Consider the following 72,089-nt stretch of genomic DNA (forward strand, 5'->3'; position numbering starts at 1 on the left):
GGAGGAAGAAGAGTTCCACCGCGCTGTAGAAGCCAGGCTACAGCAGCTACTCTCTGCACACTCCTGGCTGCTAGACTCGCTTCACCCGCTGGCACGGGACTTCCTCCTTCATGAGCTGCACCTTCGCCCTCCAGCCGCTACCGCTTCCCAACCCAGCCCGGCGGTGAAGATTTTGCCCGGCCCGCCGGAGGTTTTGCCCGGCCCGCCGGAGGTTTTGCCCGGCCCGCCAAGCATGATATTTTCATTAAACTGCACAAATATACACATTTGCATGTCTGCTGAATCACAGTGCCTCATAAACAGGGGCTTCGGTTAAAAAAAAAGAAAAAAAAAAGAATATCATCTAATTTAAAGCTTTCTTTACAGCCAAGTCCACAGTCATATTATTTCACCTTGATGTTGATATTTGCCTATTTTATAAGTTTGCTGCAATAAAAGGAGTTTGCTTTATAACTCGAAAAGCTGCATCTCATTTAAGATGAGAGAGTTTTGTTTCCATCTCGGTGCAATGAACTCAAGTAGCCGGCAGCACATGATATAATATCATAAAACAAAATGATACAATACCATAAAACTTTATAGGGCTATTTTGTAGAAATGGACAATCGTTCTTTTATTTGGCAAAAGATATAGCTTCAGCTACTTAAAGAGAAACTCCACTTTGAAATATATTTTTTCATGCATAGAGCAATCGAAATCCCAACTTGCACTAATCCTCTATTACTGCTGCCTCAGACATCAAACATATTTCACCTCAATGTCCCTGTGAAAGACTTGGAATAGGTGAATTTAAATAAAACCATTGCCACATGGGGCGATCGTGGCTCAAGAGTTGGGAGTTCGCCTTGTAATCGGAAGGTTGCCGGTTCGAGTCCCGGCTTGGACAGTCTCGGTCGTTGTGTCCTTGGGCAAGACACTTCACCCGTTGCTTACTGGTGGTGGTCAGAGGGCCCGGTGGCGCCAGTGTCCGGCAGCCTCGCCTCTGTCAGTGCGCCCCAGGGTGGCTGTGGCTACAATGTAGCTTGCCATCACCAGTGTGTGAATGTGTGTGTGGATGACTGGATATGTAAAGCGCTTTGGGGTCCTTGGGGACTAGTAAAGCGCTATATAAATACAGGCCATTTACCATATGAAAACCTGTTTATAACTCTTTAGCTATTAATGGCAATGGGCCTGCATAATGACTACAACTTAAAATGAAGTCTTCATAAATACTAAGAAATATATGTATAATACTTTAGATACTAAAAATCAAAAGTCTAAATAATTAAACACTTTTAATATGTTCTTCCTTTAAATCAACAATGAACTGTGTTTCACTACCAATACAAAATAGGAAATGCACTCATTGGCCACTTTATTTAGTATACTTTCCTAATACCAGGTTGGATCCCCTTTTTGCATTTAGGTATTCTTTACGTCTTCGAGATGCAACAGACGTGTTACCTGCTCATTCAAATTTCCCATTCAACCAAATCCCAAGGTCCTTTATTGGTTTGAGATCTGGTAACCATGGGAGCCACTTAATTGAACCTACAGTCATGTTGATGAGTCTAAGATGATTTGAGCTTTGTGACATGGCTGGAAGGAGCTATCAGAAGATGATACTGTTATCACAAAGGGATGAAAATGGCGAACACCAATACTCAGACTGTGGTGTGTAAATGATGGGACTAAGGAGCCCAAAATGTGCAACGAAAATATGCACTACACCAGTGGTCCCCAACCTTTTTTTGCGCCACAGACCGGTTTTTGTCAGACAATATTTTCACAAACCGGCCTTTAAGGTGTCGCGGATAAATACAACAAAATAAAATCAGTACCGGTACCAAAAAAAAGGAAAATGTATTCATAACACACAGGAAAAGACCCAGGGAAACCAAGTTAATGATAAAAACAATAAAAAATAACAATAAAAACCAATAAAACCCCTGAAAACCATAAATTTCACACCCGAGCCTCAACTCTCGCGGCCCGGTACCAAACAACTCACGGACCGGTCCGGGGGTTGGGGACTGCTGCTCTACACCACCAGCAGCAGCATAAACCATTGATACAAGGCAGGATGGATCTGTGCTTTCATTACGCCAGATTGTGAAAGTACCACCCATATGTCTGATTGCTAGGGTTTTCTGTATTATTGTAAGGTTTTTACCATACAATATTAAGCGACCTTGAGGTGACTACACCTGGATTTGGCGATAAATAAATGAAAAAATAATGTCATTAATCAGGCCAGGAAAATGATTCCTAATACTTATAATTATTTTTTGCCTGTCCCGTTTGGATCTTTAGCCATCAGAATTGTTGTCTGAAGGCCAAGAAAGATGCCAAGCAGATTTACTTTACCAAGTGGATCATTATGGCCTTGCCATATTGGTCCATTTAATTGACCTTTATTATAATTATGTATTTATTTTATTTCATTTTTGGTTGTTACAGACGGGACAGACATGACTGGGGGACAGGACAGGGAGAAAGAATGAAAGAAAGAGAGGGAGAGAAAGAAAAATAGAGGGGAAAAGAGATGGTGAGAAAGGGGGGAAGAAAAACAAAAAAACAAACAAATCACCTGGATCACCTGTATGAAGATTAAAAAAAAACAGAAGAGAAAACAAACAAAAAAGAGCAACAAATACAACACTATCACAATAAACTAGCTAACAGTAGATACAAAATATTAAATGTTATTGTGCAGCACGCAAAATACTTATCTTCGTACCCTGGTGTTGACTTAAGCTGCTGTGGTCCATCAGGTTCAAGGTTTAACCTATTGTCCATTCAGTGATGCTCTTCTGGATTTATTGGAATGAGTGGTTATTTAAAGTACTGTTGCCTTCCTATCAGCTTGAAGCAATCTGGCCATCTTCCTTTGACCTCTGGCCTCAACAAGACATTTTCACCCAGAAAACTGCTGCTCACTCGCTATTTTCTCCTTTTACAACATTTTTTTGTAAATCCTAGAGATTTTTTTGTGGGGAAATGACACTAGATCAGCAATTTTTGAAATACTCAACAACCATGCCATGTAAAAGGTCACTTACATCACCTTTCTTCTTCATTTTGGTGCTTGATTTGAACTTCAGCAGAAAATCCTGACCACATCTACATGCCTAAATGCATTGAGATGCTGCAATGTGATCAGATATATGTGCTAATAAGCTGTTGGACAGCTGTATAATGGTCGTGGTAATTTAGGTCAAGTAGAACACACATAAAAGCAATAAATGACATAATAAATAAATGTTACATCTGCAACTACACCCAGCAGTGTTGTTACAGTGTAGTGACACATCCCGGAGAACACTTGTTCAACACTTTAGGATGGTGAGGCATTAATAAATTATCTATGCACTGTACATGTCATGGTCCTGGGTCGTTGACCCAGCGTTTTGTGTTTTGTGACTATTTCCCTCTGTTCTAGTTATTCTGTGTCCTCCCCCCTTGTGTCCGGTTCGGGTTCTAGATTTCCTGTTTTACTTTGTAGGTCTGTGTCTCGTTATGCCCATTAAGTTCCAGCTGTGTCCCCTCCTGTGTGCCATTTCCTCATTACCTGGTGTGTGTATTTATAGTTGGTGTCTGCCTGTGCTCCTCGTCGGCTCGTCTGCGTTCATCCATGTATCACTGCACTCATCCGTGTATTTCTGCGTATCTCTGCATTCATCTGCGTTCCATGGTGTCCTGTCTCTGCGTCCCTCTGCCCCGCACCCCCTTTGTACGGCCTCAGGTTTGCTATTTAGTTTCTCCCAGTTTAGGTTTCCGTTTGTAAAGTACTCATACCTCGTTGCCTGTTTTTGTCACCGCCACCTTTGTAAATAAAACATCACTCGTATCATCAGTTTGCTGCATCTTGGGTCCTCCTTTTCCTCCACACCACACGGCTCCCTCCGCCAGCCGTGACAGTACGAGCCGACCAACATGGACCCAGCAGCATTCGCACCTACCCAGGAGTTTCGGGAGGAGGTAACCGACACGGTCGCAAGGTTGGTAAACCTGTGGCTCGAGCAGGAGGAAGAAGAGTTCCACCGCGCTGTAGAAGCCAGGCTACAGCAGCTACTCTCTGCACACTCCTGGCTGCTAGACTCGCTTCACCCGCTGGCACGGGACTTCCTCCTTCATGAGCTGCACCTTCGCCCTCCAGCCGCTACCGCTTCCCAACCCAGCCCGGCGGTGAAGATTTTGCCCGGCCCGCCGGAGGTTTTGCCCGGCCCGCCGGAGGTTTTGCCCGGCCCGCCAAGCATGATATTTTCATTAAACTGCACAAATATACACATTTGCATGTCTGCTGAATCACAGTGCCTCATAAACAGGGGCTTCAGTTAAAAAAAAAGAAAAAAAAAAGAATATCATCTAATTTAAAGCTTTCTTTACAGCCAAGTCCACAGTCATATTATTTCACCTTGATGTTGATATTTGCCTATTTTATAAGTTTGCTGCAATAAAAGGAGTTTGCTTTATAACTCGAAAAGCTGCATCTCATTTAAGATGAGAGAGTTTTGTTTCCATCTCGGTGCAATGAACTCAAGTAGCCGGCAGCACATGATATAATATCATAAAACAAAATGATACAATACCATAAAACTTTATAGGGCTATTTTGTAGAAATGGACAATCGTTCTTTTATTTGGCAAAAGATATAGCTTCAGCTACTTAAAGAGAAACTCCACTTTGAAATATATTTTTTCATGCATAGAGCAATCGAAATCCCAACTTGCACTAATCCTCTATTACTGCTGCCTCAGACATCAAACATATTTCACCTCAATGTCCCTGTGAAAGACTTGGAATAGGTGAATTTAAATAAAACCATTGCCACATGGGGCGATCGTGGCTCAAGAGTTGGGAGTTCGCCTTGTAATCGGAAGGTTGCCGGTTCGAGTCCCGGCTTGGACAGTCTCGGTCGTTGTGTCCTTGGGCAAGACACTTCACCCGTTGCTTACTGGTGGTGGTCAGAGGGCCCGGTGGCGCCAGTGTCCGGCAGCCTCGCCTCTGTCAGTGCGCCCCAGGGTGGCTGTGGCTACAATGTAGCTTGCCATCACCAGTGTGTGAATGTGTGTGTGGATGACTGGATATGTAAAGCGCTTTGGGGTCCTTGGGGACTAGTAAAGCGCTATATAAATACAGGCCATTTACCATATGAAAACCTGTTTATAACTCTTTAGCTATTAATGGCAATGGGCCTGCATAATGACTACAACTTAAAATGAAGTCTTCATAAATACTAAGAAATATATGTATAATACTTTAGATACTAAAAATCAAAAGTCTAAATAATTAAACACTTTTAATATGTTCTTCCTTTAAATCAACAATGAACTGTGTTTCACTACCAATACAAAATAGGAAATGCACTCATTGGCCACTTTATTTAGTATACTTTCCTAATACCAGGTTGGATCCCCTTTTTGCATTTAGGTATTCTTTACGTCTTCGAGATGCAACAGACGTGTTACCTGCTCATTCAAATTTCCCATTCAACCAAATCCCAAGGTCCTTTATTGGTTTGAGATCTGGTAACCATGGGAGCCACTTAATTGAACCTACAGTCATGTTGATGAGTCTAAGATGATTTGAGCTTTGTGACATGGCTGGAAGGAGCTATCAGAAGATGATACTGTTATCACAAAGGGATGAAAATGGCGAACACCAATACTCAGACTGTGGTGTGTAAATGATGGGACTAAGGAGCCCAAAATGTGCAACGAAAATATGCACTACACCAGTGGTCCCCAACCTTTTTTTGCGCCACAGACCGGTTTTTGTCAGACAATATTTTCACAAACCGGCCTTTAAGGTGTCGCGGATAAATACAACAAAATAAAATCAGTACCGGTACCAAAAAAAAGGAAAATGTATTCATAACACACAGGAAAAGACCCAGGGAAACCAAGTTAATGATAAAAACAATAAAAAATAACAATAAAAACCAATAAAACCCCTGAAAACCATAAATTTCACACCCGAGCCTCAACTCTCGCGGCCCGGTACCAAACAACTCACGGACCGGTCCGGGGGTTGGGGACTGCTGCTCTACACCACCAGCAGCAGCATAAACCATTGATACAAGGCAGGATGGATCTGTGCTTTCATTACGCCAGATTGTGAAAGTACCACCCATATGTCTGATTGCTAGGGTTTTCTGTATTATTGTAAGGTTTTTACCATACAATATTAAGCGACCTTGAGGTGACTACACCTGGATTTGGCGATAAATAAATGAAAAAATAATGTCATTAATCAGGCCAGGAAAATGATTCCTAATACTTATAATTATTTTTTGCCTGTCCCGTTTGGATCTTTAGCCATCAGAATTGTTGTCTGAAGGCCAAGAAAGATGCCAAGCAGATTTACTTTACCAAGTGGATCATTATGGCCTTGCCATATTGGTCCATTTAATTGACCTTTATTATAATTATGTATTTATTTTATTTCATTTTTGGTTGTTACAGACGGGACAGACATGACTGGGGGACAGGACAGGGAGAAAGAATGAAAGAAAGAGAGGGAGAGAAAGAAAAATAGAGGGGAAAAGAGATGGTGAGAAAGGGGGGAAGAAAAACAAAAAAACAAACAAATCACCTGGATCACCTGTATGAAGATTAAAAAAAAACAGAAGAGAAAACAAACAAAAAAGAGCAACAAATACAACACTATCACAATAAACTAGCTAACAGTAGATACAAAATATTAAATGTTATTGTGCAGCACGCAAAATACTTATCTTCGTACCCTGGTGTTGACTTAAGCTGCTGTGGTCCATCAGGTTCAAGGTTTAACCTATTGTCCATTCAGTGATGCTCTTCTGGATTTATTGGAATGAGTGGTTATTTAAAGTACTGTTGCCTTCCTATCAGCTTGAAGCAATCTGGCCATCTTCCTTTGACCTCTGGCCTCAACAAGACATTTTCACCCAGAAAACTGCTGCTCACTCGCTATTTTCTCCTTTTACAACATTTTTTTGTAAATCCTAGAGATTTTTTTGTGGGGAAATGACACTAGATCAGCAATTTTTGAAATACTCAACAACCATGCCATGTAAAAGGTCACTTACATCACCTTTCTTCTTCATTTTGGTGCTTGATTTGAACTTCAGCAGAAAATCCTGACCACATCTACATGCCTAAATGCATTGAGATGCTGCAATGTGATCAGATATATGTGCTAATAAGCTGTTGGACAGCTGTATAATGGTCGTGGTAATTTAGGTCAAGTAGAACACACATAAAAGCAATAAATGACATAATAAATAAATGTTACATCTGCAACTACACCCAGCAGTGTTGTTACAGTGTAGTGACACATCCCGGAGAACACTTGTTCAACACTTTAGGATGGTGAGGCATTAATAAATTATCTATGCACTGTACATGTCATGGTCCTGGGTCGTTGACCCAGCGTTTTGTGTTTTGTGACTATTTCCCTCTGTTCTAGTTATTCTGTGTCCTCCCCCCTTGTGTCCGGTTCGGGTTCTAGATTTCCTGTTTTACTTTGTAGGTCTGTGTCTCGTTATGCCCATTAAGTTCCAGCTGTGTCCCCTCCTGTGTGCCATTTCCTCATTACCTGGTGTGTGTATTTATAGTTGGTGTCTGCCTGTGCTCCTCGTCGGCTCGTCTGCGTTCATCCATGTATCACTGCACTCATCCGTGTATTTCTGCGTATCTCTGCATTCATCTGCGTTCCATGGTGTCCTGTCTCTGCGTCCCTCTGCCCCGCACCCCCTTTGTACGGCCTCAGGTTTGCTATTTAGTTTCTCCCAGTTTAGGTTTCCGTTTGTAAAGTACTCATACCTCGTTGCCTGTTTTTGTCACCGCCACCTTTGTAAATAAAACATCACTCGTATCATCAGTTTGCTGCATCTTGGGTCCTCCTTTTCCTCCACACCACACGGCTCCCTCCGCCAGCCGTGACAGTACATCAGCTTCCTTTACCTCAAACAGCCCAGTCAGTGTGATTTGCCTATCATAGCCTGACGATATACATTTAACACTGACACACTCATGTGCCATATTATACAGATACATGACAAAACTCAAAGACCAGCACATAGCAAGTGTGTATGTGTGAAATGCTGAGCCATCTATTGCAGACGCCTAAGCAACAGCATAGAAGACAAAAAAGAGGGCAAGGCAGCAAGCGCGAGAGACAGGCAGCAACAGAGACATGGAGAGGGGAGGGCGATGTGTGAAAAGAAAGACAGCTGGGGAATAGCAACGTGAGGGAGGAGAGGGATGAAAAAAAGACAGCCGTCAATCACTCAGTGTCTATGGAGAAAGATTGAAATTCTGATCAGATCCCCAAACACATACCTGAATTAAAAGAGGGAGACAGTACGGCCTGTACAGTTGTGCTTTCTGCTTTCTATGCAAGTGTATCTATGTGTAAGTATGATTTTACTCTGTGCATATATATGTGCTTTTCCAGTATTTGTGTATTTCTGAATCATATGTATCATATGCACCAGTCTGTATGTTTAAATACAGGTTGTATTACGAGCAAACCGGTGAAAGCTGCAGATATTCCCATGCTTTTTGTGTTGACATCTTTGTGTTTTTGTATATTGTGGGTATCTTTTTTGAGTTTATGTCTGTGCGTCTCCGTAAACAAAGGTTTCCAGGGCATACATAGATTCAACAACACATTAGTCCCTAGTTGGCTGAAAATGTCAATATTCACTATTCACACAAACAGAAAAGCTTGGTACGCCAAACCAGTGGGGGATGCAGGTCAGTCTTACTTTTTTAAAGGTTACTCTATATGGCATTTCCTTTATATAAGAGAGAAGTGAGGGATGAGAGGAAACACTACAAAACAGAAGGGTTGAGAGATGGAGAATGCCACAGTATTACTTTCATGCTTGATTAAAATCACCACAAACTACGTTTATGGTGAGTAAAATAAATATGCAGAAGGCATGGATTATGCAAATTTTACTAAAAGCTATTTTCACTTTTTTGTTATGTGCAGGTATGACTGTGAGATATCATTCATTAAACAGTCTTCCCAATCAAAGTGACCAAAGTCCGAATGAATGTGATAACAGAGGAGCTCCAACATACACATGCATTTCCCTCACCTAAGCCAGACGTAGTATTCCCAGTAGTCAAAAAGCATGTAAAGCAGACTTTCACCTGCTGTCTGTACCATGTGAGAAAAAGCCAATTTTGACAATGTCCAAAGATTCATATCCCAACACTGGTCATGTCTGGAACTCATCATATAGTCTTCCATCCATCCATCCATTCACTTCCGCTTTTCCTTTTCATTGTCGCAGGGGGCGCTGGAGCCTATCATATAGTCTTCTGCTAAAATATTTAGTTTCTTGATGACAAGGTTATGCACTGTCTAAACTTCATTAATTCCATAACACATTTAAGTGATGAAGGTTGGATAGACAGTAAGCAGGGCCACTAAATATTTTTAATTTTAAGAATTATTTTGGTAAATTACCTCTAGGGCTGTTCGATATAAAGATATATATGGATGACGATATGAAAACATCTCTCGTTTCATATTATGCTATCATTTGTTTAGCGGTGTTGCACAACAAAGTGTTCACAGAAATGTTTTTTCATCATTTTCAGTGTCACTGTAGTAGCTATATTAATTTCTTAAAGTTCTATCTCTTATATTTAAAATAACCACACTATGATGGACAAGCGACTGTTTTTACGCGTTGCCGTTAGCCACAACGACAGTAAACCCTTTCACAATAAAGCTGAAGATCTTTTAAGATTTTTAAAAATAAACTGAAATGATGACAAAATTAAGGACCAGTAAAAACAAATCAAGGACTTTATTTCCAAACGAGGGGCTAGCTCTAGCATGGAGATGGTTTGGTTATGAAAAGTCTGACACAAACCGCAAAACTGTACTATGCAAATTAGGCAGGAAACCAGTCACCACCTCAGATTCCAACATGACAAACCTCTTCCACCACTTAGGCAAGAATTATGTGAAAGAGAATTGAGAGAGTTTATGGACGAGAAGCAAAAAATAGCTGTCAGGTCCTCAAAATAAACCTTAGACTCAAACGTTAGAACAGGCTTTTCCCCGCAGCACGCCGTGTAATAAATACTCACAAAGAAAATGGCGGCCGTTACAGTTTATGTCTAAAAATGTATAGCTTCATGCATTGGTCAAAACATTTGACCCCAGGTACACGACACCCAGCTGAAAACACGTCAAGCAAGTCAAGTTGCCCGACATTCACAGAATTTACAAAATATGTAAAATTTTTGTATATCGTTGTCAGGACGATAAATGTCGTATATCGGGATATAAGATGTTGGTCATATTGCACAGCCCTAATTACATCCATATTAAAACTAATTGCAGAAAACAAAGTATATACAGAGACATTCCATAAAAAAATGCAGTTCTATTGTGCTAACTTTAGTTTTTTTGTTTGTTTGTTTTTTTTTACATTAATAATTTTAAACAACTGTCTCCAAAAGAAAGAAAACAGGAGTAAACCTATTAACCAGTCACTTACATAACTACTTTTAAATATTAAAGGAGTCACATTTATGGGAAGTAAAACATGGTGATTCTTCATTAACAATAATGCACTTGTGCGACGCCATCTCTATATCCTATCAGTTGCTGACCAACAGATTTAGCGTGTCGCTCAAGTAGTTTACAAGCACACTATTATTAAATCTCCCTCCGAGGTGTAAAACAGTAGGGAAAGCTAGTAAAAATGGCACACATATTTTCACCGTGACTCCACTAGGCCAGCTGAGAGTTCCATATTTATTTGTGACTGATAGGACAAAATCACAGATGACTCAAAACTAAATCAGCCAAATTATATCTGTATATCTATCTCTTGTGCCACTCAATTGAGTTTTTGATTTGATTTTTGCAACCCACTGCCTCCCTCGTGCACTTTCTTTGTCTCCCTAGCATATTTTAATATATTTGAATTTTCTCCCCCGCTATCTCCGTGGCTCTGTCTCTGCATCTTTGAGACAGATAAAGCCTTGTGCTTTCGATTGGAGCGTAATGGATTATTTTCCTGAGTGGAAAATGACGGGTTATTTCCTTGAAGTCTATCATGGGAGCACCAATAGCGGTTTCTAAGTCAGCAGGGCTCAGTGGAACAAAGAAGAAATTCAGGTGATTTGGTTTGGTCTGTCTTTGATGCAACAGTGGGGATGATTGGAGGAGTTTCATCTCTGTGTTTCTGTCATTGTTCACCCTGCTCATGTCTCACTCTTAGGAACTAACTCAATGACTTTTAACATCCTTTCTTTTCTCTCTTTTTAGTTATGAAAATAGTTTTTTCTCTTTTGATTATACAAATTCTGGGATAGATCTTTCAAATATCACTGCAGAAAGGAAATATGTCTTACACAATCCTAATGTGGTAACCTAGACACTGATCTAGGGTTTTATTAGGACTCTGAGCTGCCATCTGTCACCTGAGCTTTGAGATTCAAAGCCTTTTTTTAAAATAAAAAATGTTGTGTAAAAGTAGCTTCATAAATGTAGCATATGTTATATATAGTCAAATTTAAACTGGAAACAAAATTGAAAGTCTGTGTGAAGAAGTTACTTCACATCTGTGTTAAAAGAAATTATCTAGACTTGTGAAGAAATGTGTGGCAAAAGACACCGATCCAGAGCACATAACACAGTAGGACCAAGAGATTCATAGGGGCGATGGGTTGCGAGAGACACAGGAAGGTGAAATGAAAAAGAACAAAAATAAATCAGAAATGGGAGGAAAAAATGCTAAGAGTCAGAATGAGGCAGTGGTATCAAAAGATTAGGTGCTGAAAAGATGGCATAGGTATTTAGGAAGAAATTGTAAAATGGAGTGAACAGAAAGGAGTGACAGTCAGTTGCATGATGTGTTTTAGCTAGTCAGAGAATTAACTGAATTTTAAAAAAACAACTGCCTACAAAATATAAAGATAGCAAATAATACTGGGCCACCACCAACACAACAGTTCTCTCCGTTCAATCCTAGCACCTCTCTGGCTTAGAACCACTAAATACATTTTGGAGAATTTGTGGGTGGGAAGTGAGAAAGCATTTTCTTGTGGGTGCACTGTTGCATCCTAGCTCACTGACTAGTGGCAGCTAATGAACTCTACTTGTAATTTTTTTTCCTAAATATACCCATATGGGAAAGAAATAGTAAAAACTTATATGTGATTACTCATGAAAGTGGCCACTTTCATGAGTAAATCATATAAAGCTTACATGATTTACTCATGAAAGTGGCCACTTTCTCATTACTTTCATACATTGTTTTAGTAAGTATCCAAAACGTACAAGTTTTAAAGTCAGAATTCTGAGAAAAAAAATCAGAATTCTGACTTTAATCTCAGAATTCTGACTTTAATCTCAGAATTCTGACTTTTTTCTCAGAATTCTGAAAAAAGTCAGAATTCTGACTTTTTTCTCAGAATTCTGACTTTTTTCTCAGAATTCTGACTTTAATCTCAGAATTCTGACTTTAATCTCAGAATTCTGAGAAAAAAGTCAGAATTCTGAGATTAAAGTCAGAATTCTTTCCTTTTTTTCCCCAGTGGCCCTAATCCTCTTTCGTAGTTTTCACTCTTATATGCTTTTCATACAAGTTTCACGCAAGACAGATACAAACTTTATAAGATTTATATGTATCTTTTCCATATGGGTAAGCTAATGTTGTAGCTTTAGACATTGTGCCTGAAAATATGAACAAACATATCACTGATTATATTTTTAAAATAATTTATTTTCAGTTGATTTTAGTGGACTGACACAAATTCAGATAATAAACAAATGAATCGACTTTGAAAAGATCACTTAACAATAGAAATCCTCTGACTGTCACAGGGGACAAAAGTGAGGTAGGTCTTTTGGTCTATGCTGTACATGCTGTCAAAATTTGTAAAGCATTTTTCACCACCTGGATACAAATAATAGGAGAAATTGTTGGATCATCAGATATTTTGACAATATCTGTCAAGTATAGACAGATGGATAGAAAATGACGTCTAAAGTGCAGAGTGCCTTTTCTGTAGAGGTGCATAGTCTACTGCAACAGGACGGTTATCTCTTAAAATTTATTCAGGTAGGTAACAAATCAGACATAGAGCAATCCACGGATGACAGGCAGGTCAAAGCTTAAAGGTGCTACCTTGTCTTGACTAGTGATACCGGTGTTTTCAAAAAATCAAACAACTTCAGCTGAGATTAGCCTTCATTGTAACTTGTATTCCCCCGAACTATGTCAGGATCAGCCCCAAATTGTTTTCAACCCTAAAGCTTTTACTGGAAACTGTCAAGAAGAGCATCCAAAATTCAGAAAGCAATATTATGGGCTTGGGATCTGACACAATAGCAATTCATGTGCAATACCTGCAGCCATAGAGCATCGTTACATGGTACTGCAGTGATGAAGAAGGAGCTTACCCCAAAGATCAAATGCCAAAGATCAGGTTTCCATCAAAATGTAGCTTAATTTATTTCTAGAGCAGCTGAATCAGAAAATGTTACCATCAGCTTCTTCTAACATTAGTTAAGAATCAACATAACAGTTAGTAGTAAAGCTTAAATACCAAACCCTCAAAGAGTATGATATATACTGAATGCAAAGCTCATGTTAATGGTAAATTAGAGCAATCTTCTGATGACCAATAAAATGCACAATGATCATGTAAAATTTTAAAATCTCCAAAATGTATATCCCCTGAGTAATAATGATAGTAAAGTTGATTTAGAATGGAGGGTTGTGTTTGATGGCTGAATTTAAAAACATGTTTAAAATGTTTCTATTTCTAAATTTCGTGCTGACTTGTTTTCATGCAAAGTGACTTACTTAGCACTGAAGTTTAGTCCAAATAGAGGTTTGCACATCTTTACTCAAATAGAAGCCAAGATGTGAGATTTCTGACAGTACTGATGATTTTGAAGATTTGTGATGTGTGCTATAGTAAGATAAAGATGGTGAAAAGTAAAGAGAGAAAAATAGAAATATCTTTCTAAAAAAAATCATAAGTTCCTCTGGGTGTTGATGAAGAAAAGTGAGAAAAGGTTATCCCACCTCTTTTGGTGCATCACAAAACCTAAAAGAAGAAAAAAAAAGTGTTACTGAAATTGTTCTATGTTTCTCTGTGTCTTGCAGACTTGACTATCTTTTTTAAGTTACTTTGCCTAATCATTAATTTGCAATTTACAGTAGGTTCAGTGAGTTTCTTATAACAAGAAGCAGTAGGTTTGATCCTAAAACGTTAAAAATAGAATCACTAAACTCAAAGTAAATGTAGTAGAGTTAGCTACATTTTATCCAAGCAGTATGAGGTTAGCTAGCAATAAATCGGATATACAGCTATCATATAAAACAGTGCAGGAAGTTAAGGCACTGTGTTACACATTATCTGTAATGATGACATTATATTCATAAAAATATTGATTTTTTTTTTCTTTTTTTGCCTGTCCCGTTTGGCTCTTTTGCCATCAGAATTGTTGTCTAAAGGCAAAGAAAGATGCCCAATGGATTTACTTTACCAAATTGACCATCCCAGCCTTGCCGTAATGGTCCATTTGATTCACCTTTTATTGTTCATTTTATTTTCACTTACTGAATACGGGACAGACTTGACTGGGGGAAAGAAGGGGAGAAAGAAAGAGGGAAAGAGAAACAGCTGAGAAGAGGGACGGGGGAGAAGGGCAAAAGACAAAAACCAACAGAATGAGCAGAAAAAAAGAAGAAGAAAAAAAAATGCATATATCAATCACCTGGGTCACCTGCTGAGAAAGAAAAAAGAAAACAAGCAGAAGAGAACAAGAGTAATAGAATAAACAACATCACAATGATATATGGGAATATGACAGTAAATACTAAATATTAAACATTATTGTGCAGCACATAAGATCAACAGAACACAGTGTGCTTTGAGGTAGGAGCCAAAAAGGGTGTAGTTTGTGGGTGTGATCACCCGTGTGTACACCTGTGAGCATGGACGCGCTTGTTTTTTTTTTTAAAAGGTTCCTTCATGTAATGATCTGCTAGAGGGTGTGGGGGGGCCACAGCCCCGTCCTCCAGGGCATGAAGCAGGTATGGAGGAGATCAAAACTCCAGACATCCAGAGGCCCCCAGAACACAAGAGACCAAGGAAGACCAACAGAGGGGCAGCCGCGCCACTGTCCCAGAAAGAGCTGAGGAGAGACCCAGCAGCCGCGGAGCAGAAGCCAGGGGGAGTTGCAGTGACGCGCCCGTGAGCTCCACCGGTAGCCAGCCGTGCCTGAGTGACCGAGCCCCAGGCCGAGAGGCCGGGGACACCCCACCTCCGAAGTGGCCCGAGTGAGCCCCAGGCTCCAGGCCCCGATAAGCGGCCGCCAAGGAGTGAGCCGGTGTGTACCTGGACGCCCATCCCCGGACACAAAGAACCACCAACGCACCGATGTTTGAGGGAGTCCGCCACTGGCAGGGGAAGTGGTGGTAGGGGGAGATAGGCCTCCAAACCTTGGAGGGCCTAAGATGTCCCCAGAGAGGTGGCGCCTGACACCCAACCTGACACATAGACACAGAAATACAGGCACACACATATACAAACATCCATTCCCACCCTCATGCTCTCATATGCACTTACTCCACACTCAATCAACGTGGAGACAGACATAAAGAGACGCTGTACACACGATCACACTCCCCAAGCGTACTCTACAAACCGGGTCTAGGTACCCTTGCCCCTGGAGGGGGGAACTGCACCCAGACCCAGGTGGTGTTACCCTTTTCCCTGCGGTGGGGGGGGGGCAGACCGCCCTGACTCCGCAGCAGCAGGGAGGCCCCACACTCCAGACCGCAGTCGGACGGCCAACTCCTCCTCCTAGCCCCCCCGCTCCAGCAGGTCGCAGAGAATGGGGGTGAGAGAAGACTCCGAACCTCCCTCCACCCGCTCATTGTAGTGTTGATGCATGTGTGTTCTAAGGTGCATTTAAAACCCAGGAGGGCATGGAGCTACCTGCCAGAGAGCAGCAGTTCCCTCCTGCTAGCCCTCAATGTCTACGTGTATTTAACATTGAGAGGTGGGCAACGACGCCAGGGGTGGGGTGTACACCCTGATGGTACTTTGGATTCCGTGTATCGTGCCCACCCCCAAGATCCTATATGTATGTGTAATGAGAGTGTGAGTAATGTGAATGTCTAAGTTGTGGGATAAAATTGAGGCAGAGGCAGCCAGAAGGGGACGGGGGGGGGTGGCCTCCTCTGCACCCTGGTGACATACCCCTACTCCAAGGTCCTGCATGTGTGGGTGGTTGTGGTGGAGCGGGAAGAGGGAGGCAGCTAATGCAAGTATTGTTTTCAGTTCAGTTCAGTTCAGTTTTGATTTTTAAATCTCAAACTGAGATTTGCAAATAAATCTCTGAGCAAATACAGGGAAAAAAACTGCTTCGCAAACAGTCAAGTTAGTGAATGTTACTTCATGAGTCTTATTGCCTCGAAGAAGAGGAATGCTTTCTTAGTATTGTGTCGACATATATTTGGAAGAAACCCCTTTAGAGTAGATGCATAACAAACTAAAAGGACACATGTGCAATTTAACTATACATCAGACTTTCATATTGTGCTAAATTAGCTGTTAATATCTGGACCTAGGTATGCTGGCAAAATCAGATAGATCCATAAGTGTGAAATGGTTTCATGTTTGTTACAGAACACAGATAACAGGCTGTCTCTCTCTGGCAGGAGCAGAGATGTATGTTTTTCTCAGGGTTTGGTTTTTCAACATAAGGTCACACCTGTCAAGCATCTTTCAGTTACTTTGAAATTTTGAATTATGATTTCCCAGTGGAAAAAGAAAGAAAGACAGTTTTGTGTCAGCTTTATTACATAGCAGCTGTAGTACAAAGCTGTGCACAGTAGGTGGTTGATGCCAACTTTGGTGGTAACACCAGGTGTCAAACTGAACGAAGGTGTCCTGTGAACTGTGGCTGAGTTATGGACGCAGAGGTTGGCAGATACTGGCACGCCAAGCAGAATGTGCCCCTTCAGTAGCCAAAGTAACAACTCGGATGTGGGAATTATTTGGTGATGCCACTGAGTAAGATTTTTGGTCCACCTTTAGGCAATTCTGGCAAACCAACTCAGGAATGATTGAAATTAAAGATCCAATTTTAGTGGGATCACACTCATTTGCCTCCCCAGCAAGGTCTATACCAGTGTACTGGTTGTGTTGTGTTGTGTTAAGATGTGTGGAAGTTTACAGAACTGATCTACATTTGTTTTGTGGACTTGGAGAAGGTATTTTAGGTGTGTCTCTCAAGTCATCCTGGAAGGGGTGCTTTGGTAGTACAGGGTGACATCATTCATGAGAGGCTCAGAGTAAAGCCCCTGCACATCTACATTCAAAGGAGCCAGCTGAGGTGGTTTAGCCCTCTGATTAGGATGCCAACTGGGCACTTTCAGGGATTTCTGACCAGATGCAAGCCCCAGTGCAGACATACGGCATTAGGCCTAAGATTAGATCAGATGTCTGGGTTGGGACTGTTTTGGTGTTTCCCTTAATGAACCCAACAAGTGACCTATGGATGTATCGCATAGACTGCTGCCCCTGATACCTGAACCCAGATAAATGATATAAAATGGATATATGGGGGGATGGATGACAAATGCTGATTGTGCTAGTGAAACCTTGAACCTGCTAAAAGTCAAATTTATCTGCATTATTAATGTATAAAGGGACAACCCTTTAATATATTTTAGGGTCATCATTAAAGATTCAGGCAGAGAGAACAAAAAAACAATTAATTAGACGAGGGAAAAATGGTTTGCATTTAACTTTTAGTGTTCCAAAGTTATTCTCTTATATTTGGTCTGTAGAGAGAATTCTAATAAATCCTCCAATGTGTTTTTTCTTTGCTTTTACTTACGTATAGATTTAGATGGATTGGCACTGGTGTTTAAGGGCCCGATTTACTAAGTGGGGCAAATTGGTGTGATGCGCTGATAGGAGTAGAAGTTCTCTGTGTAATCTAACAGTGCACTAATTTGTGATGCAAACAAGGATGCAGTAAGCTCATTTCAATAATGACCAACACTCTACCAAGAGCAATTCAAATTACAGGGCCAAAAACAACCATTGAGAGAGCAAGTAACGTACTAACAAAAAGTATACAGAGTAAGCCCAGATTTTATGCATGTGTTTCTCTCTGTAAACAGTGAGGTAATTCAGATAAATGAGAGGCAGCTGAGCGAGAATCAATAAGTTTATAATACAACAGTGAACTCTGGGGAGAATAACATTTCTGTGTGGTCCTAAGGACTGAGACTCAGGTGGAGATGGGATTTATTCAGAAGAAAGCAGCATTATTACCAACTATTTTAATATATAAACATGAAATTTGTAGGTAACAGTAGACCTGTATAAAACTTAGAAGAATACAAAAAATATATATATAACATTTCAAACCACCTGTGTGTTAATGTAGATACTGCTACTGTGCCAGATGAATAAATGTGTGCATCGCCCTTATTTTTTTCTGCAGGCTGATGGAGACTAAATGTCTTTTTCTAAAGGGAGTTTAACATATTTTAAAATGCAGACATTAATCTAATGAATTAATATGGTCATATTAAAATCTGCATTTTAACAGACATTACAGTATGATATGAAAAAGTTCACAAAGATAAGTAAAAGCAGGCATATATATATATGTTGTGTTTCTGTGTGTATGACTGAAACTCTCCACACCTATCATCTCACTGTAAAAAGTTGGTAATCAAATGAAACCTTTGTGCTACAGCTTCAGTGACTGAATTAAGATAATAAATATTACCAGAGTATTTCAGTTGCCACAAACACCAAAGTATATGTGGAGCATAGTATGTTTTTTTATTTCATGGTTGCATGTCTGTAGGTTGGGCTCATTGGATGTTAATTATGTGGCTTGTTAGTTGGAAGACAACCAATTACACAATAACAGATGTGGCAAACAACGTGTGTGTATGTCAGAACACATTTACTCTGTTAGTTATGTTAGCGGGGAAATTTAGGACCCTGTGCTTCTATAAATATTTAAGTGTTTTCTTCCCTCTAAAATGATCACTGGAATTTCCCAAAGCCATGTCAAAGTGAAACAGTCAAGCTGCACTGTCTCATCTACAGTGTGGATCCTTAAATAACTTTATTAACACTTTAAAGCCAAAACCAAAACGTAATTTCCAGAATTTCTTTTAGTGTTTATTAAAAAAAAAAATTTTTTTAATTTGCATGTATGAGTTTCAATTTGAGTATAACCATCATATTAGTGTGTGTGTGTGTGTGTGTACATGTGTGTATATATATATATATATATATATATATATATATATATACACTCAACAAAAATATAAACGCAACACCTTTGTTACTGCTCCCATTCCCCATGGGATGGACGTAGAGACCTAAAATTCATTCCAGATACACAATATAACCATCCCTCCCAAACAGTTAGTCCATGACACGCTTACCTTCAGGGTCACACATCACATGAAAACCAAAAGTAATTCCAAACGCCACATCTGAATGAGGGTGGGGGAGGTTCAATTTGCCATGTTGCAAGGAGAGCTTAACTTCTGTCTCGCTAGCTTGCCCTGCGCTCTTCCTTCTGACGATGCTGTCTGTGTTGAGCGCTCAGTGGATCTGCGCTCGACAGTGTAGCCTAGTCGGAGTAGTCGAACTGAACGCTCAACACAGACAGCATCGTCAGAAGGAAAGTTGATGAAATAAATTACAAATTTTGTATTGTTCGATACATATGCGTACCGAACCGAAAGCACTGTATCGAACGGTTCAATATCGATACGAATATCGTTGCACCCCTAATAAAAAAAAAAAAAACACCCAGCACGCCCCTGCGGGCGGTTTATCCTTCAAGCTCGGGTCCTCTACCAGAGGCCTGGGAGCTTGAGGGTCCTGCGCAGTATCTTAGCTGTTCCCAGGACTGCGCTCTTCTGGACAGAGATCTCCGATGTTATTCCCGGGATCTGCTGGAGCCACTCGCCTAGCTTGGGAGTCACCGCACCTAGTGCTCCGATTACCACGGGGACCACCGTTACCTTCACCCTCCACATCCTCTCGAGCTCTTCTCTGAGCCCTTGGTATTTCTCCAGCTTCTCGTGTTCCTTCTTCCTGATATTGCTGTCATTCGGAACTGCTACATCGATCACTACAGCCGTCTTCTTCTGTTTGTCTACCACCACTATGTCCGGTTGGTTAGCCACCACCATTTTGTCCGTCTGTATCTGGAAGTCCCACAGGATCTTAGCTCGGTCATTCTCCACCACCCTTGGGGGCATCTCCCAGGTTATACTCGGCACAGATGTTCCTGTACACTATGCCGGCCACTTGGTTATGGCGTTCCATGTATGCCTTGCCTGCTAGCATCTTGCACCCTGCTGTTATGTGCTGGATTGTCTCTGGGGCATCTTTACACAGCCTGCACCTGGGGTCTTGCCTGGTGTGATAGACCCCAGCCTCTATGGATCTTGTGCTCAGAGCTTGTTCTTGTGCTGCCATGATTAGTGCCTCTGTGCTGTCTTTCAGTCCAGCTTTGTCCAGCCACTGGTAGGATTTCTGGATATCAGCCACCTCCTCTATCTGCCGGTGGTACATACCGTGCAGGGGCCTGTCCTTCCATGATGGTTCCTCGTCTCCCTCCTCTTTCTTGGGTTTCTGCTGCCTGAGGTATTCACTGAGCACTCGGTCAGTTGGGGCCATCTTCCCAATGTATTCTTGGATGTTCGTTGTCTCATCCTGGACTGTGGTGCTGACACTCACCAGTCCCCGGCCCCCTTCCTTCCGCTTAGCGTACAGCCTCAGGGTGCTGGACTTGGGGTGAAACCCTCCATGCATGGTAAGGAGCTTTCTTGTCTTTATGTCAGAGGCTTCTATCTCCTCCTTTGGCCAGCCTATTACCCCAGCAGGGTACCTGATCACGGGTAGGGCGTACGTGTTGATGGCCCGGATCTTGTTCTTACCATTCAGCTGACTCCTCAGGACTTGCCTGACCCTCTGCAGGTACTTGGTGGTTGCAGCTTTTCTAGCGGCCTCTTCATGGTTCCCATTCGCCTGCGGGATCCCCATGTACTTGTAACTGTCCTCTATGTCTGCAATGTTGCCTTCTGGTAGTTCAATCCCCTCAGTTCTGACTACCTTCCCTCTCTTTGTTACCATCCGGCTACACTTCTCCAGTCCGAACGACATTCCAATGTCATTGCTGTATAGCCTGGTAGTGTGGATCAGTGAATCGATGTCTCGTTCACTCTTGGCATACAGCTTGATGTCATCCATGTACAGGAGGTGGCTGACAACTGCTCCGTTCCGTAGTCGGTATCCGTAGCCAGTCTTGTTAATGATCTCACTGAGGGGGTTCAGGCCTATGCAGAACAGCAGTGGGGACAGAGCATCTCCTTGGTAGATCCCGCACTTGATGGTGACTTGTGCTATGGGCTTGGAGTTGGCCTCTAGTGTTGTACGCCACATCCCCATTGAGTTCCTGATGAAGGCTCTTAGGGTCCCATTGATCTTGTACAATTCTAGGCATTCCAGTATCCAGCTGTGGGGCATTGAGTCATAGGCCTTCTTGTAATCAATCCAGGCAGTGCACAGGTTGGTCAGTCTGGTCTTCAGAATCAGAATCAGAATCAGAATCAGAATACTTTATTGATCCCTGGGGGAAATTATTTTTTGTTACAGTGCTCCATTTTAAACCAACATTAAGACAAGACAGACAATACGCTAACTAAGAATAGTACAATATATACATATATATACATACATACATACATACATAAGTCACTTATAAATAAATATTTGGAAAAGAAACATGTGTAGCTGTAGCAGCAAACAGTGTGTTAAGTGGATGCGTTGTACAGGGAGATGGCCACAGGCAGGAATGATTTCCTGTGTCGTTCAGTGGTGCTTTTCGGTAATCTCAGTCTCTCACTGAACGAGCTCCTGTGGCTGACCAACATGTCATGGAGTGGGTGGGAGGTGTTATCCAACATTGTCTTTATCTTGGACAGCATCCGCCTCTCCGACACCACCTTGAGGGAGTCCAGCTCCATCCCCACAACATTGCTGGCCTTACGGATCAGTTTATTAAGTCTGTTGGCATCTGCGACCCTCAGCCTGCTCCCCCAGCATGCAACAGCATAGAGGATCGCACTGGCCACAACAGACTCATAGAAAATCCTCAGCATTTTCTGGCAGATGTTGAAGGACCTCAGTCGCCTCAAAAAATAGAGACGACTCTGGCCCTTCCTGTAAAGTGCTGTGGTGTTTTTAGCCCAGTCCAGTTTATTGTCAATGTGTACTCCAAGGTATTTATAGTCCTCCACAATGTCAACACTGACCCCCTGGATTGAAACAGGGGTCAAGTGTTTCCTGGTCTTCCTGAAGTCCACGATCAGTTCCTTGGTCTTTGCCACGTTGAGCTGCAGATGATTCTGCTCACACCACGTGACAAAGGAGTCGACCACAGCCCGGTACTCTGTCTCATCATCCCTGCTGATGCATCCAACCACCGCAGAGTCATCAGAAAACTTCTGAAGATGGCAGGTCTCTGTGCAGTGGCTGAAGTCTGTGGTGTAGAGGGTGAAGAGGAAGGGGGAGAGGACAGTCCCCTGTGGTGCCCCTGTGTTGCTAATCACCTTGTCAGACACACACTGTGGGAGACGTACATATTGTGGTCTTCCTGTCAGGTAATCAACAATCCAGGACACCAGAGAAGCATCCACGTGCATCGCTGCTAACTTATCACCCAGGAGGGTCGGCCTGATGGTGTTGAAAGCACTGGAAAAGTCAAAAAACATGACCCTCACAGTGCTCGCCGGCTGGTCCAGATGGGTGTAGACACGATTGAGCAGGTAGATGATGGCGTCCTCTGTTCCGAGACGAGGCTGATAAGCGAACTGAAGGGGATCCAGATGTGGTCTTACTATGGGTCGCAGCTGGTCCAGGATGAGCTTTTCCAGGGTCTTCATGATGTGGGAGGTCAGTGCCACGGGCCTGTAATCCTGGGGGCCACTGGGACGAGGCGTCTTTGGTGCAGGGACGAGGCATGATGTCTTCCACATCACCGGGACCCTCTGCAGACTCAGACTCAGCATAAACAGTTTATGAAAGACTCCACACAGCTGGGGGGCACAGGTCTTGAGGACAAGGGGACTCACTCCGTCTGGTCCAGCAGACTTGCCTGAGTGAAGTCTCCTCATTTGCATCTCAACCTGGTATTGAGTGAAGGTGATGGGTGGGGGAGGGGTGTCAGGAATCTCACAGGAGGCAACATGTGAAGAGAGAGGCTGGCACAGTGGTGTGGCTCTGGATTCCAGGCTGACTGCAGGTGAGGTTGTGGGGGTGGGAGCAGACACTGTGGTGTCGAATCTATTGAAAAACAGATTCAACTCATTGGCTCTATTCTCACCTCCCTCAGTTCCCCTGCTGTTGGTTGGCCTGAATCCAGTGATGGTCTTCATGCCCCTCCACACCTCTCTCATGCTGTTCTGCTGGAGTTTCCACTCCAGCTTCCTCCTGTAATTTTCCTTAGCCTCTCTGATCTTGTCCTTTAGTAACACCTGGATCTTCCTCACCTCCTCTTTGTTGCCCCCTCTGAAAGCCCTCTTCTTGTTGTTGAGGAGGGCTTTGATGTCCTTAGTCACCCACGGCTTGTTATTTGGGTAACAATGAACAGTCTGAGCTGGAACAATGGAGTCGGTGCAGAAAGTTATGTAGCCTGTGATACACTCAGTAAGCCCATTGATGTCCTCGGCGTGAGGCTCACACAGTGTTTCCCAGTCGGTCACCTCGAAACAGCCCTGTAGTTCCGCTATTGCCTCCTCTGACCACCTCCTGACAGTCCTGGTGGTCACAGGTTCCCTCCTCACAATTGGCACATAGCGGGGGGTGAGGTGAATCAGGTTATGATCTGACCTACCAAGTGGGGGGAGGGAGGAGGAGCTGTATGCATCCTTGACGTTAGCATACAGTAAGTCTAAAGTTTTCTCTCCCCTGGTGGGACAGTCCACATATTGTTTGAATGTTGGTAGTGTATCAGTCTCGGCTGATTGTTCTGTCTACCAGTAGCTGGTGTTTTGCGCCTCTGGTATTCTTGCCAATTCCTTTCTGTGTCCCGCTCATGTATTGACCCATGTGCCTGTTCATCTTAGCCGATATGATGCCTGACAGGAGCTTCCATGTAGTACTGAGGCAGGTTATTGGTCGGTAGTTGGAGGGGACCGGTCCCTTCTTGGGGTCCTTGGGGATCAGGACCGTCCGACCTTCGGTTAGCCATTCCGGGTGTCTCTCGTTAACTAGCAGCTGGTTCATTTGTGCTGCCAGACGCTCGTGGAGTGCAGTCAGCTTCTTCAGCCAGTAGGCGTGAACCATGTCGGGCCCTGGTGCTGTCCAACTCTTCATACTGGAGACCCTTTCTTGGATATCTGCCACTGTGATGGTTACTGGACCCTGTTCAGGGAGGTCGCTGTGGTCTGCCCTCAGATCCTCTAGCCACTGAGCATTGCCGTTATGGGTTGCATCCTTCTCCCATATGCTCTTCCAGTATTGCTCCGTCTCCAGCCTTGGTGGTGCTGTTCTCTTATTGTTCCCTTGCCACTGAGAGTACACCTTTGCTGGTTCTGTGGAGAACAGCTGGTTTATTCTCCTGCCTTCTATCTCTCTGGTGTACCTCCTCAAGCGGCTGGCCAAGGCTGTGAGTCTTTGCTTGGCAGTTTCCAAGGCCTCAGGTATGGACAGCTTGCTGTATTTCTTAGGCACCTTATTTGTCTTACCTTTCTGCAACTCCGTTAGTTGGCTAACCTCCCTCCGTGCTACTTTGATCTTGCCCTCTAGCCTCCTTCTCCATGGAGGGTACTGCCCCTTGTCGCTGTTCAACTTGTAGCCAAGCATCTCACTGATCACTGCTGCCGTATTGTAGATCAGCTTGTTAGTGTCGGTAATCGTGGTTGTAGGTATTGCCCGTAGTGCTGCATTAACATCATCTAGCAGACCTTCTGAGGGTACTTCACGTAATCTTGGTAACCGGCTACGGGGGATCCAGGTTTCAAGCTTGGCCATGATCCTATTTTTCAGGTCAGTTCCTCTCACACTCAACGATCCTTCTCCTATCGCACTTGGGGCTATGTACCCAATCTCGGGTGGGGGTGATGATATCGCCCCCCTGACCTGGCGTCCTGACTCCTCCTTGCCGTAGCATTTGTGTTGTACCTCGTCAATCTCTAGCTGTGAGAGCAGTCCCTTCTTTCGAATGTTCTTTCCGACCACTTGGAAGGTAGTGGTGGCCACCGAGCAGGTCCGGAGGACGGCCGCGATGCCAGCGGCGGCGACGAACTCTTTCCGGAGGCCGCCCCCGAAGGCCGTGATGCCATCTTAGAGGCCCGGAAAACGGCCGGCAGAGGCAAGGCAGAACGGGTCGAGCTGGCTCCGACGGCGGTGTGGCAACCGCAGGATCAGACGGCGGCGTGGATGACGACACGGAGGCCGGACCAGGCGTGGACGACGACACGGAGGCCGGACCAGGCGTGGACGACGACACGGAGGCCGGACCAGGCGAGGATGATGCAGAGGCCGGACCAGGCGAGGATGATGCAGAGGCCGGACCAGACGAGGATGATGCAGAGGCCGGACCAGGCGAGGATGATGCAGAGGCCGGACCAGACGAGGATGATGCAGAGGCCGGACCAGACGAGGATGGTGCAGAGGCCGGACCAGACGAGGATGGTGCAGAGGCTGGACCAGACGAGGGTGCAGAGGCTGGACCAGACGAGGGTGCAGAGGCTGGACCAGACGAGGGTGCAGAGGCTGGACCAGACGAAGATGATGAGGATGCAGAGGCTGGACCGGATGAAGCCAAAGCAAATGCTGAAACCGGACCAGGCGAGGATGAAGCCAAAGCAGATGCTGAAACCGGACCAGGTGAGGCCGAAGACTCTGAGGCCGCAGCAGGCGAGGGTGATGAGACTGCAGCTGGTGATGAGACTGCAGCTGATGGCTGGACGGGCTCCTCGGGCCCCCCAGCTGACGAGGCAGAAGGCTGGACGGGCTCCTCGGGCCCCCCAGCAAAAACAGTCTCAGACCCAGTGGGCACTGGAGCCCCTGGCACACACAGAACAGAACCAGCAGGCACACGGGCCTCTGGCAGGAACGCAACAGAACCAGCAGGCACACGGGCAGGCACACGGGCCTCTGGCAGGGACGCAACAGAACCAGCAGGCACGCGGGCCTCTGGCAGGGATGCAACAGAACCAGCAGGCACGCGGGCCTCTGGCAGGGACGCAACAGAACCAGCAGGCACGGAGACCTCTGGCAGGGACAGAACGGAACCAGCAGGCGCGGAGACCTCTGGCAGAGACAGAACGGAACCAGCAGGCGCACGGGCCTCTGGCAGGGACGGAACAGAACCAGCAGGCGCACGGGCCTCTGGCAGGGACAAAACAGACTGCAGCTGCGCGGAGCACCGACCCTGCTCAGGCAGCGACAGCCGGGTGCAGTTCTCAGCTGGGTTCTTAGCCTCCAGGGGTCCAGAGTCAGCTGAGGGCTGTAACTTAACCTCTGGTGAGGCCCTGGAGCAAGTAGCAGTCTCTAAACTAGCCAGCTGTTGAGGAACGATTGCATTTTTAACGTGTTTGTCTCTCTGCAAATAATACGTACTAGAAAAAGAGTCAAAAATGGGAGGCACAAGCGCAGCCTCCCGTACAGAGGGAGTCTGTGAAGACGGAGACGGCATGAATGACTGGGCTAGCGGAGATACCGGAGTCCGAGTTGCTTGTGGCTGTGCAGCTAAACGAGGTAAAGACAGCTCAGCAGGAGAATGAGCAAGCAACACACAGTTTTCCTTGTCGTCTGCTGCACCAAACAAAGTCCCTGGATAAACTGTTCCACAGTCCAAGACAGAAAAAGGGTCCTTCTCACTCACCACGGCCGGCAGTTCTGAAGTTCCAATATCTGGCTGTGGGGTGACGCGCCGACGGCGCGATCGTCGCTTCCTCCCGGGCAAAACCTCCGGCGGGCCGGGCAAAACCTCCGGCGGGAGAAGCTGACGTGGCTGTTCCGGGGTGGCCGTAATCCGCTGCTGCTGGACAAAGTCTGTGGATTCCCGAGCTCGCACCACCCCCCGGGCTTTATGCAGGTTGCAAATTAAGCCTGAAACTCCCTTAAGCTGGCAGAGGTAGGGATTTTCTTCCAGGATTGCTTCGATGGCTTTTAACCCCACCACTTGTGCCCTTGCGTTGGTGGTGTGGGTTACCCAGTCCATCAGGCGTCGGATGCGTGCGAGGTCGCTCTCTCCAGACAAAGCTGCTGGGTCCATGTTTGGTCGGCTCGTACTGTCACGGCTGGCGGAGTGAGCCGTGTGGTGTGGAGGAAAGGGAGGACCCAAAATGCAGCAGTGACTGATGATACGAGTGATGTTTATTTACAAAGTGACAATGGCAGAAACAGGCAGTGAGGCATGACAAAACAACTGAAGAAACCTAAACTGGGAGAACTAAATGACAAACCTGAGACCATACAAAAGGGGTGCGGGGCAGAGAGACGCAGAGACAGGAACACCATAGAACGCAGATGAATGTAGATTAACGCAGTGATACATGGATGAACGCAGACGAGCCGACAATGAACACAGACCGACACCCACTAAATATACACACACAAGGTAATCAGGTAATCACACACAGGAGGGAAGAACAGCTGAACCTAATACACATGAGGACCGGAGGACACAAGCTGAACACAATGACAACAGACACAGACCTTCAAAATAGAATAGGAAATCCAGAACATGAGCCTTCAAAGTAAAGCAGGAACACACAGACTGATTTACAACACAACACGGGGACATGAACAGAGCACCAAGGACAGACACAGGTAGGGCTGAATACACACACCAAACTACAGGTTCAACCCTAAACCAATACAAAATCAGAATAAACACAAAGCACAAAAATGAACTTCAAGGAAACACAAAACGCTGGGCCAAAATGACCCAGGACCATGACAAAGGCGTTCCCAGGCCAGCCGAGAGATATAATCTCTCCAGCGTGTCCTGGGTCTGCCCCGGGGCCTCCTCCCGGTGGGACATGCCTGGAACACCTCACCCAGGAGGCGCCCAGGGGGCATCCTTGTCAGATGCCCGAACCACCTCAGCTGGCTCCTTTCGATGTGGAGCAGCAGCTGCTCTACTCTGAGCCCCTCCCGGATGGCCGAACTTCTCACCCTATCTCTAAGGGAGAGGCCAGCCACCCTTCGGAGGAAGCTCATTTCTGCCGCTTGTATCCGCGATCTCGTTCTTTCGGTCACTACCAACAGCTCGTGGCCATAGGTGAGGGTAGGGACATAGATCGACCGGTAAATTGAGAGCTTCGCTTTTACACTCAGCTCCCTCTTCACCACGACGGACCGGTGCAGCGTCCGCATTACTGCAGCTGCAGCCCCAATCCGTCTGTCGATCTCCGGCTCCCTTCTCCCATCACTTGCGAACAAGACCCCGAGATACTTGAACTCCTCCACTTGGGGCAGGAACTCATCCCCGACCCGGAGTGGGCACTCCACCCTTTTCCGGCTGAGAACCATGGCCTCAGATTTGGAGGTGCTGATCCTCATTCCCGCTGCTTCACACTCGGCTGCGAACCGTTCCAGTGCGAGCTGGAAGCCCTCACCCAATGAAGCCAACAGAACCACATCATCTGCAAAAATCAGAGATGAGATTCTGAGGCCACCAAAGCGAAAGCCGTCCGCCACTTGGCTGCGCCTAGAAATTCTGTCCATAGGTTTGATCCTAAAATGTTAAAAATAGAATCACTAAACTCAAAGTAAATGTAGTAGAGTTAGCTACATTTTATCCAAGCAGTATGAGGTTAGCTAGCAATAAATCGGATATACAGCTATCATATAAAACAGTGCAGGAAGTTAAGGCACTGTTTTACACATTATCTGTAATGATGACATTATATTCATAAAAATATTGATTTTCTAATGCAAGTATTGTTTTTTGTTAACTACAGATACACTTTAAATAATCATTGAATGGTCACGTGAAAACTCATCATATGAAACTGAAGCATTTAACCGTGAGAATGCTTTCCTTTGGAAAATTAGATAAATAATTAAGACCATCTAAAACAAAGCAGGAAGCATTCATTATTAAATGTGGTTCCACCCAAGCATTACAAGGTTGTTGGAATCTAATTAGTTGCAACAATATAATATTTTTCCATGTTAAATTATTTTTAATGGCAAATATGCAATCATATTTATGGTGTATGACTACGGTTCATGACATCATTAAACAAAAAAGGCAATTATGGAAAAAAAAAACAGTGTTCGGTTCACTGGAATGACAGTTATTTTAAGATGCAAAAGAATATGGTGACAAGCTCTGCGAAAGAGATGTAGCACGTACCTCTTTTCCTTGACTTCTAAACTACTCTCTTATTTCTTGATTTATTGATAGCTCTAATGTAGCTTCTACGTACTGTGTTTAAAGCCTAAGCCTCTGTCCTTTCCTCTGCTCTCGCCTCTTCAGAGCTTCTCTCAAGCCACCCACCGTCCTCCTGTTCTCTGCTCCCTTCTTCCCTACCCTTCATTAATTTTTAAAATGAAGAATAGAAGGCCCATTCATGATGTGTAATCTCCATGTTTTAATTCAATTCAATTCAATTTTATTTATATAGCGCCAAATCACAACAAAAGTCGCCTCAAGGCGCTTCATAGATACAGAGAAAAACCCAACAATCATATGACCCCCTATGAGCAAGCACTTTGGCGACAGTGGGAAGGAAAAACTCCCTTTTAACAGGAAGAAACCTCCGGCAGAACCAGGCTCAGGGAGGGGCGGCCATCTGCTGCGACCGGTTGGGGTGAGAGAAGGAAGACAGGATAAAGACATGCTGTGGAAGAGAGACAGAGGTTAATAACAGATATGATTCAATGCAGAGAGGTCTATTAATACATAGTGAGTGAGAAAGGTGACTGGAAAGGAAAAACTCAATGCATCATGGGAATCCCCCGGCAGCCTACATCTATTGCAGCATAACAAAGGGAGGATTCAGGGTCACCTGGTCCAGCCCTAACTATATGCTTTAGAAAAAAGGAAAGTTTTAAGCCTAATCTTAAAAGTAGAGATAGTGTCTGTCTCCCGAATCCAAACTGGAAGCTGGTTCCACAGAAGAGGGGCCTGAAAACTGAAGGCTCTCCCTCCCATTCTACTTTTAAATACTCTAGGAACAACAAGTAGGCCTGCAGAGCGAGAGCGGAGCGCTCTAATAGGGTGATATGGTACTACAAGGTCATTAAGATAAGATGGGGCCTGATTATTTAAGACCTTGTATGTGAGGAGCAGGATTTTGAATTCAATTCTGGATTTAACAGGAAGCCAATGAAGGGAAGCCAAAACAGGAGAAATATGCTCTCTCTTTCTAGTCCCTGTCAGGACTCTTGCTGCAGCATTTTGGATTAGCTGAAGGCTTTTCAGTGAGTTTTTTGGACATCCTGATAATAATGAATTACAGTAGTCCAGCCTGGAAGTAATAAATGCATGAACTAGTTTTTCAGCGTCACTCTGAGACAGGATATTTCTAATTTTAGAGATGTTGCGCAAATGGAAGAAAGCAGTCTTACATATTTGTTTAATATGTGCGTTGAAGGACATGTCCTGGTCAAAAATGACTCCAAGGTTCCTCACAGCGTTACTGGAGGCCAAGGTAATGCCATCCAGAGTAAGAATCTGATTAGATACCATATTTCTAAGATTTTCAGGGCCGAGTTTTAATAATAGGATGGTCCACAACATACATTAATTTGCAACACACTCATATGCACGTGCAGACACACATGCTCCCACACAGCAGGACCCAAGTTGCCTCAGTAGAATCAACTGTTCACAATTTGTGACTATACGTAGAAAAAAATAACTAAAAATGGGGGGGGGGGGGGGGGGGATAACTAAAATTTGAGATCAGGAGAAACAATTTTAAATATTTCCTTGTCCCATGGTATCTTCAATGTTGAAGACACATTTTTAAGCTATTTTTAAAAATGCCAGATTCAGCAAATATGATAGAAATTCAAAAGTCATTTAAGGAAATTAACATTGCATGGTTTCAATAAACTCTCCATTTTCAAAAAGTCTGAATTTTCTGGAAATTATTTCATGGTTCGGGCTTTAAAGGTATATGACTGCTGCCCTCATATGTGACTTTACCCATACGGAAAAGAAATAGTAAAAACTTATATGTGATTACTCATGAAAGTGGCCACTTTAGCATTACTTTCATACATTGTTTTAGTAAGTATCCAAAACATACAAGTTTCATTATATAATTTTTCAAGGGATCTTATATCTGTTTTCACACTTATATGCTTTTCATACAAGTTTCACACAAGACAGATACAAACTTTATAAGATTTATATATATCTTTTCCATATGGGTAGTGTAGCTTTTAACACAATTGATTATGAAATCCTCATTTGCAGTCTGGATCACTGAGTAGCTTAGCAAACACTAACAAAAGCCATCCATCTGGCCATACATTTCACCCCTCCAGTTTGTGGAAGCCTGGAGCCTATACTAGCTGCCATAAGGCAGGTGAGGTAAACCCTAACACAGAGACAACCATTCACACTCATGTTCCCACCTATGGTCAGTTTAATCTAACCCCATTAACTGCATGTATTTGGAGAAAGTGCCTGGAGAGAACCCGTACAGACACAGGGACAACAGGCACAGTCCACACAGAAAGGCCCTAGATTCGAAATTATGCTTCTCTTGTACTGGGTGACCGCAATTTCTTAAAAACTTAACGAACATCTAAAACTTTTTACCGTCTGTAACTTCACGTTCCACCTTACGCTTTATGTCCCATTCTTAGATCCTCTACTGCCAAACTGTCAGATATCAAATGTGTCTTGGATAGAAAAACTGAGGATGCAGCTTTTGCTGTTCATACCGTCAATCTGTGGAAGAGTTTAAAATGTCTAAATATAGAGTTTTCAAATAATCAAAGTCTACTGAAAATGTCACAAAACTCTTAAATACACACCTTTTTAATCTGGCATTTAATTACTGTTTTCACTTAATAATAATGCCACTTTGCTACAATAGTTGTCTGTGGATTAAGCCACATTTAGTAGAAACATGGTAGAAACAGAGCAATGTAAATTTTGATCTTTATCAGTATCATATCAGCCTTCTGCTTCTGTTACTTCCAAGTTTGCTTTCTTTCTCCATATTTCCTTGTTTGCATTTTAAAGGATTTTATGTATAATTTATTTTTATATATGGATTATCAGGTTTTTTATGCCCGCGAAGCCCTTTGAAGTTCTACAAGTAATACTGGGCTATACAAATAACTTGAATTGAAATAAAATGAATTCAATTATGTTTTCACCAATAAGCTGCAATTTAAAAACATGTGGTCCCAGTCAACACACATATGTGGGGCCCAAATAGGGAGCAGCAGGGCTAATATTTGGGGCCCACTTGGGAAACCCAACTGGGGTCCAGCTAATTTTGTCCTCAGTTTCCATGGTGGCCCCAAATGTGTTTTCCTAGATGGGTTTATGCTGGGTCCCAGATAAGCCCCAAATCAGGCCCAGTTGAAAAAAATATGTGGGGCCCAGATGGGTAGAAGCAGATCTGATATTTGGGGCCCACTTGGGGTACCCACCTAGGACCCAGCTAATTTTGTCCTCAGTTTCCATGGTGGCCCCAAATGTGTTTGCCCAGATGGATTATTGATGGGACCCGGATGGGCCCCAAATCAGGCCCAGCCAACAAATGAGTATGGGGCCCAGATGGGTAGAAGCGGGTCTGATGGTTGGGGCCCACTTGGGTTACCCACCTGGCACCCAGCTACTTTTGTCCTCAGTTTCCATGATGGCCCCAAATGTGTTTGCCCAGATGGGTTAATGATGGGTCCCAAATCAGCCCCAGACAATGAATGAGTATGGGGCCCAGATGGATAGAAGCAGGTCTGATACTTGGGGCCCACTTGGGTTACCAACCTGAGACCCAGCTATTTTTGTCCTCAGTTTCCATGGTGGCCCCAAGTGTGTTTGCCCAGATGGAATTTTGGATAATGTAAGTAAGCTATAATTTAAATCACCTGTACAACAAAGCCAGTTTATCTTTTTTATTAATACTGATTACTATGAAATTTTAAAACAGTATGCTTTTTTATATAATACATTTTTTGTGTGGAGAACATGTTGACAAAAATGTCCACAGTATACACAAAACAATAACAAATAAATGTTATACAGTTTAAAGGAAAAACAAATGCAGCAAACCACAGCTTCTCACTCATTCACCAATCCATTGGTCCTGAAAGAAATAAAAAAAAAAAAGAAATTAGTGCATTTTCACAAACAAAATCAGATTTGCGATAGTACTGAAGTTGTTTTGGAGGTTGTGCTGTTCAAGTTGTTTGACCTCCTACATTGAACTCTTTGAAGACCATGAGTATTCATGGAAACAGAAAAGCTATTTACAAAATGATTTACCAAGTAGGCACTCAAAAATTAAATTAATGTGAAATATTTTACCTTAAAACATTTAAGACAAATGTTTAAAAGATGTCTACATAGTTACAATGATAACTGGTGTTGTGGGCTGTCTCAGTGATTGGCACAGAGCTTAGAACAGGCAAGTGGTTAACCAGTTTTTTGCATGGTACAGCACCTCATAATGAACACAAAACAAAATAGTAAAATGTAACAAGGGCTACATCTACCAAGGAGAAAACAGATTCCACTTCTTGAGGTGTGTGCCAGGCGGGCGCCAATAATTTTCATGTAAATCAAAAATAGGGCCATCAGATAAATCAGTGTGTTACTAATTACACTGGAAAAAATAGAGGCTGGCTCTGGAGTTCCTGGAGCTTATTCACATTCTGTGAGCAACCAAAAAACTGTTTAGTGAGAGACTTCTTCAAGTATGCTACAAGCCAGAAAGAAACGTGGTCATTCCTGCCAGCAGCCACCAACCTCCAGAACAACATGAGCTGATGGTTTCATCTCCACAATTTGTACAGTCTATCTAAACCATGTGTCAAAGTCAAGGCCTGCGGGCCACATCCGGCCCGGCATACATTTATATCCGGCCCGCAAGATCATTTTATATAGATGTACTATTATTGTTATGCATGGCCCGGCGATATGAGGCGCTAATAATATACAAACTACAGATCCCATAATGCACCGCTGAAGCCTCCTTGCTGACTGCTAGGCTAACTGGGAACATTCCCGCGTCAATCAAGTCAAACTTCTGTTATTGCGAAGCTAGCCGCTCACAATGGTGGAGAGAAAAGTTGATTCTGAATGACTGCAGCTGTAGTGAGCATCCGTTATTCAAACATCAACAAAATATCTTACAACTAATGAACTTACCATATAGCACTTCAAAAACTTTAAGCCCTCGAAATTCCCGCTTTCCATGGCACCCAACGAAGTTATATTGCCTGGAAAGAGCATTGTCCATAATGAAGGCCATCATTCTTCTTGTGGCTTCATCAACAGTGCTCCCTCTGATCTCTGCCACAACAGAAACCTTAGGACACGCAAGGACAATAATTTTACTGACAGTAGTACCATCAGTCACACCTAAAAGAAAGCAAGCACAGCTACACAGTAATTAGGCTCTATAATATTGATGCTAATTGACTGAGAAAGAGTTAGGTGTCAAAGTCAAACACTGTCTGATGTGAATGCAAAGAGCTAAATGATTCACCAAAAGTAATTTCTTAAGTTTTGGGTTTGGCATGGCACAACTTATAACTAGGTAATGTTTGGAGAAGTTATTTTATTAACAAAAATAGCAACTTTTGTTCAGCTCTCCTCCCACTCCTTCATTGCACTGACCATGTTCGAACAAACAGCAACTTTCCTTGATCATAACTGCTAGCATGAAACACAGACTGATTGAGGCATTAATCATTGAATATTGTTATTACATCATTATTATTTACCACTTCTTTTAGGAAGACAGGGTCTGCCAGTTTTTGCTCCAGTGCTGCCACATCTGCTACTGTCCGGATGGGAAATACAGCACCCTCGGGTAATACTGCAGCAACTGGTCCATCACGTTGTGTAAGGAGAGACTGTAGCATTCGACTGTGGACCCTCTGAGTGTCCTTAATGTCTTCCAGGAGGGTTAGAACACGTACAAACATGCTCGTATTGGTGGCTTGTAGAAGTTGTCTTGGAACTGGTTGTGAAACCACAGGTGAAGGAGTTGAGGGTTGTAGCGGCTGAACAAATGGATGAGTGATGTTCAGGAAGTGAGTTTCACTTGAATGTCTATTCTCCATTGCTGATGGTGGTGAGGTCTCTGGCTGTTCCGCAGTGTTGTCCCAATCCTCATCAGAGCTCGACGGGATCACTGGCCTTAAAACAAACAAACAAACAAAATACAACAAACATACACACACAAATAAATAATAATCCAAACACATAATTTAGGGTACTGGTTAGTCCTACAAACTAAAAACATTAATGTATATAATGGCATCAAAAAAAAAGTCTAAAACAATTTTTTAAAAGTCAACAAGTTATAAAGCGCTATTTTGAAATCATATCTGAACCTGATGAGCAGCAAGGGTCTGCTAAAGAAACTGTCAGGTTTTTTTTCTTCTTATAATCTCAATAAATTTTTGCTTTTAAGGTGTTTTCAACACAATTACCTCCTTTTCCGCTTCCCTTTCCCAATCTGCTTCCAGAATCCAAATAAATTCCACCAAGGAAGGTTTCTAATGGGAAGCAGGAAATGCTGTCTAAAGGGCCAAACTTCCGTACATCTTGAGCTAGGTGTATTAAAGAATGTATATTATAACCAACAAAGTCAAGACCATAAATCAAAGCAAAATCTTTCACAAACTGCTTCAAAACATCCTCTGCATAATCACAGTCAGTTATCAATATACAAATCAGGACTTAGAAGAATTCTTGTAGATACAGATAACAGTATAAAGTATCTATACATTTGGCTTGGTATATTATTCAGTAGAACTGGGCTTGTGTAAAGCAAAACTTGTCTCAATTCAGTTGCTTTCTACGTGCTAATTTCAATGAGAGACCTTGGTTTTCTTGCAAAACTTTAAGGAAGATATTGCCTGACAGAAACCATGAATGCTGAAATCAGTTAGAATTTGCATAGACTGTCTGCATTTTCGGGGACTTTTTAACCAAAGATAAATAAGCTTGCGCATTACCCCCATATCCCACACCCAGCTCGTTCAAAGTGACACCCCAACCTGGTGCTCTTTGTTGGCCATAGCACAAAGTTTCATCAGTCCTTTAGTCAACATAAATTTCATGATAACATAATCTTTAGCATGTTCATCGCAATCGTAGTGCTCTTCCTCAAGTGTTTTATTCTCAAAAGAATCAGAGTACAATATTAAGTCCTGATGATGCTCTGACTCATTTTACTGTGAAACGAAACTAAAATGTTCAACAACTTTCTGAGCTCTTTGTCCTCTGAGATTGCTCCATTGCTTTCTGAAAGACAGCTCACAGATTCTGAAGCTCCAGGTTTCATCACTCTCCAATCAAAATTAAAAATTAACTGAACCAGCAGCAAAAGAAGATCCAAACTACGCTTCACATTTGATAAATACTGTCATTAATTCCCTCTTCCTGTCTTGTTTCCACCACGATTGAAAAAAAAACAAAACAAAAAAACAAAACATCATACTTCTTGCACAGCTCTCTCGTAGTATACTTCAAGAAAAGTTTCCCCATCTGAAATATGTTTTCCACATTATTCCCTTGCTTATTATACATCAGTGTACAGTTGTGCTTAGCGCTGTTGTCAGTTGTTTTTTGTGCCAAATTGCAAAAAACTCACCTTGTTCACTATTAAAACCTCTAAAAAAAATTTCTGTAACTTTGCTCTGCTTTACTTCAGCAGCATCAGGTAATGTTCATATATTGATTCATGGTTTTCTTCAGTTTTTGTTCAACTGCAGAATATTTCTAAGGCTATCTGATTTAAAAAGCCACTCCAGGAAAATCTCCTTTTTTCTGTGTTTTATCCTCAGTTACTTTGGCATAAAGACATCTGCTGTGATGCTTACACCAGCCTTAAAAGCTGTTGTATTACAATAAAAGACCCTGACATCACTTTATAAAGTAACAATTCTAATTGTTACAAACTCAAAAAAAGATTCCTACTAGTATATTTCTGGCATGCATCAAATTTTAAATAGAAATGAATTTTGAAATATACACTGCTTCTTATGTCAAAGTCTGTAAAAATAAAGAAAGAAAGAAATCACACATAACCCTTGCTACTATTCACTCCACTGTCCAACAGCAAAATCAAACCAATATACAGATATTAATAACATATTATTGTAATAATATGTGTGACTATGCAATTTATAAGTAGCCATAGTCATAATCAAAACAACAAACATCTCAAGTTTTGAGATAATTGCAAACCCTCCTGGCCAATAACCACACAAGCTGTCCATGCAGGAAGGCTGATAAAGGAGCATGCACAAAATTCAAACAAATTTAAGCCATAATGAAACAAATTAAAATAACAGTGCGCATGCACAAATAAGGCATCAGACAAACACTTAAAGATCACAGATCTTTAGGACCACATCCAAAGAGCAATTGCTTTTCTTTTTTATAAATAAATAAATGTGTAGATTCTAGCCAAATATACATTACAAAAAGGAAAAAAGGAGGGCCACAGCAATCATAGTAAAAGGAGTTGGCACTGTGGCCCTAACAAGACCGACCAGTTCTGCTTAAATATTCAGTTTCCCTCATGTACAGAGCTTGCACAACAGTAAGAGGCAGATTCTTGAGTCAGTACAGTATTTCTGATGAAGTTCTCACTAAAACAACTACACATATAAAGTTGCATACTAAAGTGTGTATAAAAAAAAAACCCCAAACAAATCAAGAATACCTATATTTTCTTTTTTGCTTTTTCTGGAAAAATGAGAACAATGGCAAGAAAAATGATGATTATGTCTTCTACAGAAATAGAGTGCTCACTGATCTGCCTCTCTGACTGCTGTGCATGCTCCTGACACAGGGGCAAAAGCTGGGGACTAGTTGCTCATGGCCTACCCTCCTCACTTAGCCGTGAGGAATGAAGCTAATAAAGACAACACCAAAGCAATTTTGGTTGCTCTGATAGTGAAAATACCCTCCATATTCCTCCTAAAAAACTAGAACTTTGTTAAATTAGTCTAATACAGTCCTTTATTAATACTAATCATAGAGAAAAACCAAGATAATGTTTAAGTACAACTTGATGTTAAGTACACGCAGTAATTAATTTTGGTGCTAGTTAAGCAGTATACAGGACACCAGAAAATGCTTTCAAACTGTGAAAATTGGCTAAATCCAACATTACCTAAAAATTTAAACTAGCTTAGCCTTGCCTGAGTGCTAGGAAAAAGTTCGCCAGCACTTGTGCCATACATTACTTTGCAGCATCATAACTTTGTAAACATTTCATTTATACTTAGGGATTCAAAATAAGTCCATAGCTCAAAGATGAACTTAATCCAAAAATTGCCAGCTTAACTGTCAGCTTTGTCCAAGGGTGCGAAATGAAGAATGCTCCAGAATGGGGGGATGAGTTTGAGAAAACCTCGTGATATTTCATGAAATAACGCGAGATTTCGAAAAGCACTCCTACATGGAGTGAAATTTTTTTCCCACTCAAATGTAAAACCATTTGTTTTATTTTATTAAGCGTCTTACAATTTTAAGTCGCATCTGTTCTTTGTGTTTCACTTATATTAATATATTTTATATGTATATTTTGTTATTAATTAAATATACATATGCTGCCTCTGGCATAATTTATTATCAGTTATTTCATCTTAATTCATGTTTATACTTACACATGACTAATAATTATACTTAACTAAGATCGTTAAACTCAGTTGCCTGTTCATGCAACTTCCCATATGTTACCCATATGGTGCCCATAGAATATAGCCCATCTGGGCTGGCTCAAGTGGGTCCTACTTGGCTAACCCAGGTGGGTCCCAGATTGGATGCCCATTGTAAGCCCATCCCCACTTGGAACCCCCATAGCCCATGTGGGGCCCACATACTGGTGTTTACTGGGGTAGATGAAAGCAATAGTACCTTGTTCATCGCTAAAAATGGACTGTCCTTGTAAGCTTCAATTCTGGGAATCATGTGGATGTCACTATGACGCACACTACTACATACACATTGTTGCAAAAGGGTGGGCTGTTTAGTGTACATCCTCTGCTGCTTAATCACAAGCGTTACAGAATATTTAAAGCAAAGACAGTCAGGTGTCCCATTTCCAAGCCAATTCTTCAAGCTCATCCCACGGGATCCCGGGGCATTCCCAGGCCAGATGGATATCTTTCATAGACCCTTGTGTTATCACCACAGTCAGACGCACTGAGAATGTCTTGTTCTTCAGCAATTGTGTTTATATTTATAGACATTCTGAAAATGCTTGCTGTTCAACAGTGAGTATATGTTAGACTATCATTATAAAAAACTCAAGACATAATCAGTCACTGAACAGGAAAACCCCTCCTCTGACGATTAGAATCATGACCGTTAGGAGGTAATGTGATCTGAAAGTAGGGAGTGGGAAAACCGTCAGAGTGGGTGGATGGCTCGGGTCAAGGCATAGTTGTACAGTAGTTTAAAATGGTGTGGAAGACAAGCTGATACTCATGTCAGAAAGCACCTCTTTGTTTCATTCTGAAGGCGAGTTTAACTTTCTGTTCTTTTTATTGATTTATTTCATTCTTGCACAACACAGATGCAACGTTTTTCATCTAAAGCTCACATGATTTATCTATTACAATTAAAAAAAAATGTCAGTTTTGTGATGACATGATGTTATGGCTAACTTGTGGGTAAGCACACAAACTGTTTGGTCAAAAGTCTTGTTTTGAAAGGTTGGGGTTTAGGCCGATCCTTTGTTAAGGTTAAGGAAACTTAGTAATTACAGTTACAATAATAAACAAGACCAGAGAACAATTGTGGTCATACTTTAAAAATCAACAGTATTGACTGTTGGTTGGAAACAGGAAATGAACAGTGTGGTGAACTTTTTCTCAGTGACATTAGATACTGTACAACCACTGCCTGAATTGTTTTCTGATATTTTTTTTAAATAAATGCGCCTCAGTAGCTCCATAGAGAACAAAATGGCAAAGTAAATGTTAAGCAAATAACACATCTTTGATGCCATCACCCAGTCTTTGTCATTAAAAAACACAAAGTTTTATGTTACAAAAGTACTTTAGTATCCCCTCACTTATGAATAAGACACTGAGATACTTAAACTCTTTGGGGCATTAACTTCTGCCCAACCCTGAGTGGGCACTCTACCATTCCACAGCTGAGAACCATGGCCTTAAACTCAGTGGTGCTAATTTTTATTCCCACTACCTCACACTTGTCATCAATTGATGAGGCCAAAAAAAACCCCACAAAATCCATTTAATCCTAAAAACACAGAGGGTGATCCTGAGGCCATCAAACTGGAGATACTGTAACATTTGAGTGTGACTAGAAATCCTGTCCATGGAAGTCCACCTTGTGACAACAACAAATACGGCTAGCAATGCAAACCACACTGTCACTGTCACACGGCATATCTTTGTCGTGTCTTCCTCCCCTCTCCCCAGCTGCTCATAGTAGATGGATGCCCCCACCTGAGCCTGTTTCTGCCAGAGGTGTCTTCCTGTTAAAAGCACTTTCACCATAGAGGGTCATCTAATTGTTTAGGGGTTTTCTCTATATTATTGTAGTGTCTTTAACTTACAATATAAAGTACCTTGTGGCAACTGTTGTAGTCATTTGGTGCTGCATAAAAAAAAATGAAGTGGACTGAGTTACATGCAAATGATATCAAGTCACATTGCACAGTCGAGAGGGTAATGGGCATAAAGGCCAAATATTTTAGCAAAGAAAGCAAATAAAAGAAACCGCTCTGAGTATATTAATAATATGTTAAAATATTGTAGGTCAAATTTGATGCTTCATGCAATTGTACTTAATGTCTAAATCTAAAGCAGTTTGTGATCTCAGCCAACTGCAGAATTCTACATAAATATCCCACATGCTGATTCAACGGTGATCTACCTGACCAATGGCACCCCCACTGTAACAGGAGAACAAAACAGTGATGATGATAACAGTTATTATCACAGATGTCTTCTCCTAATCCCTCCTGCTTCTATCTGCCTTTATCTTCACATCAATATCTTACTCTCCCTCCTTACTTCAGCCTTACTCACCATCTCTCTGTCCTTTGTTTGTTTCTCCTGCATGTGTTTCTCTGAAGACCCCCTGGTACAGCAGATAGGTTCTCTATCTCTTTGCTCTCAGCTGGACAGAGAAAACATCAACGCTTCACTGAGCTTCAAGAAAAAGCTCTCCTCCATGGCTCCCTCCACCCCTGCATTTCTTGGTTTCTCCCCCTCCACCTCCCCTGATCTCTCTTATAGGTTGTCACAGTGAGAGATGGCAGACAAGTACCCCTGCTGTGGTTACAATCCTCACCAAGGGTCCCTTTTTCTCCTCACACTCTCACTCTCTGTGTGGCTCTCATATGCTCACCAAGTGAGTGTAGTCTGCACATGGTGACCCAGAGGAAGAACACCTTCTGAATATCATATAATAACAAAGTTAAATTATATATATATATATATATATATATATATATATATATATGTAATGTAGAAGCTACATTAGAGCTATATATAGATATATATATATAAATAATACTTACTTAAGAAAGTCTAATTACCCAGGTACGAATTCCTTTGTTACCACAATACAACAATAGAATTTTGTTGCTGCGTGTACAGCACTGACAAATGACATTACAAATTTCACAACCAACATATATTTCCATATTTATATAGGCTAAAATCATGCTGTCAGCAGTTTTCATATGAGCAATTTTTTCAGTAGAAAGTAAGTGAAATGTCCACAACACAATCCATCGAATGTACGGAATCAAACATTTACAAACATCTCTGTTTGTAAATGTTACTTTAAAGAACTGAATAAGTGATAAAAATTCAAGTTGTAATACTGTTATTGGTCATTCATAATACTTCCATGATTACCTGATTTTAGGTTTTGCCTTATTTTTCCTTGTACACTTATCTGTTTAAAACTGTGTTTCTCTGTCACTCTCATCTTGTCCTCTCATGTCTACAGCAGTCTGAGTGTAAGCACGGGAGTAGTAGAGTAGGTAGTAACAGCTCAAAGGGAGTGCAAAGAAAAGCAAGCAAGAAGATGAAAATGTTGACATGGACACCTCATTGTGACGGCTAATGTACAGTATGTCCCAATATTCATTACATGCTACTCTTTCCTCACTCACTTGACCGCTCAACCTGGGTGGGATTTAAATTAAATGGTGTGTGCAGGTATGCATGAGTGAGAGAGACAGCGTGAGGAAGAGAAAGAGAATCAAATCGCTGCCTTGTAAAGTCCTTATTAAAGTTTCTGCTTCATTACACAAAAGCATTTGCAGACTCATGCCTGAGTAACTTTGAGACATAAGTTTGCAGATACTAGAGTTGTGTATCTCTATTTCCATGTCAACAAATGTAGTGCACTTGCTTGTCAGCAGACTTGGGTGTGCTGCTTTTTGATTTTAGAGTGCCAAGAAACAGAAGGGTCCTGCTCTTCCACATCTGATACCCTTCTAGCTAACAGTTCAGTGAGCACAAGTCATTTACCTGGCAGTATATCAGGACTTTTGTTTCACGTAGCAGATTAAAGTGGTTGTTTTTACTCCTTTGTGTTTTTATGTTATTATTGATGACACTTTTCAGTACGTGACCATATGTGACAAGGTGAATTGTATTGGTTGACCAATAATGTTATTTATAATCGACAAATAAAGGTGGCAATTTGATCTTTTCAGACTTTATTCTGTAGTAAATCTTGTGTTAGAAACCCATATACAGTATGTCTGTGAAGGTTCTCAGTCATCCAGGTCATCGTAGTCAAAAGTCAAACCCATATACTATTACTGAAGAGGCAAAGAGCCATGTGATAGTCATGATACAATCAACTAGGCAGCAAAGAGTTGTAAGTGTTTACTGTTGGCAACTGAATCAAGATTTTCAGTACAGAAATTTGGTCCTGGTTAAAATGAAGCAAATCAGATCTTGTAAGCTATTTAGAGCTACATGAACAAATTTAGTTTGATTCCCTGGTAAAAGCAACCACACAGACGTGAATGTTTAAACAGATCTAATCTGAAGTTTCGTGCATGTGATAGAACACCATATGCCCCAGAAACTTACAAATCCAATTTATCAGATACCTTTGTATATTTATAGCAGGAATGACCCCAATTTATCCACTCTGCTACACAGAACTCAGTCATCAGATAAAACCGTTTCCAGATTAAATATCTAAAGTATCCTTAAAAATCTACCCCAAAGGTAAGGTAACTGAAATGTTACCTTTTTTTTTCTTTTTTGTAAGCCATGCGTGGAAAAAAAAATCATTTGTGGGCTTTCAAAAAATAAAATAAAATCTGACATGATAAGCGATCATAACTGTAATTAACACTGTCCTTTTCACAGCTAATTACTTGCAATGAAGTTTGCTGAAGCTAATTGGTTGTTATGTTTTTAAATAAGAACACGGCGCTATGAACCAAGTGTTTTGATTAGATGACTGAAGACTTCTAAATTCAGAGATTGGTCTTATTAACCCACATAAATTAAACATGCTGGTTCGACAGCTGAAACATTCAACCCTTATTTTACTTTTATTTTTACACTTTATTTGAGTCTGTATCTTGAATTCCTAACAGCGATGGACAACATGCATTTTATTGTATGTTGAATCTATTAGGATCAAATACATGAAAGCTTACTTTTACTTCAGTTTACAAAATAATTTTTGGTGTGTTTGTTTAATAATTATAGCCAGATTGATTTTGTTCCAACTGCAAACAAACAACAAAATATTACTCCAATATGTCATTCTGACTAATCCTATATCATCAAAAAAAAATGCTGTTTAAATATTAGCATTTATTTCTTAATCTAACACTGCAGCTTAGTAATAATATAATAATAGTGGTGTAATAAGCTGAAACAGGAAGTATTAACATAGCAATAGCAAGTTATTACTACTTAATTACAAATGTAATATTTAAGTAAGCACATAAATTGGGTTATAATATTCAAACGAGAGCATGTCTGTAAGGCAAAACCACATCGTAACAGTATAGCAATGGGAACACTATAAAAACCTGCTAACAATAAAACAGTAACATCTGTGAATAATAATTTTTATATACTGGCTAAAAGTCTTAATGACCTCATAATAATAAATTCACATAGGACGCAACTTTAAGACATTATAAGTTTACTAACACCAAATGCTGAAATCAGTCCTACCATAAATCTAGGGATGGGAATCGAGAACCGGTTCTTGTAGAAAACCGGTTCCCGTCAGTCCAATTCCTTGGAATAATTAGTCGGCCTGCCCATCGATCCCACTTATCAGTTCTTGCACTCCCGCTACAATCAGCAGATTTCTATATCCTGTAGGTTTATATTGTTAATTGGTAATTATGAGACAATGTGTTTCAGATCATTTTGCAGAGTAACATGAAAGTAACATAACGAGTAGCATAATGAATGTTTTTCTCCTGACTTTTATCCCCAGCATTCAGTGTAAATATTATGCTCTGGCATATTACTGGGAAACACCCATGTGCAGTGACTACAAATCAAAGCTTTAAATTGCAGAAGTGGCAATTTCTATCCAATTCCAACTGAATAAGTATCTCATTGACCTCAAGATTCACAACAGGATACTGTAGCATTTTGATTTGCCTAGTCATGAAATAAAGTCTTTATTTTACTAATTTCACCAGAAATTAGTAAAAAAAAAAATTTTTCACCAGAAAAACAAAGCTCCAAAATAAAAGTCTAAAATTAGACCTGAATATTACTAAATCCATAACCAAACCACAAAATCCAGACTATGGCACTATTGTCACTGTTGTAATAGATTGTATGTGTCATACAAACCATGGATCTATAAGAGTGATGACAACATTTGAAGCAGGTATTTAAACACTGGATTGTGAAGTATATGACATAAAGAAAACCCTTCAGTTTTCACCAGTTTACCTTCATTCTGTCTTAAGAAAAGCTCCAGCAAGACCTTTCTATTGCACTGTGAGTAAGCAGTAGGCAAAGGTCTGACTATTTGAGACTATAGATTCAGATGCTGAAAAGCTGACCTTTGAGAAACACAAGGTTTTGGCAGAACACAAACAATAGAGAAAAACATGCTGTGTGGAATAGCGGACCTTGTGTGGTTAAGATAGGAAGCAAGCACTTATACGGAGGTTACTGCAAATTTCACCCTCGTCTTTCCCAAAACATCTGATGATCCTAAAAATAAACATACATATGCATAGAAAAAGCTTTATCAGTTGTAAAACACCTGAGAACAAAATTAAGATACAAGTCTGCCACATGCTAAATCACAGTATAGCTCACTAAGATTTCTGCCTATGGTGATACACTATATGTTTTCACAAACTGTAGAAAGAAGGCTTAGTGCGTTTATGTGTTTTGGGGTTAAGCAGTATGATTCCCTCCCAAAGCCAGTTGGAGAGAAAAATAGAATCGATACATAGACATATGAGGGCATAGAAATTGATCAGGGAAAAGAGCAAGAACAAAGTGGGTGAGAGAGACAAAATGAGAGCTTTCCATTCTCAATGTAGTACCTTTAAATCTCTTATCGTACTCCTCCTCCATGCTGGTAAATTATTCAGAGCTACTGATTTATCACCTCCAACAACAACACAGATATAATAGTTGTGTGTCTTAATGGGCGCTCCACTGTACAAGAGCTTCCCGAGCAGTGGAGACTTTTAAAGCAATGCAGCTTAATGCAGTTTAGCAGGGGAATGGCCACAGAAAGTGTTGACCCCGCCAATATTATAGAGAAGCAAAAGCTAAGACCAAATAACTTTCATCATGTTTGTTGTGGTTTGTTTGTATCTGTCAACATTAAAACAGTACTTTAGTCAAAAAAATGTAGACCGCTGAATTTTTTGGAGACTGCACAGTGTGCCAAATTTGAATATCAGATGGATCTGTCAAACGGTTAAGAAAAATGTGCACCGCTGCTTTTGGTTGACTATCATCAACTGGAAAAGTTCAGTAGTTATGCCAGGAGAGTAATGTTACCCAGCGATGAACCACATGTTTGACTGTGAGACTAACAGCACCACCACAAAAGACTGCAATGGTTAAACTTGGATACTGGATTTTGAACACTAGCATTAGTGGTTTGCTTCTGAAAGAGTCATGGTATTCACAGTAGAACCACCAAGGGGTCAATTTGAACCTCTTGGCATTTTAAAAAATTGTATAAGTCAGCTAAAATAAAACCCCGATCATCTCATATTTCCTGACTTGCTTAAAATGCTTTTGCTAATCAAATACTGAATTTTGGGATGTGCAGAATAAAAAGACACAGGAAAAAAAGATTACCTAGAACTACTGAAGACGTCATTTTGAACTCATAGAAATTAATGTAGAACCACTGCTGCCGCATGCCAAGTTGCTTAGCAACAAGATTGTATATACTCACTTTGACCTGAATGTATAGGTATATGTGATAGGTAAGTAAATGTATAGGGGACTGGAATTAGATGATTGACGATTAATTACTGCTCGACTAAGGATGGGATTTTGAGTCATAGCAGAGCGGGGAGTGTGAGTCCAGGCTGGTTGCTGGCTGTTCTGAGCTGTGGTGGAACCAAAGCTGAACTTAAAAGGGAGTCCAGAATGTGGTGAACTAATCAGAGCAAATAGAGAGTGAAATCATATGCAGAATAGCCAAATGGGTTTCAGCACTGAGCAGGAGAGCTTAGGATGTGAAGATGAAGATTGATGTCTGATTTAGACTTCTGCAGGGAGACCTATGCAAGTGGCCAATGTCATTGTCCACATTTATGCTTGTGTGTGGTTATATGTTAATTACCATGTGGTCATGTCCAGTTGTTTTGTATGTGATGCCATTTTTCTGGAGGCAAACCTATTTGTCCTTCAAGTTTTTTCTCATCTTTGTCTATTCCCTCACATCCATTTCAGTAGTAATATTGTTCCAGGAATCTGCTGACATTTGTGAGTTCTCATATCTACTCTATTACTATTGCTTCTATGCCATGAAAAAAAGCTAGAAATGCACATGAGAAATAAACAGTACAGAACTTGTCGATCACAAAAGAGCCAGCGTTTAGTTATATTTCTCAGAAGGTGTATGTCAGGGTATGTCAAAGGTTACGATGTAGGGTTAAAACAGGTTTTTGGTTTCAACGTAAGTTAAACCATAGATTTCGTTTTGAGTGTGGACGCTGAATGAGAGGCTGCAGGTATGCTGATTGTTTCATAATGTTCTTCCATAATAACTAAAAATTTTTTAGATATCTTCGCTATTATGTTATTTGTTGTACCCTGTGTTTATTAGTTTTTCCTAATGTATATTTTAATTTTACAATGTTGAATGAAATGACCTAAATCATAAGTAAAACGAATAAACGCCCTAAGAATTCATCTTAAATGCTTGTTTTGTCTAATCATAGTTTAAATTTGAAAAGAATAGATGAAAATGTACACCTTCACTTCTTCGAGAAATAATGTCCAAGCCATTACTGCTGATGTTGTGGTTGTTGTAGCAGTTCTAGTGTTAAAATCCCAGCTGGATTAATTTTATTTTGGCTGTACCTATAAGGAAGCATTCATAGGCAACAGTCTACCTCAAAAGAGAATTAACTTGAGACTTAAAATTTTTTAAAGTGGTTCGAGAATAGCTCCCTATTATAGCAGTGTTTAAAATTTAGGTTTAGCCTTTGCCTTATTGTTGCAAACACTCCCTTTGTCTCTACTACAGATAACTGATGGTGTTGATTGACAATATTTTAGAGTATGGTGAGATGAAGTTCTAATGGAGTCTGCATGATGTATATTTTTCAGAAATGTTATGATTTTTAACGGAAGGTCAGTTGGAAATCTTAAGACTTTTGAAGCCTTGAGCTCAAAACCTTTTTTTTTTCTATATTCAAGGTATTCAAGCAAAAGCTCAACCAGGGCCTCAAAACTACCCTTTTCAGAGGTATTCAGTGGTTATAGAGGATATTGTCCTTGTGCTGCACTTTAATGTCCTGGTTCTGTGTGCCTTATTCTCAGCTTTTTCCGACTAGACTATTTACTATCCATTCTCACATGTACTCATATTCTATCTCCCACTCATCAGCTAAATAGCATCCACTGACTGAGTCTGGCATGAGGCTTAGGGTTAAAATTTCTGTAGGCTTTATCAAGAACACAACTCAAATGGGTTGTCCTATCATTTATGGGTGAAATACAAAGCAGAAGCAGGTGGTGGTGATGAAGTCTTTGTCACACTCTTGAAAGCCATCACAGTCTTGCAGTTGTGGAAGAAAATAGGACATTTCCATTAATTTTAAAAATTGTAGAATATGCATAAAAATCTCAAGTAATTTTTATGCATTTAATGAAAAGAAAAGTTGAAGTTAAGACTGGCTGGATGTGGCATAGATTTGGATATTTTGACTTGTAGTCCATGACCAAAAAAGTGCATTTGTTTTCTAAAATAAATAAATAAAATCTTATTTTCTTCATACATTCTTACAGCTGAGCAGGCGGAAGTCTGTACAGGTAGCAGAGGCACAGCTTCCCCCCTTTCCAGGAACAAAAGGTCACTAAAACCATTCCCCTTCCATTGCCATTTCAGTCCCATCATTTATTTTAATTGTTATTATTATCTGTAGGACTTTAGTTTGGTCAGGTGGGTGGACAGTGACACCACTGCAGGGGTGGCTATTTTGACAAGAGGATTATCCATTAACTGCAGCCAACTTTTAAGCCTCTTTCCAATTCTTATCTGCGTTGTGTCCTAAAAAGATAATCACTTAATTAAATATTGATGATATTTCAAACCGGAAGCTGGCAGCCTGGCTTCTTGTAGGGCAGAATGGTTAGATCAGTATTTATTTAATCATAGCTGGTGTTTAAAAGAGCAGACAGAAAGTGAAACATTTGACAAAGATGACAAAAAAAAAACGGAAAAAAAAACAGTGAGTTAAAGTAAGAGAAAATATTAATAAAAAGAGTTTAAAGCCACTGGCAGACTTATTGAGAGCTCTTAAAATCAAATGATTAATTCACAACTGTGTATATATGGCTTCTGCTCTGTATCATATCCTGTCATACATTTTTCATACAGCAGTAATACCACGATGGGACGATTGGCTTTCCCCCTGTGGACACATGGGAGCTCTTTGGTCCATTAAAGTGTGTGTGTGTGTGTGTGTGTGTGTGTGTGTGTGTGTGTGTGTGTGTGTGTGTGTGTGTGTGTGTGTGTGTGTTTGTGCATTCGTATGAATCTGTGTGTAAATTGGAAAAGGATATTTGCTTTTAGGAAGGAAATCCAAGGAGAGGAATGTGCATGGTGCAGAATAAGTAAAAAATAAAATAAATAATTACACACATAGAAAGCAAGACAGCAAAAGATGACTAACAGTACATATACACACCACATACACCCACACAGAATAAGTCCTTCCATCTGGTGATGTTTACTTTAGCAAGTGAGAGCGTCTGCTTCTGCAAGAACGGAGGCAAATGGAGGCCGAAATGAACGACAGAGGAACAGTGATATGGAAGAGAGGGATGAAGCAACAGATTGATGGAAAAGTGAATATTCATCTGGTAGAAATCTTCCGATTACATGGCTGGTTAGATTTCATCGGCCCCCATAGGTATTTTGCACAGTGAGTTTGTCTGTGTGCCTCCCCATCTCTGTAAGTAGAAACTCAAGTGATTTCAGCAAAAGACAGCTACTACTTGGGGAATATGTGGATGCTTTGAAAATAATATGGGGAGTTTAGATCATCTGGTCACAACATCAAACTGCAACATTATCGCTTGCTTGCACATTTTCAGATAGAGTCACAAGTACATATTTTACAGGATACTCACAGACTGAATGCACATAAAAAATGTGGGAAAATGAGAAGCTACAATATAAAATACACTTTATTGGCACTGAATGTCATTTTGGTAGATTTCAGTAGCATTTTTAAAATTATATTCATCACTCTGAACATGCACACAGATCTCAGTACAGGGAGTGCAGAATTATTAGGCAAATGAGTATTTTGTCCACATCATCCTCTGCATGCATGTTGTCTTACTCCAAGCGAGTGAGAGTGAGTCTTGATGGGCCAGATGGATGGGCCCGTGGCTGGATTGGTAAAGGGCAGAGAGCTCCAGTCCGACTCAGACGCCAGCAAGGTGGAGGTGGAGTACTGGTTTGGGCTGGTATCATCAAAGATGAGCTTGTGGGGCCTTTTCGGGTTGAGGATGGAGTCAAGCTCAACTCCCAGTCCTACTGCCAGTCTCTGGAAGACACCTTCTTCAAGCAGTGGTACAGGAAGAAGTCTGCATCCTTCAAGAAAAACATGATTTTCATGCAGGACAATGCTCCATCACACCCGTCCAAGTACTCCACAGCGTGGCTGGCAAGAAAGGGTATAAAAGAAGAAAAACTAATGACATGGCCTCCTTGTTCATCTGATCTGAACCCCATTGAGAACCTGTGGTCCATCATCAAATGTGAGATTTACAAGGAGGGAAAATAGTACACCTCTCTGAACAGTGTCTGGGAGGCTGTGGTTGCTGCTGCACGCAATGTTGATGGTGAACAGATCAAAACACTGACAGAATCCATGGAGGGCAGGCTTTTGAGTGTCCTTGCAAAGAAAGGTGGCTATATTGGTCGCTGATTTGTTTTTGTTTTGTTTTTGAATGTCAGAAATGTATATTTGTGAATGTGGAGATGTTATATTGGTGTCACTGGTAAAAATAAATAATTGAAATGGGTATATATTTGTTTTTTGTTAAGTTGCCTAATAATTATGCACAGTAATAGTCACCTGCACACACAGATATCCCCCTAAAATAGCTAAAACTAAAAACAAACTAAAAACTACTTCCAGAAACATTCAGCTTTGATATTAATGAGTTTTTTGGGTTCATTGAGAACATGGTTGTTGTTCAATAATAAAATTATTCCTCAAAAATACAACTTGCCTGATAATTCTGCACTCCCTGTACATCCAAAACATCCTGTTTCTTAATTATTCTTGATGCTGCTGATTGTTAACTGGCTGTATGTGAGTATTCATCAAGACTTTATATCACTCTTACTTATATTCACACTGTAGATGGCTGCTTCGCTAACTTCCTTTCCCTAGCTGCACAAAAACATCTGGAGAGTTTGGACCGCAGTGATGTCTTTACCTTTATGTTGCATATACTTCTCTCTCAATCCCAGCTGTAAAAAACACTTTACAGGCTCGGTATACAAATGAGAAATCTATATTTTGGAGATTTGTACAAAACATGTACTTCTAGTTCAAGTACAAAGAATCACAATGCTCATAAAAATGATGTAGTTAGAGTTTTAACAACAAAAGTCCAAATTGAAACATTTTTGGTCTACAAGATCTGGCTTTTGACTCGACACAAGGTTGGAATGGAATAAAATATCAATATGGCAATATACTGTATTGGCTTTCTATTGTCATACATTTTTAATAAACTGCCAAATATCTATATTTTTATTTATACATCCAGGCACTCTAAAAGGATTCTCAAATCAATGTGACTTATCAGAGTCACTACTCAATGACTTAGTAGGGTCCCCTTGCTAGTAGTTTCTATTAAACTTGTGTTCATTTACCTGTCTTCAGTGGATCAGCAAAGCAACTATTACAGTAGGCCTGGCTGCACTGTTTATTCTATGCCAAAGGAGTTTTACCCAGTGTACCCCACTGCTATCCCAATTGGCACATGATCGATCTCTCAGTGTGCCAGGTGCTTTCGCTGACATGACTAAGTTACAGTAAACATAGACATCGAATGAGCTGTGTCGTTGCTCACATTGTAAGAATGTTGGACTTCCACTACTACTACTGGAGTTGGTGGCATAGTTCCTCCTGTGATTAATATAGTCTGCAAGGCACGCAGTATTTAAGTGCCAACCAAATGGACTGTGCAAAATTTGCAGTATTTAGCTGTCATTTTAACACTCTTGTAATAAAGACGTCCAATAAGCTTCCATACAATGCTAAGAATAGCATTTAGAATAGGAGCAGAGCCTAAAATAAGTCAGCATTTATATCCCCTACCCATTAAAAATAGCTTTTAAAAAATAGTGGAGCAACAACAGAGAAATGGTAAAAACAAGGAATGAGATTACACAGGCTAACAAGACAATATTACGAGGAAGAAGCAGGATAAAAGGTTGTTCCCTTAAAGATAAGCAAAGCTCATTGCAAAATCACATAACAGGCAATGGTACTTGCAATGCACAATGCAGAGAATACGTATCTGGATGCTAATGATGGCACCTGATTTTAGATGTAAGAGGATGTTTTTCATGTGAGTGGAATATCAAATCCAATACTATGAAACCCACACAAACACCCCGCCCTACCTTCAAGACAATGCTACAAGCAAAACACTGGATAAAAGCTTGCTTTTATGAAGATAAGGAACCAGCTGAGAGCACAGCAAGATAAAAGGCTATGGAAGATAACAGCTGTGTAATATGTGTGTCAATTTCTTAATGGAAGCTATGACTCATCGGGGTTGGGCAGTGAGGGATTTACATGCAACAGGATAATATGAACCCGATTACCAAAAATACTGAAACTGTAATCTGTTACAGTTACTGAAATAAACCCAGTAATCAGATTAGAATTATTTGTTGTAACATTTGTTTGATAATATTTGGTTGTATTAATGATTCATCAGGGTTGGGAGAGCAGCGGGTTGTATGTGACAGGATTTTAAATAATCTCTTGCAAAAAACAGCTTTAAAGACACATGACTGACATGCTTTGATGAGTAACAAATCTCCTGTTATAATTTTGTTGTAACCCAGCTGCCGAGGTGTTTAATTACAAAAGCTCATGTATATTAAAGGGCAGCTTAATCATTTAGATAATGTAGCCAGTTTTTCCGTAGGGTTCATTAATCTTTATTTTTATTTTATTTTTATCTTTTTTTTAGAAATGTCCAAACAAGTACCAGAAGAATCGCTGTATCTCCTTCACAGAAAGACAATTGTTGCACAAAAAACAAAATAGTTAAATTCTAACAGCATCCTATGATCATTTTCCACCCTTCAGAGTTTGTAATTTTGCATCACCGCACTCTCCTTTATGCAACATGTCAGTGTCAGTCCAATCTACATCTTTGGACTATGTGTTCTGGGAGCCCGGTGGCATTGAGACCAGAGTGGTAAACAGCATTAGTGACATTATATGGTCGCTGCATACACTTTCACACAGCCGAGAAGCCATAAAAATAATCTTGAAAAAGCTGTTGACAGCTGCTATAATAGTGCTAGTTATCATGCAAGTGGTCCATGAAAGTAGCAATCCAAGTGACTGCATTTATCTGACAGAAAACAAATTGAAAGACAAAACAATAACAGACGAAGAACAATAACAATACCTACTGTAATATGAAACGAGACTGGAAAGGAGGGAGAAAAAGATGGTATAATATTAGCACTAAAGTATTGGACTTCACTTAATCCCTATCATGTGTTAATGTCACTGTGATAGTGTTGGGCACTGCATTTACCTCCCACTCATACATTGCACAGACAGACAGGGCTAAGAGCAGATGCTGCTGCTATGAAGATAGATCACAGTGGGCGCACCGTTTCCTTCCTGCGCGCTGTGATGCTGGGGTATCCAGACACCGTGTGTGTGTGTGTGCGTGTGTGTGTGTGTGTGTGAAAGAGGAAGTAAAACGAAAGCCCAGAATGTTGAGTGTCTTCTTTTGCAGCTATATACATATGTATTGTACAGTAGTTGGATTTTTTTGTTGTTGTCTCTTTGTTTTTTCTTTCTCATGCACAGCTATATGACAATTTACTAATAAATTATGGGTGCATGTGAATGTCCTACAAATGTGTCTGCCTGGCTGTGCCCTATTGATCACCCAGACTGCACCAGGGGCTCCGGATGGATGACCCTCTATTAGGCTGTCTGACTCCCAGTAAAGAACATTTCAGCATAGAAATAGTGTGCTGGGCCTGAGGTGCTGCAAACCCTAAGGTCTGGCTTTTACTTGATGCCATATAAAGACAGAAATGACAGAATGTTACAAAATCCTTCAGTCATGTCAATTGCTTTTCACTAAACACCTTGATAGAGAGAAATGTTACCGTAAAAATGTTGTCCATATATTTTCAAACAACCTCCCCAAGAAGTTCAAGATCATGTAATTTTTCTCTTTGAATATTTTATTTTACACACACAGTTTTTAAATAATCTTGAATGTTTTAGGAATGATTACTGCTTTAAAACTATTTGGGAAATGATTACTATTTCTAGTTTCATTACCTTAATGTATCACAATATTGTCATCCTGTACACCAACAACAACATCATGTAACTTTTTATCTTTTTCTTACTATTTGATATTTTATGTACCGTTTACTGTACTGTGTAAAGTGTGTTATGCACTGTCTCAGTGGCCACTGGCATTGATTCTATGAGACTGAAAAAAACTGGGGGGAAGAATGCCTGCATCATTTTACTCTTCATCAAACTCTTCAGCGACCCCTTGCCCCTTAGGGCACCATCTTCATGAAATCTCCTTGACATGGATGGCAACTTCATATATTCTACAAAACCCAGTACACTTTTTTTGGTAGTTTTAACTCAGTTCTTAAAAATCACACCTCCTTTTTTTATTCTCATCCTCCACACTTGTCTGATTTTAGCACCTCTGACTTGTATTGTCCTGGGAAGTACAACATGTTAGTTCATAAAGAACATGTCATACTGTGACACACAAGGAACACTAAAGATTGTCTGAATTCATGGCCTGAAATTCATTTCTCTCCCATTTTCCGCCACTGTACATATATACAATTTTGAAAGTCATCTATATTAGACAGACAGACTGTCAACCTATCACTCTAGTGCACAATGAAAGGATTTGAGGATTTGATAAAGGACTTGATAAAGTACTTTTTTAAATATTATGTGACATCACTCTGAGCCATAAACACAAAAAATAACAAGCAAGAAGAAGAGCTACACCAAGAACCCAAGAATTTCTATTTGGACTAAATGACATGAAACACACTCACCGTGCTGAAAATACCCACATACTGAAGAGCTAAACAGATAGGAGTTGTAACCACACCTACAGAGAACTAATGTGCTAGCCCAGCTCTCCCACTAGTGAGTAGTGCCCATGCATGTATTCACATTTATGTTTTTCCTGTCTTGCACCTTTAAAATTATGTTATATTTATTTCTCTCTACCAGGTTTCCATTATATAAAAGACTTAAAAGACTCATAAAAGACTCATGACTCTTGCATACTGCATATTAGGGGTCAAATGTAAATACAAGGTACATAATAAATACTGTGAGGTCAGAGTGTGGGACAGAGGAGCAAAAATTACAAAAGAAAACAAATGGAGGTAACAAAATAGGACTTGACCTTGACAGACATGAAGGCAGATGTTAAGATAAAGTTGGAAGAATGAAGTACTGAGGAAAAACTGATGGAGAGAAATGAAGTAAGGGAGAACATAGATAAGAGAAAAAATATTACAGTAAGAAAATATAATAGCACCTTATTTCAGGTATCTGGCCCTATAATAAGATGTGGTTTTATGGGACACATCCAGTGTTGAGAAGGTTACTTTTAAAATGTATTCCATTACAGAATACAGAATACATGCCCCAAAATGTATTCTGTAACGTATTCCGTTACGTTACTCAATGACAGTAACGTATTCTGAATACTTTGGATTATTTAATATATTATCATGCTTTTTACAACAACGTGAATGTACTATTGCTGTGTGATTTATTACTATTACTGAAGGTCCGCGACTCCGAACTGTAGTAAAGGGACCTCTGACTAATACGGCGGGGTCCCTGTCGGCTTGTAGCCGAAAAATAGCTTTACTTTGTTGTGTGGGTCAATTTTTCTTGCAAGAGACAGAGAGAGGCGTTGAAAGGCTGCTCCAACGGAACTTATTGTTTTCGGAGGAAAACACGAACACGGTGTACAGTCGAGTCTTAATAGCGTACTTACAACTGGGCTCGTCAGGCACTCTTCTTGGCTGAAGTGGTTATTATTATATTTACATGCTTCCAGCTCCCGTTTTTCCTCGATGACAACTCGTACCTTTCCACTCCCCTTTTTCTCCCTCCTCGCGCTCACAGACCCATAACGTGTATGGCAGTCCATTCTCCCTGCAACACGGACTACACTGCCCATGATGCTACATTCTTTAGAGCTATGCTTGTAGCATTCTGCCTGTTAGCTTAGCACAACAACAACAACAACAACAACAACAACAACGAAAAGGCGCTCTCTCACCCAGGAAACACACAGTCGCAGAGAGAGACCATGGCAACCGTAACGCTGCCGCCTGGAACAACAGAACGTAGCTGTCAAACAAAACCCAAACAGTCCTGACCCGCGACAAAATGAAACAGGAAAGTACCGCAGTGTAATCCATTTATTTCAACAAAGTAACTGTATTCTGAATACCACCTTTTTAAACGGTAACTGTAACGGAATACAGTTACTCATATTTTGTATTTTAAATACGTAACGGCGGTACATGTATTCCGTTACTCGCCAACACTGGACACATCACAGTGTGCTTTTGCAACTCCTCTTTCCAGTTCATAACAAAAAAAATCAATTCACCTCCTAAATGCATGTGTTATAAATTTATATCTTGAATCTGCAAGGTTTGAACTTCCAATGATCAAATCAATCAGTGAACACAGTGAAACAATATATCTAGAATAGAATAGAATTCAACTTTATTGTCATTGCACATGCACAGGTACATGGCAACGAAATGCAGTTTGCATCCATCCAGAAGTGCTTTAGTGATATAGATATATTACAATATATATTAGCAATAATATAGATATGTGAGTATATTACAGAAATGGGTCTATTATGGTATGTTATAATGTACACGGTATGAAGTATGTTGTGAATATTCTATAACTATAAGTATGTACAGGCTGTAGTGAGTACAAGCTATGTACAGGCTATGAACAGGATATAAATATGAAAAACTATACAGAATATGAAATAAATAACTTTACAGAAATCTGAGATATACAGTTATACAGAAATGTGAACTATGCAAGTTATAAACAGTTGTAGGGTTAAAAATTATCGAATGTACAGAATGATTATTTACACAGAGCTATACAGTAGTGCAGTTAAGATAAGTGAGATATGTGGATAATTTCTACAGAGGCTATATAAAGTGCTAGTGGTTGTGAGTGGTGGTTCAGTCCATGTTATTATTGTGTGTTTGAGGGTACAGTTGTCCATTGTGTGTGTGTGTGTGTGTGTAGGTGGTTGTGGGTGTGTGTATGTTCAGTCCATGAGTTTAACGTGGGTCAGATGTCAGGAGGCAGAGTTCAGAAGCTATTCCGGTACCTGGTGGTCTTAGTCCGGAGGCTCCTGTAGCGCCTCCCAGAGGGCAGGAGGGTGAAGAGTCTATGTGATAGGTGACTGGGGTCTTTGATGATTTTCCCAGCCCTTTTCAGACACCGCTTCTTGTAGATGTCCTTTATGGCAGGAAGTGGTGCTCCGGTGATGCGCTGGGCAGTTTTCACGACCTTCTGCAACGCCTTCCGGTCCAAGGCAGAGCAGTTCCCGTACCAGACTGTTATACAGTTGGTCAGGATGCTCTCGATGGTGCAGCGATAGAAGTTCACCAGGATGTCTGAGGACAGGTGGTTCTTCCTCAGAGTCCTCAAGAAGAAGAGGCGTTGGTGAGCCTTCTTGACCAGCTTGGAGCAGTTGGTTGTCCAGATGTGGACTCCCAGGAACTTGAAGCTGCTCACACGCTCCACAGCTGTCCCCTTAATGTGGATGGGTGGATGTGGGTCAGGTGGATGTGGATCTAGACAATAATCATATGCCAGTGTCTCGAAGATTTTTTTTTTTTTTAAATTAGAAAACCCTGTAGGACTTTCTCAAAGTAACAGAGGCCACAATCAGATGAAATAAGCTCTACAAAGAACTTTAAAAAGCAGCAGTGCTTTATTCCATTTAAATTGAGCAAGTCTTTTTTAGATCTACACAGGGGGATCTAGGAGAATAACCTTGAATTAATTACAGCATCAGCACTGTGTTTCCAGCTGTTTACCTCAATGCAACACAAGATGGAGTGATGACTAATTTAACTTTAACTTTCCACGTAAGTTGTTACAGTGGCTACAATAAACATGTTGGGCTTTTCTTTGCTGATGATTTATTTAAATCACTTCTATTGACGGTAATAACATATTAGTATAACTACTCATGTTTATTCATTATTCATCTTTTGTGGGATGGAGATATGTCCCAATTTCAACACACAAGTGTGCTGATTGTGTTATTTCACAATTGTGTTATTTCAAAACACTTTTGTGTTTAAACTTTTCTTTCCTTTTTTCAACGATTAATCATTCCGACCTTGATATGAAGCAATACGACACTGAAAGGACATTGGAGATACATATCTGAAAAATCTGCCAACTGTGGCCAAGCTGGTTGAAAAATACAATTTGTCTTTGCAATGCCCTGTTTGACATGACCCACGTCTAAGTAGATTTTAGCTCACACCAACCAATTTTGTACCACGTCTGCCCGAATGTCTATCTATCTGTCTGCCTGTCACAATGCATCTCTTTCTCATCTGTTTAAGTGCCACAGCCCTCCAAGAAGAGGTATCCTTCCTCATTCTGTGCATTTTTGATATTTGATAAATAGTCCCAGCTGAAAGACAGAAATTTACCTTAAGTCACTCTCTGTAGACTGACATCCAGCACAAAGTATTTTCTTCTTCTAGCTGACACAGTGATGGTTACTACTCAAATAGACTGTTCTCTCTTCTTTTATTAATTTCATCCTTTTCTTTATACATCTTACTCCTTTTTGCATGTTGTTTAATATATTATTGACAGTGATGCTTTTCTTTGCATGTTCACAGCCTGTCAAAGATACTCGGGTTTAATGGGGAGGGATATAGACCTAATGGCATAGGGACAATAAATAAACAAGAGCCAACACTTCTTAAAAGAAGAAGGGCACATTGAAAGAAAACATGGAAAGGAAGAAGAAGTAAAAAAAAAGCAGAAGAAGAAGGGGAGGAAGGAAATGGAAAGTTCAATGAAACCACAAAAAAAAAAGGTCATCAAAAGAAAAAGACAAAAGTCATGGAGTAGTGCAGAAGAGGACAGCAGAGCGGAAGGCATTCCCGGCGGTGTTAACATGTTGCGGCTTAGTTTGGCACACACACTCACACACACAGAAAGACATACAAAGCCTTTCTTTCTAACTAGAGAAAACCCTCTGAGCAGAAAAACTGTGATGTCTCTGGTGGCAGGTTGCAAAAAGCTTTCTCTGCGCCTGTGTCTCACCCTCTCTCTCCTTTGCTGGCTTTCTAACTTCTTAACCCTTTTTTCTTTGCTGCAGTAAATACCACGTTCTCTCATCCTGACATTCATCCATCTATAATCCACAGCACATCCACATCTCTCCGTGATCATCCTTTTCACACATTTGGCCATCATTTATGCTTCCATTAATATATTCATTAGCGCTGCCAAAATAACTGAAGTGCCAATGCTACTTCACTGCTGTTGGGCAAAACTAAATTCAATATTGGATTTTATAAACTGTTGTGACTTCCACCAAGTGTGTGTTTGCAAGACGAAGTAGTGAGAAGAAAAAGAGGAAAAGGGGAGGAAAAGCTGACAGACTATATTTGTGTGTTCCAACCCCATACATAGTAATACTACAGCAACTTTTCCCAGTGTAAAAGTAAATCTAAATTACGTATACTTGACCCTTCTGTTTATTTCATGGAGTACATCTTGATTACTTTCAGGTTTCCTGCTGTGATGGATTGTTTTTTACAACTGACAACTTGCACATGCTCACCTAATGCTTACTGGATTTCTTCCATTGAAATTCTTTGTAGAGAAGAGAAGAAAGTCAAAGAGAGCCAAATGTGGTGAGCAGAGCATGTGGTTACCAGCAACTGTCCTTGGTATGGCCAAATAGTTTGTGAGTTTTCAATGTGCTGTGAGCTATATTTCAGGTCCTTTCCACTAAATGTTCCCGAAGAAATTCCTCAGGATGTCACAGTAGAGTCAGTGACAGCTGACAGTCTGACCCAGGGGATGAATTCACAGCGTCCAACCATAATGAGCATCCTCTTGGCCAACCTCCTGATCTAAGAAACCATCTTCAGGCTTGGCTACTATGGCCCCCTCTATTAAAGACTGCTCTGGGTCATAGCTAGATAACTAGCTCTCATCAGAAGTAATAATGCCCTAATGATCATACCTTATAAAGTCCTGTATTAAGGCAGCTTTTTATATCTCAGTGACCGTTTAAGTCACCAATGAAAAATCCTCTTTCTAGCAAAACAAAATATAGTTTCATTTCATTTCATTTCATTTTTATTTATTTCACACTTGGTACTACAAATCAAACAAAACAACCACATCTTCTGTCAACAAAACACAACAACCATGTGTGAAAAGGAGCAGGAAGAAGAAAATATTCTTATTAAACCCTGCCCCCTATCTACCATCGAACTTATATCACCGGTGGGAACCAAAAATCAGGAACAAACTAATATTGACATTTCTCTCCGGTCGAATCCCAAACCAACATCACATTCATTCGCATTCTTCATACTGAGTTATCGTTTTAAACATATAACACTTTTTAAAACATTGTAAATTTATACAATTCTTTAAATTATAATGAAGTGAGTTCCACAGTCTTATACCCCTAACCGTTGTGCTCATTAATCTTTGTGTAGTCCTGGCTAACTGATGTTTAAAATAAAATTTCCTTCTATTCTCTTCTCCCCTTGAACACATCAAAAATACTCTTTGTAACTTAAAAGGCAAAATATTATTTTTAGCCTTAAACATAATTAATAATGTCCGTAATTTCACTAAATCTCCTAATTTTAATAATTTTGATTCTATAAATAATTTATTTGTATGTTCTCTATATTTAACATTATGAATTATTCGTATAACTTTCTTCTGTAATAGGTTTAAAGGTTTTATGGTATTCTCATATGTATTCCCCCAAACTTCAACACAATAGTTGATATATGAAAAAAACAAAGAAAAATATAAAATACGCATTGTTTTATAATTTAATAAATCTCTTATACTACCCAAAATATAAATACTTTTGACCATTTTCTTTCTAATATGTTCAATATGAGATTTCCATGTCAAATTCTCATCCACTATTACACCCAAAAAACGAAATTCAGTAACTCTTTCAATCAATTCTTCCTCTATAAACATAATGACTTTATCCTCCTTTACACGATTGCCAAATATCATATATTTCGTTTTTGTCAGATTCAAAGATAATTTATTTACATCAAACCATTTTTTTATTCTTAACATCTCAGAAGTAATAATTTCAACCAAGTCTTTCAAATTCTCTCCAGAGCAATAAAAATTTGTGTCATCTGCAAATAAAATCGAATTTAACCTTTTAGATACGTCACAAATATCATTAATATATAAATTAAAGAGTTTAGGTCCCAAAATAGAACCTTGAGGAACACCACATACAATCTTCAGTCTTTCAGAAGTATTGCCAAAATAATAAACATATTGCAACCTATTCTCTAAATAACTCATTAACCAATTCAATGCTACTCCTCTCACTCCATAGTTATACAATTTAGAAATCAAAATAGAATGTTGTATCGTATCAAAAGCTTTTTTTAAATCAACAAATACTCCCACTGTGTATTTATTATTATGTGTTGCAGATGAAATATCTTCAATAAAAGTCAACAACGCTAATGCCGTTGACCTATTTTTACGAAATCCAAATTGGTTTTCATGTATTAGTTGATATTTTTCAATAAAACTATCAAGTCTTTGTGCAAAGAGTTTTTCTAGCAATTTTGAAAACTGTGATAAAAGAGACACTGGCCTATAATTGTTAAAACTATGCTTATCTCCTGATTTATATAATGGTATTACTTTTGCCACTTTCATTCTGTCAGGGAATACTCCTGACTGTAGCGAAAGATTAAAAATATAACAAAGAGGAGTACTTATACAATCTATTGTCTTTTTAATTATGACCATGTCTATACCATCACAATCAGTAGATTTTTTATTTTTACAATTTTTTACGATTGCTACTATTTCTTTTATGGTAGTATCGGCTAAGAATATGGAATTAACCATTCTATTATCACCTATCCAGGCTTCCTCATCTCCTGGATCATCATTTTTCCTGATTAGATTTGCTAAAGTAGGTCCAACATTTACAAAAAAAGAATTGAATTCGTTTGCTACTTCGGTCTTATCTTTAACAACTTGATTATTATTAATAAAATAATTAGGCCGAACTTTGGGTGTGTTCTTATTACCCAATACCTCTTTAAAAATATTCCAAATGCCCTTAATATTATTTTTGTTTTCCTGAAAAACTTTATTATAGTAATCTTTCTTAGCTTTCCTCAATATTAATACCAACTTATTTTTATATAGTTTATATTTCATTTCCGCATTTTTAGTTCTATATATTATATACTCCCTATATAAATTATTTTTCTTTTTACACGCATTTGCAAGACCCTTAGTTATCCAAGGTTTCCTATTTATATTCTTTTTCTTATGCTTAAATGATATCAATGGACAATGTTTATCATACAAGGCCAAATATATATTTAGAAATACTCCGTATGCAATGTTGACCTCATTAACATAAACCTCCTTCCAGTCCGTTTCCATGAGATCTTGTCTAAACCTATTAATTGCTTCATCATTTCTTAACCTTCTAAAACTCACAAAACTAGCTTCTTTCTTTCTTTTCATATTTAAATCGAAAATAAAAAAGACTGGTAGATGATCGCTTATATCATTTATGATGAGGCCACTTTCAATATTATTCTCCAAACTATTAATAAAAATATGATCAATTAGTGTTTCTGATTTCTCCGTTATTCTACTCGGCTTTATAATTAAAGGATAAAATCCTTTACCATATAATAGTTCAAAAAAATCTGACGAAGCCTTATCATTTGTCACTTTACAAAGATCAATATTGTAATCACCACACAAACATACAGTCTTATTTCCCTTAACCTTACTCAATAAATTTTCTACTGCTTCTGTAAATAACTCAATCTGTGATCCCGGTTTCCTATATATACACGTTACAATTATATTACTTCTCTTTTCTATATCCAATTCTACTGTCACAGACTCCATTAAATCATCCATAACAACAGACATACATTCAACTTTTTTACATTTCAAATCACAATTAACGAAAAGTGCCACCCCTCCTGCCTTTGTCTTAATTCTATTCACAAAGTACAAATCGTATCCTTCAATACAAAAATTACAACCCTTATTCTCATCTAACCATGTTTCAGACAGAGCAATTATTTGAAACTTGCCTCTCAGACTATACAGAAAATCTTCAATCGAAGCAAAACTTCTATAAAGACTTCTGCAGTTAATATGAATTAAAGAAAATGTATTGGCTATATCAACCTTATCCCTGAATTGCTCCTCTGTAAAATAATCACATGTGACATTAATTGTATTAAGCACATTCCTTTCAGGGTCAATACCTACTTCAAAATCATATGATTTATAATCTGTGTCGTCAAACATAATGCATAAATTATTCTAGCGCTATCTATTACCTCATAAGAAGGAGAAGGAAACAAAAAAAGAGAAAAGAAGGAGAAAAAAAAAAAGAAAAAAACTGAAAAAGGAAAGAAAAGATCCTAAGCAATCTCACATTCATTTATCAACATATTTTAAAGTCCGTTGATCTTGTTATCTTCCATATCCAATTTTACAATTTCCTTTTGTCCTTTTCCTCCCGAAGTAGCATTTGACCTTACCAAAAATAAACTAGTTATAGCCATAATTGGTCGCAACCATTTGTCTATCTTAATCATATTATCACGTATAATTGTCCAATTCCTCAAGTTCCTTAATCGTTACAACCTTGGCTTCTTCTGGTGTTCCATTCAGTTTAATCATCACTTTGCAATTCCTGGTCCAGGTTGCTTGAATCTTTTTCTCCTTCCGTAAAATACGAGCTTGTCTTGCAATATCTGCATTTCTTTTTGTAAGATGTTCATTCAGATATACTCCACTTCCTTTCAAAAGGCTGGACCGTCTCAGCAATTCTACTTTGTGTTTTCGATTAACAAATCTCACTACAATTGCTGGAGGAGCATTTTTGTGCCTTCTAGGAAGAGTATAGCATGCAGATATATTGTTACTATGCAGGGGAAGATTTTTACTCGAAAAGAATTCCACAACCTGCCGTTCCAACGATTGTAGCTCCTCCATCGGGGGCACGTCCTCTCCTCGTTTTGCACCAGTCCCAGATTCGGTAACTCTCGCATATGTTCTGTGTTTAGTTTCCAGACCTGTAATGACCATTTCCTCAAGTCGAGCCTGCTGTTCTAGGTCGTCCACCTTCCTTTCCAAAAAATGGATTGTCTTATCTTTCTCCTTGACCAGATCTTTTAGTTCTTTGATTTGCTCCATCATCGACATTAATATTCCTTGTTGCTTATTTACTTTTTCAATTTCCGACGTCAACGAATTAAGTGAATGCTTAATCTCTTCCAGATCTTCTTCGACTTTCTTCATCTTTGCCATTTTGTCTCTCTTTGATGTCAATTATTAGTACCTTTGTTTGCCCAAACAAAATCTATAGCCAGAATTATTTGGAATTTTTCTTATCACCAAACATTACGGCACCACCGCAAGGACGCCAATCCGGCTGTAATCACGGCGGATTGGCATCATCTTAAAACAGGTTCCAACAAGGACACTAAACAACTCTTTTGTGAAGTAAACTATCATTTACTTCACAAAAGTGAAGTAAATGATAAAAGATTTTACTCTAAATAATGTTATTGTAGTTGCAGTATTATGTCTTTCTTTCACACAACTTGAAAAAATGACAGAAGCAGACACAGTGAACATCACGTTGACACCGAAGTTGAATTCTGTTTCAGAACTGCAAATGAGGATGTAATAGTGGGCCGGAACAGTATTTCAATAGAGAGATCTAAAGTTAGCAGCAGTGGTGTAAGTGGTCCATCAGCGCACACGAAGACGACCTTGCAAATGACGTTAACCAAAGTAAAGTTTGTGAGAAGTCCCAAAACTTTTTCATTACAACTTATAAGCTCAGACTATGGCAACTGTGTCTATTCTAGTGATTAATTAAGCCATCTATCCAAAAGCTTGTCTTTCCCACAGAAGAAAGAAGTATCTGCTGTTACTGCAGATTTAGTCTTGTCATCTTTCTCACACATCAGTCTACAAATGACAACAGTAGACGGCGTATCCACTGTGTTCCATCCATCAGCCCATCCTTTGCACATACTATTTCACCTCCTCTTGTCATTTTACCCCCCTATGTTGTCAATGTCACCTTACAAAACAGACAACTAATATAGAGAAACAGAAACCAAAGACAAATACAGTACATAGTCCTTTTTTACATTGTATATAATGTAACATTATATATATTGCTCCCTCCTTTTCTCTGGCAGTGTGGCATGCTGCATTTTACAGTGATGAACTCCTGAACTGAACATTTGAGTAGCAAAAGGGGGAAAAAAAATGCAACGCAGCAGAGAATAAACGAAAGGCCCTTACTCTGATTTTGAATTAAAAGTTGCTCACATGGTCCTTTTTCAATTTTTAAGGTGGCACAAATGTATTTTTAGCTTTATGCTTCTAAAATGTAGAATCCTGTCCAAGGACTTCTCACTTAAGTGCATTTCATAGTATTTGTGCCTGCACAGGCTTCAAACGGGCCATACAGAGTTTAAAAGCTGGGTCTTACAAAAAAAAAAGAAAATAGGTCTACTGGGTCTCACGGTAGCTCACACTTCACTTATTGTTTGGTATTGCACATTTCATTGCTGTTATTATTTGGAGACTACAGCAAAATGAAAGAGAAGCAGAAACCAAAAATTGACAAACATCAAAAAACACATTCCTTAAACTGTGGGATTTCACACAATTAAATATGTATTTGTTCAGTAATATAAGTTTTGCTTAGAGATTTATTTTGGGTGGGAAATCTACCATCAACTTTTTTCAGGACCTAGCAAGGTTTGAATTTTTAATTTATTTTTATTTTGTTATTTTGTTTTGTTTTCTTTTGACACATTTAAGTCAAACACCACTTGAGATTTATAATGTGCAGTGCACAAAAAATCAATTTGAGTATTTAAAGTTTGCATACATTAAAACGCTACAACAAACAGCAGAAAGCTTTTAAATCCACCAGACAACAAGAGATGTCTCATCCTGGAGCTTTCGTCAATGAAAGCGTGATTGACAGTAAAGAATTATTCATGGTATATTTACACATTAAGCTCAGTAAGAGGTGTCACATTAATTGTCAAGTGTTGCTTTAAGGTTCAGTGTCCCACAGCAATTAGATTTTTAGCAATCTAAGCCTTTAAAATATGCAACTTCAGTCATTTCCTATGGTATGGAAGCTTTTAATTTTACACCAATCATTTCTTTAGGACAGGGTGTCAGGGTTTTTTTCTTCTGCTGGTTATTAATAGTGTCATCTGATATTGTTCAGACTGTCAGCATCTGTTTTGATCCAGCCTTAATCAAAAGTATGATCTTTCACTAAAGTTTTGTTGCATTGCCCTCATCTCAGACAGGAGTCTGCACTCTGAAAGCCCACCACTCATTCCAGCTACCTCCCCCTCTGCGACTCCTTTTCATACAGATGTGTATTGAGACATTCTAACGTTGGATGAATTCACTAATTCCTGTGTCTTCATACATGTTCTTTTAAAGTCACCTTGTATATGTATAAAGTACATATGCCTATGTATAAAGTACCTTTAAGTAGATACACATATTGCAGGGTGATGCAGCATTGTATTCTGAAAGATTTAAATATGACAATGCAAGTGCACACCTACACACTCCCACATGTACATATACTCAAAGCCTTCTCAATTAATAATGTTGTCCTTTGGCCCTGTCCACTGAATGTTAACACAATGGACTTGAAACAAAACAAACAAAAAAAGACTTCATGACTGAATGAGAGATGAACAAAAAGTAGGCAGAGAATAGGGGATCAAGAAAGGTGAACACTGTAGAAACGCATGTTTATATTGCTGCAAGGAGAGGGGATATTAGATACAAATTATTCATGTGCTTACTCCATTCCGCATCTCATGAGAAGGGTCCGTTTGTACCTTGAAGACACCATCAAATCAGGGAACCTGGAAACAAAGTGTAGAGAGTGACAACCTTGCTGAGAGGAAGTAATGGAAAGCCCATAATATGAAAACCACAGTCACCCTATGTTATGCAATTCAGTGTATCTTACTGTTGCTAAACTGAAGTGCAAAAAAAAAAAAGGCTTAACCCACACAGCACAATTGGCATGATTCAGTCCGAGCTGTTTGAGGAACCTATCATTGCATTGATCTAGCCATTTGAAAATCAGAGCTCTGCTGCAGACATTTAAAAATCCCATTTCCCCCTCTTGGCTGTAAGCTAGGAATCCAGCGGCTGCCCCATCCTTAAATGTCTGACGATGAGAAAGTAATAAAAGCTCTCTGACGGCACTCCATTGTCTATCAACACACTTCATTATTTCCTGAGTAGCACTCCATTAATTCATTAGCAATGACTTACAAATTTTCTGCAAAGGTTCAAAAATGTGTTACCATAACATACTGTACATATCTGGTGACCATGTGATATCACTGCTCTTTTTCTGAGGATCTCTCAGAAAATGTGCAAGAGTAGCAGAAGATCTCAACACAGAAGACAGAAATCTTATTTCTTCTATGTTACTTTTAAAATTGGCTGTTTATAAAGAAATGGTATTTCATACAAAGTGAGTTATTTCAAAAATCGACAACAATAATCCCATCAGTGGTAAAACAATACAGCAATCCCCTGACTTACCTTGTTTTCACTGATCAAAACTGAAAGAGCACATTTTAAGTTGGCGATTTGGGGCAGCGACTCATTCCAAGCCTAGAGAAGGCAATCCACAGTTTCAGTAAGAGTACATTGGCCTTAGAAAGAGATGCACTGATCCTCATCCTGGTCACAGATCAGCTGCACACAGGATGAGAATCTGGCTGGACTGGATCAGAGTTTCTCTGTTTGTTTCTTTTGTTTTACCTTTTTTTCTTTTCACATAATGAAATCATGGAGCAGCCATGCTCACCAATACTTGTATTTCCTTACATTCTGCTGTTGTTGCTTTACTGTGTATGTAAGCAGATTATATTCCAAATATGCCAACGGTATACAGATGAGGCAGATTTTGTCATAGTGAAGTAATGGGAGTGAAAGAGAGATACCTACTGGCTTGGTTGATAGATGCAAAGCTGAAATATTTTTTACAACCAAGAAATAGAGAGGCGGAGAGACAGAGACGAATGGGAAACCTAAGTTAAGTTGCTGTTGGAGAGTAAATGCAGCAGGCAGCTGATCAATGGGAGATGACTAATAAAGACTCTGATCGCACATATTAGATCAGTGTGTGTTTGAGTGCTTCTGTCTGTTTGTGTTAACACTGAACATGATGCTGTCCAGCCTGCCAGGGAGCATACAGCAGTAAATTTTCACAGAGTACACGGCGGATTTATCGTCTATTTATGCCAGCTTGTATGTGTGTTTGTGTGTGTGTGTGTGTGTAATGTAACCTTTTACTTGCAGTTCTAAAAGAATGACTAGTTCCAAATAACTGGAAAGGATAAAATGAGCGAGGAAAAACATCCACGCCTACATACAATGACAAGCCAGCTGCCTGCATTTGTCAGTCCCCCCTTCGCTTGGGCATGTACAAAGGTCCTCAGGAGATCCCGTGGTGTCTAGCACTTTGATGTAAGTAGGAGATTCTTTGCTTAAGTCTTCTTGTTCTTGTAGCACATCCTGTGAGCGCTACATCAGATTGGGTTTCGGAGGCCGGGTTTCTCAAGCTGTTTCTTAGCAGCATTGACACTGCAGCAGAGGTGGCAGTGAGAGGGTGGGTGGGTGGGGGGGGGGGGGGGGGGGGTCATGCTGGTTTGCAACAATGTTCAGGTGGGTGGCACATTGTGGCTGATCAGTGAATCAGCTCCACATGCTCTCTATCTCTCCCCCACTCTCTCTCTCTCTCTCTCTCTCTCACACACACACACACACACACACACACACACACACACACACACACACACTTGAGAAAGAAGTGCTCCGGTTGTCCTTCCACTTTAGAGTCACTTAAATAATTCAACACAATTAATGCTAAGGCTAAGGCCCCATCTCTCTCTTGCTCGTTCTCTTTTCAATTTTCTCTGTGTGTCTTTTCCCTTTTTTCTTTTTCAATCATTCTCCACTACAGCTACCCTTGTCTCCTCTTTGTTAAGGGCAAGGATTTCATGCATTGAAAAGCAAAAGCAACCACGTTAATCCAGATTGTGTATTGATGTTAAACATGCTAATACTTGATTGTGTGATTCTAAAAACATACAATAATGAGTGACCTTTTTCTTGATAAAGTTCAGGTGCCGTACTTTACATTTCTAGTAGCAACAACTGCACTTTAACCTAAAAACAGAGTACACAAAGTTTTTCAGAGCTGTGAATCTCAGAAATATTCAAAATATCTTGATGCATGCTCAATCATCCAGGTAAGTAAATCTCCAAAACTTGATTCTGTTCATCTGGACGTAGCGTTTTGTGGGAGAAACTCATCCAAGTGACTTCTTCAGTCGAGACTGCAGACTTTTTCATCTGTAATGATGATTATGTTGTTTTTGTCATTAAGCTTTGGTAAGAATTGCCTTGAGCTTCATCACCGTCAGTCTTCAGGAGAAACCTCACACTCATAAATGACATGTTTTCGATGTCTGAGTGGTTTGATTGATGCCAAAGTATATTTTTGGAAATATTCTTCAATGGCTTGTCTTGGTTCAGGGGTCATGAATTGCATTTTGTGCAGGTGAGAGTATAGAGGCCAGGTGACAGACTAAAATCCCAAATTGAAGATACAACTGCACTGTGGCTATCACTGGCATTGGGTTTGTGTTTATTCGTTGTGACTCACCTTTGTCTCAGCCTCCTCTCCCGCTGTCTCTGTATCTACTGTAGCCCTGAAAGGTCGAACTTTGCCAGACTGTAGCGGCTGGCTTGCTGCTTGAAGCGTAATCAAGCATGCCAGACTATTTCCCCAAACTCACACAAACACACACTTACACAGGTCCAGCTAAGCTATTTCCTGGTGTTGACACTTTGTCATTTGTTACACAGACATCTCTTCTCGTTCACCTGCTCAGCAGGGCCATGGCCAACGTTGATGTTGCTTTGTGTGTGTGTGTGTGTGTGTGTGTGTCTGCTAGCTAAATAGCAAAAGAGAAGCAGAAAAGGAGAAAGAGCAAGAGGGAGCAAGAAGGGAGAAAAAAGATGTGGGGGTGGGAAAGGAAGCTGGAGACCACGTAATAAACAAAGATGTGTTTTTGTGTTTTAAATTCTCACTTAAAGGCTTTTATGATCAAAAAGCCAAAAAGTGAAGAATGCAAAATTTTATTTTGAGTCTTTTTTTTTCATTTGTTTCATTTTATTTTTTGGATAAACTGCAGTTATCTTTAATAGTGGCTAAGGCAACTCTTAAAAAAAAAAAACCTTTACTATTCAGAGACCTTCATGTTAATCCTGACATGTAATGAGAAATGTCTAGCCTTTCACAGTTTGGAAATTAAATAAATGTATCCCACAAATATATTTATAGAAGCTTTGGTTGTATGACCCTGCATCCATTCTTGTGTGCTCTAGTATCAAAGTAAGCATGGATGTCATCTGGCAGCTTGTACTGTTTATACACGGGGTGATTTGCCCTAAAGCAGACAAAAACAAAAGGAAAAAGCTCAGTTTAGCTGAGATTCTGGGTGGAAAGGCAAGAGGAGCGTTGCATGTACAGTAGGATTTGGGTGAGTCAGCTTTGTAAAACAAAGTTAAATTGAGGTAAAGCTGTATGACTGTGATGTTGATACCCGCTTGTCTGGAGTGTTTTGCCTTTCGACATCTAAATTCCCAGAACCAGAACCAAAGTGTTTTATTTAAAAAGATAAATTTGTGCTTTCATTTTATTATACTTATTATCAACAAGATCCATAATCCTTTGTAACTTGTCATAAGCGGTACTTAACAGCTCAGTCTTGCCCAGAGTGGTTACAGGAAACACTGTTTATGGGGAACAAAGCTTGATTTTTTTTTTTATTCTGATGACAGTTCTGAATTGCATGATTTTGTTGGCAAAATGTATTCTCCCAGGCAATGTTTTGGATTTTAACGAATTCAAAATATTGCCAAATCTATGAAATTCCCACAGATACTGACTGTTTCAGTTCTTTTATTAAATTTGTTAATTTTTGAAAATTAAATGCATGAGTGGTGAGGCAGTTATGGCAGCTTTTTTGGTGCTTTTTTAAACTTTTGCAAACAAAGTTAAGAGTGACTATAATACTACTACTAATAATAACAATAACAACAATAATAATAATAGGGTTCAGAGTCACTCAGAGTCACCCTTCCTTCCCATTTCTGACTTTTCAACAGGTTGCCTTGAACATGTCTGCTTGCCTAAATACATTGGATTGCTGCCATGTGATTGGCTGATACTTGAATTACTGAACAGTTGTGAGTAAATAAAAGTAACGATTGGCTGATGGGCAGTGGCTTACCATCATTCCAGCTCTGGCTATTTTCAATGAAAAGAGGAGACGGGTGAAAAGGAGATAAAATGGATTTTAGGAAAGGAAGGAAAACGAGAGAGATATGAGTGGGCAAGTGATGCATGGAGAGAGTACTGAACAGCCATGGATGAGGGACAGAAAAGAGGGATGGATGAAGTGAGGGGCACATGAACTAAATG

At 40.2% G+C, this 72,089-nt stretch overlaps 2 protein-coding genes across 4 annotated transcripts; both read right to left on the reverse strand.

Annotated features, from left to right (window-relative positions):
- Positions 1-12,794: 12,794 nt before the first annotated feature.
- Positions 12,795-27,544, reverse strand: LOC147315874 (uncharacterized). Its single transcript, XM_086260180.1, has 2 exons — positions 25,257-27,544; positions 12,795-12,901 (listed from the first exon to the last, which is right to left on the reverse strand). The coding sequence occupies exons 1-2, from the start codon at positions 27,301-27,303 to the stop codon at positions 12,795-12,797; spliced, it is 2,154 nt and encodes a 717-aa protein (XP_086116306.1). The 5' UTR covers positions 27,304-27,544.
- A 4,873-nt stretch (positions 27,545-32,417) lies between these two features.
- On the reverse strand, positions 32,418-36,650 carry LOC147315875 (uncharacterized). Of its 3 annotated transcripts, none has more exons than XM_086258844.1 (3): positions 34,959-35,612; positions 34,381-34,540; positions 32,418-33,316 (listed from the first exon to the last, which is right to left on the reverse strand). In XM_086258844.1, the coding sequence occupies exons 1-3, from the start codon at positions 35,442-35,444 to the stop codon at positions 33,300-33,302; spliced, it is 663 nt and encodes a 220-aa protein (XP_086114970.1). In that variant the 5' UTR covers positions 35,445-35,612; the 3' UTR covers positions 32,418-33,299. The 3 variants fall into 3 exon arrangements, with proteins under 3 accessions (XP_086114970.1, XP_086114969.1, XP_086114973.1); XM_086258847.1 differs by lacking the exon at positions 32,418-33,316 and adding an exon at positions 35,673-36,650 and having other exon boundaries at positions 34,121-34,540; positions 34,959-35,376; XM_086258843.1 differs by lacking the exon at positions 32,418-33,316 and having other exon boundaries at positions 34,120-34,540; positions 34,959-35,617.
- Positions 36,651-72,089: the final 35,439 nt, after the last annotated feature.

Source organism: Aulonocara sp. 'chitande type north' Nkhata Bay, linkage group LG13 (assembly GCF_057382095.1).
Source record: "Aulonocara sp. 'chitande type north' Nkhata Bay isolate Kocher_YH1m ecotype deep benthic linkage group LG13, A_spYH_male_GT1.1, whole genome shotgun sequence".
Taxonomy (NCBI): domain Eukaryota; kingdom Metazoa; phylum Chordata; class Actinopteri; order Cichliformes; family Cichlidae; genus Aulonocara; species Aulonocara sp. 'chitande type north' Nkhata Bay.

Excerpts from the sequence above, each read along its gene's own strand:
- LOC147315874 (XM_086260180.1), bottom strand. The coding sequence starts at position 27,303 with ATGGACCCAGCAGCTTTGTCTGGAGAGAGCGACCTCGCACGCATCCGA. Across the intron at positions 12,902-25,256 it reads CCACCACTACCTTCCAAGTG|GTGGTGAAAAATGCTTTACA; the intron begins GTCGGAAAGAAC and ends ATTTGTATCCAG.
- LOC147315875 (XM_086258843.1), bottom strand. The coding sequence starts at position 35,444 with ATGTGTTTGGATTATTATTTATTTGTGTGTGTATGTTTGTTGTATTTT. Across the intron at positions 34,541-34,958 it reads CTGTCTTCCTAAAAGAAGTG|GTTTCTGTTGTGGCAGAGAT; the intron begins GTAAATAATAAT and ends GCGTGTCCTAAG.